The following is a 72,089-nucleotide window of genomic DNA, read 5'->3' as shown; positions in this document are numbered from 1 at the left end:
ACATATTATTAACTTTTAAATAATACTATGACAAAAATATTTAAAACAAACAATTGATTTTTATATGAAAATATGATGACTCATTATTGTACAATTATAAATTTTATCCAAAGTAGGAATTAATTACCATAAAATAATCATACAATAAACATAATCATGATTATGAAAAATATATATCCAAAATATTTAAGGTATTTATAAAGAATATGTATTTTGACAACTTTTATAAGTTAAATAGTTTTTGGATGTTAAGAGTTTTTTTACAAGGAGAATTGATTTCAACTGTCAAGTAAAGCTTATGATGATGATAATTGGTCAAAAAAATAGTTCAAGACTTATCAGTAAAAATAGTTCAACCAAATGATCTTGAAGTCTCAAAGAGAGAAAGTGTTAAAGCTCGTTTACTCGTATGCTTGTTGGAATAATTAGGGTTTTCAAAATATTGAAGAAGAAGAGAGAGAGAGAGAGAGAGAGAGAGAGAGAGAGAGAGAGAGAGAGAGAGAGAGAGAGAGAGAGAGAGAGAGAGAGAGAGAGAGAGAGAGAGAGAGAGAGAGACTATATTGTGAAAGGGAAATTAGTAATATGAAATTGTTATTATTTACAGCATAACATGTCTATTTATAGATAACAAAATACACTATACAAACTGTAGTATTCAACTCTGTCGAATACTGACTTACACACTTCGACAACAGAACTAACTACAACTAGGTCGAACATAGCCTGGTCGAACATAGTCAGTTGTCATTTTGTCTTGCAATGTTCATGTTCAAGCTTTCTTTTATTTACTCGATCCCTAAGAAAATGATACTTCCTGTATATGTGCTTACTTCGACTATGACACATAGGGTGATTTGTCATGTCGATAGCTGACTTGTTATCGATAAACAACTTCATTTTCTTAGGTTCTATGATCTTGAGCTTTTCAAGCAACATCTCTATCCATACTGCTTGACATGCAGCATGCAATGTAGCCACGTACTCAGCTTCCCAAGATGACAAAGCCACAATGTTTTTCTTTCTTGAGCTCCAATTAGAGCACCTCCAATAATGAATATTTAGTATGCAATACTCTTCTTCTCGTCTTGAAACCATTCACTTATGCATTATTCTTCATGTTCCTTACATTTGGCAGCAGCACACCATTTTCGATTGTCCCCTTTATGTATCTCAGCACCCTGTTGGTTGCTGTAAGATGACACACTTGTGGCTTCTATATAAACATGCTCAAAAGTCCAACACTTTGACAAATATCAAGTCTGGTATTGCATCAGTACCTTAGAGATATAATGGTTTCTTTGTATAATATCGCATTTACAAACTCATAATTTGTTTTTCTTTTTAACTTTGCTCCAGTTTCCAATGGTGTGATAGCTGCATTACAATTGCTCCTCTTGAACCTCTTCAAGATATCTTGAGCATACTTCTTATGGTGCAAGAACACTCCTTCACTTGTGTCTTTAAACTCCTTTCATAAGAAATATGACAAATTACCTAGGTCGGACATTTCAAATTCATGCATCAACTTCGACTTGACTCTATGTATCTCTGCCTCATTTGCACATGTGATCAACAAATCATCCACGTACAATCATAGAATGATTCGACTGTCCCTATCTACATTATTTATGTATACTCCGTATTTTGAAACACACTTTGTGAAACCTGCCTTAACTAGGAAGTTGTCTATTGTTCTATTTCAATCCCTTGGGCTTGCTTCAAACCATATAAAGCCTTCCTCAATCTGCACACCATTGACTCCTGCCCTTTAATTTCAAATCCTGGTGGTTGACTAACATTGACCTCTTATTTCAATGGTCTATTCAGAAATGTTGAATTTACATCTAATTAATGTATCTTCCATATTTTGTATGTTGCAGTTGACACAACAATCTGATTGTCTCCAGCCTTGCAACAGGTGCATAGACTTTATTGAAGTCGACACCAAGCTTTTGTAGAAAACCACTCGCAACTAGTCTTGCCTTATGTTAAGTGCCAAAATGTAGTTATTTTGTGTTTGTAAATAGTGGCACTTATCGATACTTTTTGTTAATACCGTTTGAATAATTCCCCGTTTTTGTGTATATTTGTATCGTTTGTGTTTTGTTACGTTTTCGTGTAAATATATATTATTTGATAGTTTTGTTGTCTTTTTGTAGGTATTTATGTGTGTTCGAAGCTTTGAGGAATAAAGTGTCGAAGACACGGCGGCGAACACGCGATTTTACCAATTCATCGATGGGCAAGGCTCAAAATAAGGATGATCAAATTCATCAATTTGGTTGCAATTTGTTCATTGTTAGATAGATCATGGAATAAGCTTTCCAACGCTTCGAACCGGGCGCAAATCGGAGTTACGGTTCTCAAGATATGACCAAAACAAGATTTGCTGTTCTGTTGAGCGCGCTAAGCGGGCTTGACCGCGCTAAGCGGGCTCTGGGAGCATTTTTGACCCATTTGGCAGAAAGTTGGGCGCTTAGCGCGGGTTTTTGGCGCTAAGCGCGGTCTGGCGGTCTAAGAAAAATAAAAAGCAGCCCGCTTAGCGCGCTGGGCGCGCTTAGCGCGGTCTGCAATTTTCAGTTTTGTATATATGTTGTAAAATCATATCTTTTAGGTATGTTTTGGGTATTTTTGAACCCCAACTCATCCTAGGTCATTTTTGGTAGATTGAGCTTAGAAAACAACATTTGTGGCTTGTAATCGGAAGATTCTTGGTCGGGAGCTCGATTGATCGTGATTGACACCGCGAAAGATTTGGTTTTCTCCTCCTCCTCTTCTCTTTGTAACCATTTTTGTTGGGTTTGTTTGTAAGTTTACTCTAAACACATGGATGTTTGTTACTCTTTGTACTAGTTGTATAATATATTTGCTTTACAAATCTTAATCGGTGTTTCCTTGATCTTTTTGCTTAAATGCTCTGGATTTGTGTTGTTGCAGACATGGACACCATAGATCTTGATTAGGGGGATATCTGTTAGCTTTTGATTCTAGACATAGGATTAGGGTTAACATCCACATAATATCTGAGTTTAATGTCTCTGTGTTGTTCGATCGGTGGAGACATCGTCGAAAGAGCAATATAGTTGAATTTCCGTCGGTGTTGCAGACATGGACATTGATGTGAGGGATATGTGGTGATTCTGACGAGTATTGTAGATTGAGTACGGCGGAGTGATAAATCTAAGTTTGTGAGGAGTAGTTTAGATTCAAACCAAATAAGCTATTCTCTATCAAGAATGAATTCTTTTTATGTTCATATGTTAATTTTTACTTGTTTGCTTTCAACCCATTTTAACCCAAACTCAATACCATAAGAAACCGTCGAACGGCAGTTCGGTATCACCAATCTCTGTGGACTACGATACGATATAACCTATATCACCCGGTAATAAATAATACCTATTACTTTTTGCTTGCCGCTTTACCGCTTCAGCAAAATGGCGCCGTTGCCGGGGATTGGTGTTTTATTGAATTTGCATTGCGATAGTTTCTTTAGTGTTGAGTTTTGTATATATCGCACATATTGTATATTCTCACTTGTTTATATTGATACTTGTATATGTTTACTATACTTGCACACGTTTTCTATATTTATAAATTTGTTATATCATTGTTTGGTTCCTTTCACGTTTGCTTGTGTGTGGTTAGGAATAACCGGGTGGAAGTGACTTGGAGGAACGTTCTTAAATAACAGGCGTCGAGCTTACGACGTAAAACAAGCATGTTTATTCTTTTTAGTTTATGTTTAGTTTAGACAATTTCATCTGGTTTTTTAGTTTGTGTATATTAATAGTTGTGTGTTTGTCTTTGAGCTTGTTTTGAGTAGCTTGAGGAATTTGAGGTGATTTTCCAAGTTTGATCGTTTCGACTTGCGAGTGTATGGTAATGATTTTGTTAAAGTTTTGTACACGTTCAAGGTATGTGTTTACCGCTTTCTAGACTTTAGCATATTCATGATACTTAGGCTTTTTACAACTTTTATGCCATTCATTCTTTTGTATACTTGTTCATTTGTGAATCACTTTAGTTCCCACCTTTTTTGTGAGGTAGCTTTCCATTATTTACATATGCTGGAGACCACAACTCTTGTTTTAACTGGATTTTATTATGTTAAATCTTTTGTTTGTATTGATTGTATAAATGTAAGAAAGTGATCAAGGCATTTTTGTTTCATTTTGAGCACAACTACCATAGCCAAATATCAATTCACCTTGTGAGTGTGTGAGCATTAGTAACCCCCTTTGAGCCTTTTTGTCAATATCCATATTGTTTTTGCTTAATGCTTGTCTATGAGCGTTTGGTTTTCAATTGTGTTTGGATGTTGATTCTTTGTTTCTTGAACCCTCAACTATGATTTATAGTTTGAATTTTTACCTTGCCTTAGAAAGTAGGGAGTATTCACTTTATGTTATGGTTGAATTCAAGTTGGGGAGAAGGTGTTTGCCTCTTTATGATGTGATTGATATGAGGTAGTGGAAAGAAAAGAAAAAGAAAAAGAAAAAAAAATGTGAGAAATAAAGAAAGGAAAAAGAAAGAAAAAAGAGAAAAGTTTGAAAAAGAAAAGAACAAAAAGAGTTTGGAATAAGAGTGTGCTAATAAGTATTATGTTTTGGTTTGACAATTTGTGATAAAGAAGAAGTTTGATTGAAATTATATTGTTTGAAACTTTGTGGAAGTAATTACTCCCTTAGGTTTAGGCAAGTTTTTTTGTTTCAATTAGCTTTAGGACTTATCACTTGTTTGTTAACCGAGCCACATTACAACCTTGAAAGCCCTTGTGATTCGTGCCGTTTCATTTTTGATACTATTTTTGGATGAATGCATAATTTTGTCTATTGTTTGCAAGATTGTCGGGTGTGTGTCAAAGTCCTCGCCTTTCGGTGTTTTCCATCTACCGATGAGTTTTTTTCTAGGCGTGATTCATTATTGAGCTTGTTTTTGTTTAGAATGTTTTGTATGATTATTGTACTTACGATTGGTTTCATTTTCATGCGTCGTTGTAGGATTGTGGTAAGTTTTTACTTTGTTTGTACGTTTTTGGTTTGAACTGTGCAATTGTTTCGTTTTCTAAACTGTGTTGATTCTTGATTCTTTGGATTTTTACTTTTGATTCTTTGAGTGTTTGGCCTTGTTTGAGGACAAACAAATTCAAGTTGGGGAGAGTTGTTAAGTGCCAAAATGTAGTTATTTTGTGTTTGTAAATAGTGGCACTTATCGATACTTTTTGTTAATACCGTTTGAATAATTCCCCGTTTTTGTGTATATTTGTATCGTTTGTGTTTTGTTACGTTTTCGTGTAAATATATATTATTTGATAGTTTTGTTGTCTTTTTGTAGGTATTTATGTGTGTTCGAAGCTTTGAGGAATAAAGTGTCGAAGACACGGCGGCGAACACGCGATTTTACCAATTCATCGATGGGCAAGGCTCAAAATAAGGATGATCAAATTCATCAATTTGGTTGCAATTTGTTCATTGTTAGATAGATCATGGAATAAGCTTTCCAACGCTTCGAACCGGGCGCAAATCGGAGTTACGGTTCTCAAGATATGACCAAAACAAGATTTGCTGTTCTGTTGAGCGCGCTAAGCGGGCTTGACCGCGCTAAGCGGGCTCTGGGAGCATTTTTGACCCATTTGGCAGAAAGTTGGGCGCTTAGCGCGGGTTTTTGGCGCTAAGCGCGGTCTGGCGGTCTAAGAAAAATAAAAAGCAGCCCGCTTAGCGCGCTGGGCGCGCTTAGCGCGGTCTGCAATTTTCAGTTTTGTATATATGTTGTAAAATCATATCTTTTAGGTATGTTTTGGGTATTTTTGAACCCCAACTCATCCTAGGTCATTTTTGGTAGATTGAGCTTAGAAAACAACATTTGTGGCTTGTAATCGGAAGATTCTTGGTCGGGAGCTCGATTGATCGTGATTGACACCGCGAAAGATTTGGTTTTCTCCTCCTCCTCTTCTCTTTGTAACCATTTTTGTTGGGTTTGTTTGTAAGTTTACTCTAAACACATGGATGTTTGTTACTCTTTGTACTAGTTGTATAATATATTTGCTTTACAAATCTTAATCGGTGTTTCCTTGATCTTTTTGCTTAAATGCTCTGGATTTGTGTTGTTGCAGACATGGACACCATAGATCTTGATTAGGGGGATATCTGTTAGCTTTTGATTCTAGACATAGGATTAGGGTTAACATCCACATAATATCTGAGTTTAATGTCTCTGTGTTGTTCGATCGGTGGAGACATCGTCGAAAGAGCAATATAGTTGAATTTCCGTCGGTGTTGCAGACATGGACATTGATGTGAGGGATATGTGGTGATTCTGACGAGTATTGTAGATTGAGTACGGCGGAGTGATAAATCTAAGTTTGTGAGGAGTAGTTTAGATTCAAACCAAATAAGCTATTCTCTATCAAGAATGAATTCTTTTTATGTTCATATGTTAATTTTTACTTGTTTGCTTTCAACCCATTTTAACCCAAACTCAATACCATAAGAAACCGTCGAACGGCAGTTCGGTATCACCAATCTCTGTGGACTACGATACGATATAACCTATATCACCCGGTAATAAATAATACCTATTACTTTTTGCTTGCCGCTTTACCGCTTCAGCACCTTATACTTGAAATTTTACCACTTGGCCTCAATTTCAGCTTGTTCTTTTCGATTGCCTTGACTTCTTCTTTCATGGCTGCCAACCAATTTGAATCAATCATGGCTTGATCCAACTCAATTGGTTCCGATTCAACCATCATCATTGTTTCTTCTATGAGATCACCATCTGTGTCAATTGCTTGATCTAGAAATCTCTTATATCCAGCTAGCCTTGTCGACCCAGTTCTCGTTCTAACATATCTTCTAACACTATGCTCAAGTGGTTCTTTATTTTTAGTGGTTGTGGTTTTATCCTGTTGGTCTTCTTCAAGAATAAGTGTGATTGTATCTTGCTCATATCAAAGTGGCCCCTGATTCTAATTCCACCCTTTACTTTTGTCCACCAAAACATATCTACTGATAACTAATTTATCATCAGTTGGTGAATATAACTTGTATGCATTAGTTGAATGATAATCTATTAGCACCATAGCCTGATTTCAATCGTTTAGCTTCTTCCTCAATTGCTCAAGTACATGTCTCAAACACATTGATCCAAATACTCTAAGATGACTAACATTTGGCTTCTATCATGTCCTGTCCAAGCCTCATAAGGTGTCTTGTCGACTATCTTCTTAGTTGGACATCTATTGAGTATGTACACTAGTGTCGAAACAGCTTATCCCCAAAATCTCTTTGGTATTTATTTATCTTTCTACAACTCATAGCCATGTTCAGTATACTTCTATTTTCCTTTCAGTTATACCATTATGACGAGGTGTATAGAGTGTAATGACCTCATTCTTTATACCTTCCTCATTTAGAATTTTGCAAATTCCATAGAAGTATATTCACTTCCACCATCAGGTCTTGGTTTCTTTAGTTTGCATTCGCTTTATTTTTCGACATGCAACTTAAACTTCTTGAAATGTGAATACCTAACTCTTCCTTTCAATTAGATAGATCCACATATGTTTTATGAATTCATCTATGAAAGTTAGGAAATACCAATTACCTTTATTCGATCTGACTTCAAAAGGTCCACACACATCGGACTGAATAAGCTCTAGATTTTCCTTCGACCTCATAGGCAAGTCATGTTTGAATATTTTCCTAGTTTTCTTTGCAGTAGTCCTCACACATGTGACTTGGTTCCTTCACCTGAGATAAGCTATACACCATCTTCTTCAAGTTGAGCATACCTAAACTTCTAAAGTTTAGATGTTCATACCTGTGATACCACAACCAGTCTTTGTCTCCATTAAGAGTCGAATTAAGACAATGATGATCAATTATGTTAATATCTACTTTGAAGGTTTTGTTGTCTTCTAATGGTGCTTTCAGAGTTATTCTTCCTTCACCAACATACACCTTCATTTAATTCTTTTCTAGCTTTCTGTTGTACCCTTTTGTAAGTAATTGACCTATGCTTATAAAATTACTTGTCATCAAAGGTACATACAACACATCAGGGATATTGGCTTTCCGACCATCCTTTCTAACCACATATATGTCTCCTTTTCCACCTGATGTAACATGCCTTCCATTTGCAAACTTTATCACTTTCTCAATTGATTAATGTAGCCTGGTGAACTAGTTTTTATTTCAAGTTATGTGGTTACTGCATCTTGAATCCAGGTACCACATGTTGGTTTGTTCATTTCTCGATTAGGTATTGGCCATGAATAACACATAATTTGAGTCACTTTCTCCAGCATGTGCATACTGCACTTCTTCATTATCTTTTGCTCCTGGTTCTTTCTTCTTTCGATAATCCTGAGCATAATGATCAAATCCTTGATAGTTGTAACACTGCATGATAACACGAAAATATATAGTATATTTGGCTTAATTTACATAAATAGTGTCAATGTTTTCCTTTTATTATCTTACTTTATTTTAGTATTATGCCGGTATTTCTAATGTTTCAGGTATTTAGTTTAAATAAGGATTGCTTGAGAAAAGAAGGAAAATTGAGAAGAAATCATTCAAAGAAATCATAAATTGAGATTTATGAAGAGAAGTACAATCAGCAAATAGGAGGAGAGGGACAAGAAAAAGTAAGTTAAAATAAAGGGCCAGCCCACGAAGCCCAATTCCTCTTTAGAAGAGGAAGCGCCTGCCTCCAAATTAAACAAAGGGCTTGAGGTGCCTGCCCCCAGTCTTATTGGGCCTTAAGGCGCCCGTCCCAGCAAAGTGGGCCAACCCACTAGCATATGAGATGGCCGTCTCAACTTCCCGCCAAGTCCAAGACCCACGTCTCAAGTCCTCTTAACAGAAATATTTTAAATTACAGACCCACGTCTCAAATGCCTAAATTCTTGGCAACTTTCACGCACGTAACTGGCGACATTTTTGGGAAATGGAGACGGAGGACCTGCGAGCTTTTAGGAGAGAAGTTATCAGCCATTCTCATGATATAAAGAACTGAATATTCATGTAAAAGGGGTTGGACCATTTTTAGTCCTAGCCATATTTTCTCTCGTCCAATTTTCCTATTTTCGATTCCAGCAATATTTTCCAGCATTCAAGTTCAAGTTATTATTTCCTTCTTCTTTTTATAGTTTTAGGCAGATATTTATTTTCTCACAATAGTTTCTACATCAGAAACTATTGTGTAATTTTTACCGGATCTAACCTTACGTTAGATCATAGTATTTTATTTCCTTGTTTTTATTATTATTTGACCGAAGCATATCAAGTTCTAGAATTAATTCAAGTATTATTTTCAGGTTTCTATTATTTATTTAATTTATAGTTTTATATTTCTTGCTTATTGTAACACGATGGGAGAACTGACTTTTAAAAAATGTTGCGGATAGCAAGAGTCGCCACAGACTTTTATTTTATCCAATTTTAGAAAGGCTAAAAGAACAGAAAAAGACCTTTAAAAGAGATTGAGTTCGGGGGGTAAGTTATACAAAGGGAAGGTGTAAGCACCCTTTGTATCCATGGTTATCCATGGGCTCTTAATTGCTTAGCTCACTTTTAGTTTTCAAAACGTTTGAAGTGTAGAGTGTGAATAGAAAAACTTGAATAAGAACTTTAACTTGTAAATAAGTGTAGTCTTTTTTAATTTGATTTGAAAAGAAGTGGGAAAAGCATTTGAAATTTTGATTTGAATGTGAGTAAGCAATTTAAAGCACCTACCCTAAGTTTAATGTCTTTCTGCTCTTTAAGCTTTTCAGTTTGAAAGGGCTATCCATACCATAAAGAGGGCAGGTAGTCCTTTCATTGGATTTGAAATGGGTCATCGAGGGTTATCGTTCGCCATGAGACTGTCCCTACCATAAAGAGGGTATGTACTCTTTAGGGAAAGATAGAATAGTCATTTTAGGCAACCGGCGAGGATACCTTAGCAATTGGGACAATCATCATATTACCGAGGCAACATCGAGGGACTAGATCATTTTAACTTCGAAGGGACTATGATCTTATGATGATTTATGAACTGAGAGCGACATTTGCTTTAGGTATCCTCGTATTTGAGGGACTTGACTATTTTCACAAATTAAGACAACAGGCAACAGGCAACAAGAAGGGTTACCCTAAAGGTGTGTGTGTGGCACAATCATGTGATTCAGTTCAGATATTTTATCTTGTAAACAAGTGATTCTTAATTCAATTCAAGGTTTATCACTCCCTAGGGTTACTAACCACGCAGTTAAAAATAAAGCCAGAATTAAAAGTTCCTACGCTATTACAAGGCTTCGGGGAGGGGGAATTACAAACCAAAAAACCGGGGGGAAAAGGCGGAAAATAAATGCAAAAATAAAGGCAGAAATGTAAACCTAAGGCTATTACAAGAAAACTTTTTGTGACCTATACACATTTTCTAGAATTTAAATGACAAAAAATAAATAAATTAACAAGTTTTACCCAAAGACCGAGAATTGAAACAAGCATGCGTCAAACATTGGAGTATGAGGTGAGAAAAGAAATCGCGAGAGAAAATGAAGGGTTGAAAGTATTTGTGGCGATAAACACTAAATCTCTAAAGGTTAACCTAAAATTAAATTAATTAGCCTAAAAATAATTATTAGCCTAAAAATAAATTAATTAGCCTAAAATAATTATTAGCCTAAAAATAAATTAATTAGCCTAAAAATAAATTAATTAGCCTAAAAATAATTATTAGCCTAAAAATAAAGAATGTGATAAAATCCTAACCCTAATTCATGAAAATGGACAAAATCTACCTAATATATATTTTAGGATTAATGGTTAAAAAAGAGATTTCACCAAGGTTTTCAAGAGCAATGAAGCAAACAAATAAGTGTAAGGAAGAATTGACACCTGCTCCCCTTTGGCCAAAGGAGGTACCTGAAAAAATAAAATAATAATAAGAATAAGAATATTAATAATAGTAATAATAATAACACAAGAAAAGAATTGGGGTTTAACAAATTAAATTATGGACAAAATTACGAATAACCTTGATTTGGCCAAATACCACAAAGTTTTTGGCCAAATATGAATAACCTTGATTTGGCCAAATACCAAAAGGTTTTTGGCCAAAAAAGCAATTAGGGTACCAACCACTTGGTCTATCCATAGAAAACCTGTTCATAAACCAACGCAATGTTACGGTTAAGAAAATAAATGGAAAAATAGAAAAAGTGATTAAAATAAAATCAAAAAAATATAAAAACCTGATTATAAATCAAATAAAATAAAAACACGAAACTACAATTTTTTTTAATTTTTTTTAAAATATGAAAATAGAAATTAAAACAAATAAAATAGAAAAAGAGGAATTTGCGATTTTGAGGGTCAAAATTCTTTAGAATTCTATTCTAAAGGAGTATTGTTCTACGAATTGTTAGTCCTATTTATCATCATGAATTAGGTTAGAAGAAAAATAATTATAGTAAAACTATGTACCAAATCAAAGCCCAAAAATCAATTTGTTTTAATTCTAATAAAAAATTAAATCAAACTAATTTAATAAGATTGACTTGTTCCCTACGTTATAAAAAGTTTTAAAAATAGGACAAATAAGATTAAAAACTTCTTTTTTTGGATTTTTTAATATTTTTTGATTTTTGGTGATTTTCTTGACTAAAAATGCATAAAAAGTTAAAATTGCTTATTTAAAAAAATGCCTATTTAATTAATACGAAAATTAAAAATAAAATGATAAAAAAATGGTTTTTTTGTGATTTTTTAATATAAATGAAAATAAAATTAAAACTATAGTTAGAAACAAATAAAAGAAAAAAGTGTTAGAAGTGGAATTCGAACTCGAGACTTTGTACTCGCAAGCCTTACCTCCTTACTAATTGCGCTATATTATTTGTTTGAAATGAAAGCCAATTGAAAGTATATGAAGCATGTAAAAACATTTTGCTATTTATTAAAATATAAATAATTTAAGAGTAAATTATTACATATTTTAAAATAGACTTTAAATCGAATATTTATAAAATTCAAGACGTCAATGTGAATGACCTCAAAATTTTATAAAATATCCAATTTTGAAATAATTTAAATATTTGAATATGGGGGACAAATTTTGGGGTATGACACTTATAAATTATTGAATACGTCTAAATATATGAACTATGATTGTTTATGCATGTTTAATTTAATAAGTATGTTTAGCTAAATTGATTAGATATCGGTATGTAAACTAATCTAACCAAAGGGATCCGAAATAAACTGGCCTAAATATTATTTGATCGAAAATCACTTTTTTTGGTTTAGTCTCCAATTAATAATATTAATAGTTTGTTACGAGAGTAAAAACGGACTAAGGTTTAAAATCAACAGAGAGATAGTTTGAGATTTAAAATCGGATAGTGGATACTGGACATTAGTTTTAAGGACAGCGAGAGCGTATTATAACTAATTAGATATTTATTTATCCTCAAAAAGTGCTTTTAAACTCGGCGGGACAGCGAGAGCGTACATTAGGGATTACTAGCATAATCTAAGTCAATAGAGCGAGAGTTTGAGACAAGGGTTTAAATGAATATTATTTACACGAAAAATGAATTCTATTGATTCTGTTGTTTTCAAAAAGTGCTTCTAAATCTAATGGGACAGCGAGAGCGTACATTATGAGTTAGGATCATAGTCTGATTCAACAGAGCGAGAGTTTTAGAAAAGGACTTTTAATTTAACAGTATTTAATGAAGGATTTTTGTTTGATTAATGATAGTCCAATGAAACTTCAGATTCTCTAAGTTTGACGAATTACATACCAATATTTGCCTATTAATATTTTATCTAGATCTAAGTCTTATTTTCCCCTAAAACCTAATTAAAATATCGCTAGCCTTAGCTTTACAAAGCAACGATATAGTACAATAGGTTGACATTGGTCCCTGTGGATTCAATATCTTTTAAAACTATGCGACACGACTGTGCACTTACAGTTTCCCGATTAATAGACATATAAAGTCGCGATCACCGCACCTCCTTCATGTCAACTTTCTTCCCCGTGTACTTGTTGATCATGTATTTCTTGGTGGATTCACTTTGATTCTTTGAATTCTTGCTTGACTTATCATCATTAACAAGATTCTTTCTTTCATTCGCCTTTTCTTTTCCAGACTTCTTGATGAATCTTGCTTGCAGTGCCTGTTCAGCCACGTTCCCCTTTTCTAAGTAATCTACTTCAGCCTCATCTCATGAGCTTCTAAAGAAGCTTGAAGTTCTCTAACTTCATCCTAGTTAGGTTTTTAGACTCTTCAATAGACACTACAACCTAATCAAATTTTATAGTCAGAGATCTCAACACTTTTCTCAATCGTCTGCAAATCGTTAATTGATTCACCACATGCCTACATCCTATTGGTGAGTAACACTAATCTTGAGAAAAAATTAACAATTGATTCATCAGTGTTATCTCAAACTGATTTCTCAACGGCTGCAACTTCACGCTCTTCAATTTTCATTTCCACCGTACAAGTTCTTCAACTTGTTCCACACTATTTTGGACATTTTTTCTTCAATGATATTCTCAAACACATTTGAATCCACACATTTGTGAATCAATAAAATATCTTTTCCATCTTTCTTCCTTTGTTCCTTTTGCGCAGCCTTCTGAACATCATTTGTATTTGCCTCCAATGCAAGTACTCTACCATTCACGATTTCAGTCACATCTTGAAATCTGAAGATGACCTTCATCTGCACAACCCACCTTTCATAGTTCTCAGCTTTAAAAAATTGGTAGATTCGCTGGAAGTTGCGTTGATGTTGTGGTTTCATTTTCCATTACAGATTCACTCTGAATCGTAACCAGATTCATTGATACCAATTTATTGGAACAATTAGGGTTTCCAAGATATTGAAAAAGAATGAGAAAAATAAAAGAGAGAGAAAATATATTGTGAAAAGGGGTATTCTTAATGTGAAGTTGTTATTATTTACATCATAACTTGCCTATTTATATGCAACAAACATACACTATACAAACAACAGTATTCAACTCCATCAAATACTTCTTCGACTAGGTCGAACATAACCTTGTTGAACATAGACTTACCTACTAAAATAATGGCTTTCATATTCTAATAGTGCTTAGCATCTTAGAGTGACCAGTTAAATTGTAAAAATTCAAGAGTAAGTCTTGAAGTACTAAGCCAATCACACGTACAGAAGAGCGTTTTAAACCTTCTCTTATTTCATAAAACTTCTTAAAAACTAGCTGGGTTTGTATGGAACTAATCAAAAAGTATTTTTAAGCAATTAAGGAAGTTCATACATTTTCTAATTGATTGAGAACTTGGTCCAATCGATTAAAGCAAGGTAAATGACCTCTTGATTGATTGAGAACTTGGTCCAATCGATTAGATCAAGGTAAATAACCTCTTAATTGATTGGAAAAGTTTATAGCCATTATAGGATTTTCTTTTTTTAGATTAGGTTTATTGTATTTTGAAAGCTTTTAATCAACTACCAATTAGGGTTGATCAATTTAATTAATTAATTTACTCATGGATCATTTTACTTTTTAAGACAAAATTTTCCCTATATAAAAGAGGCTTTTCCTCATTCATTTTACACTTAATTATATCAATCACTCTATCCTTCTTCTACTATAGTTGTTCAAAAAAATAATGTTTCACGAGATTTTCCCTAGTGTTAAAATACTAGAAATCTTTGTAAAAGTTTTGTTGTAATTGGTGATGTGTCTTGAAGTTACATGTTTATAATTCATCTAGGGGAGAACCCCGATATGGTGTTGTTTCTTGTCTCCCAAGCTTTCGTTTTATTTATTATTGTTTATTGAGTCTCCTCTTTAATTGTATATCTTTGGATTAAGTTTTGAATCCGTTTATTTTAGCATGCATAATTCAAGTGTTTGTATTGAAGTATGATCATTATGCTTTAACTCAATTGGTTGAGTTAATGGAACAAGAGCCATATTTGATATTGGTTCAAGTTATGTGAGAAGTGAAATCTCAAACTATTTTGAAAAATTGGGATTTCATGTGTGTGACTCAGATCACTTATAAGTTATGACTCGAATCAAATCAAATAAGGGAAAACATAAAGACTTTTGCATTTGTGACTCGAATCACAAATTTTACTTGATTCGAATCATACAACATTGTGATTCGAATCACAAGTTACACATGATTAAAATCATACAAGTCTTGTTAGGCTCTGCCCAATTTGATTCAAATCACACTTTACACATGACTGGAATCATAAAGTTTTTCATGTTTTCCTGTTTAGCTCTGTCCAAATTGATCAAGATCGAGATTTGTACATGACTCGAATCACGACCTTCATGAATCGAATCTGTGAATAGGAATTAGTTTAAATGTATTTATTTAGTGTAATTACCGATATAGCCCTGTAACCTTTATATATACGAGAAATAATAATGAGAAAAGCATGAAGCCAAGAATTATTGACATGGTATCAGTAGGTTTTCGATCAAACCTGTGAGTTTTAGGTTAATCTTGGCTTTATTCAGCGACACCCCACTGGGTCGCTCTTGAAATCGTCTCGGTAGATCTCGTTTCTCGGTACTTGAAATCATCTCGGTTCTCGGTAATCTCTTCCAAGATTGCGATTCTAATCTCGGGTGCTTACAAATCGTGTTTGCTTTGATCGTGTTATCGTATCGGTGTCGACAAATATTCTGAATTAGGGTTTTGACTCTGTGTCGGCAATTATTCTGAATTAGGGTTTTGACTCTGTGTAGGCAATTATTCTGAATTAGAGTTTTGACTCTGTGTCGGCAATTATTCTGAATTAGGGTTTTGACTTGGTGTCGGCGAGTATCCTGAATTGGGGTGTTGATTTGGTGTCGGCAAGTATTTTCTTCAGTGTTCCGTTGGTGTTTCTTGTTTCACGTTAACAAAATTGTTACGTTAACAAAATTGTTCTTAAGTCATCTCTGATATTATGGCTTCCGAAGAAGAGATAGATCATATTTGTGTTCGTTTTACCGGAAAGAATTATCTTGTTTGGGAATTTCAGTTTCGGATGTATGTCAAAGGGAAAGGATTATGGAGTCACTTGGACGATGTCTCTTTGGCACCGTTAGAGACAACTGACTTAGATGCATGGGAAATAGAAGATGCTCAGATTATCACTTGGATTCTCGGTACTATTGATCCTCACATGATTAATAATTTGCGATCTTTTTCCACTGCCCAAGAAATGTGGAACTACTTGAAGCGTATCTATAACCTAGACAATGCGGCCAAACGTTTTCAGTTGGAGCTAGACATTGCCAATTACAAACAAGGCAATCTGTCTGTTCAAGAATATTATTCTGGTTTTTTGAATTTGTGGACAGAACACTCTGCAATTATACATGTTGATGTTCCCAAAAGTTCTCTCGCGGATGTCCAAGAGGTCTACAATACTAGTAGGCGAGATCAATTTCTCATGAAGCTTCGTGCAGAATTTGAGGTTGTTAGAGGTGCCTTGTTGAATAGGAATCCCGTTCCTTCTTTAGATACATGTGTCGGTGAACTTCTCAGAGAGGAACAGCGTCTTGCTACTCAAGGATCCATGTCTCGTGATGTTGTCATTTCTGAGTCTGCTATGTTTGCATATGCTCCTCATAGTAGAGGTAAAGGTCGTGATATTCGACATGTCCAATGTTTCTCTTGCAAACAATTTGGACATTTTGCTCAGAGTTGCAGTAAGAAGTTTTGTAATTATTGCAAGAAGCGGGGCCATATTATCTCTGATTGTCCCACCCGTCCTCCACGATCAGCACAACGTTCGGTGCAAGCATTTTCTGCTAGTACAAGCTCTGCAGTTGGTCCTTCCATCACCAATCCATCTAATGGTGGTGCTCTCCAACCTGAAATAATCCAACAGATGGTACTTTCCGCTCTATCAACCTTGGGAATTCAGGGTATGTCTTCGAATGTTTCCCGCCCGTGGTTTCTTGATTCTGGTGCATCCAATCACATGACCGCCTCTTCTGAATACTTGCACAATTTACATTCTTACCATGGTAATCAGAAAATTCAAATTGCGGATGGTAATGCTCTCTCTATCACGAATGTTGGTGACCTCAACTCTGATTTTCGGGATGTGTTTGTAGCACCTGGACTTGCTTCCAATTTATTATCTATTGGTCAATTGGTTGATAATAATTGTAATGTAAATTTTTCTCGTGATGGTTGCCTTGTGCAGGAACAGGTGTCGGGGAAGGTGGTTGCGAAGGGGCCTAAAGTGGGAAGACTGTTTCCACTTCAGTTTATTTCTAGTCATTTATCTCTTGTTTGTAAAAATGTCTTGAATTCTTATGAGGATTGGCATAGAAAATTGGGTCATCCTAACTCTGCTGTTTTATCTCATTTATTTAAAAATGGTTTATTGGGAAATAAAAGTGTTGTTTCTAATGCCTCTCTTTCATGTTCTGTTTGCAAATTAGCTAAAAGTAAAACACTTCCTTTTCCGTCTGGTGCTTATCGGGCTTCCTCTTGTTTTGAACTGATTCATAGTGATGTATGGGGTATGTCTCCTGTAGTTTCTCATGCTCGCTATAAATATTTTGTCACATTTATTGATGATTATAGTCGTTTTACTTGGATATATTTTCTTCGGTCTAAATCTGAAGTGTTTTCTATGTTTAAGAAATTTCTGACATATGTTGAAACTCAATTTCATGAAAGTGTTAAAATTTTTCGCTCTGATTCTGGTGGTGAGTACATGTCTCGTGAGTTTCAAGAATTTCTTCAACAAAAAGGCATTTTGTCTCAACGATCTTGTCCCAATATCCCCCAACAAAATGGGATGGCAGAACGCAAGAATCGTCATTTGCTTGATGTGACCCGCACTTTACTTCTTCAAGCTTCTGTACCACCCCGATTTTGGGTGGAGGCTCTTTCCACAGCTGTCTTCTTGATCAATCGTCTTCCTTCTACGGTTATTGATCTCGATTCTCCCTTTTTTCGTCTTTTTAAAATTCAGCCTAATTATAATGATTTACATACCTTTGGATGTGTTTGTTTTGTTCACTTACCTCCATTTGAAAGGCATAAGCTTGGAGCGCAGTCTGTTCAATGTGCGTTTATGGGGTATAGTCACTCTCATAAGGGATTTGTGTGTTATGATGTCACTAACCATCGTTTTCGTATTTCTAGGAATGTGACATTTTTTGATAATCAGTTTATGTTTCCATGTGTTTCTCCTGTCATGAATGATATTGTTACTCTTCCTAAGTTTTCTATTATGCATCAATCTATAGAACGCTATAAACCAGGTCATGTATATGTCAGAAAACACAAACAGCAGGTTCCCACACCCCTTCCCGACGCTGAACCGCCACCTGATCCTGTAATGGTTGAACCACGACGTTCTGGTCGAATATCTCGAGCACCAGATAGATATTCACCAGACAGGTATGATTCCTCACATACTTCTCTGACTGCCACACTCTCTAGCATATCTATTCCTACTTGCTATTCACAGGCTGTTAAAGATGTACGTTGGGTAAAAGCAATGAATGAGGAACTTCAAGCTCTTCAAGAGAATTTCACATGGGATATTGTCTCCTGTCCTCCTGATGTTAAACCCATTGGCTGCAAATGGGTGTATTCTGTGAAATTGAATTCTGATGGGTCCCTTAACCGTTTCAAGGCTCGCTTGGTTGCCTTAGGAAACAAACAGGAATATGGAATTGATTATGATGAGACATTTGCACCGGTTGCCAAAATGACATCTGTTCGTACGGTACTCTCTATAGCTGCTTCTAACGGGTGGGCTCTTCATCAATTAGATGTGAAAAATGCTTTTCTTCATGGTGACCTGGCGGAAGATATTTATATGATTCCTCCTCAAGGTTTATTTCCGTCATCTAAGGGTGTGTGCAAGCTCAAACGCTCCTTATACGGTTTGAAACAAGCGCCTAGAGCATGGTATGAAAAATTTCGCTCCACTCTACTTGGGTTTTCCTTTACTCAGAGTCAGTACGATTCTTCTCTATTTATTCATAGAACATCTACTGGAATTGTCCTACTTCTTCTGTATGTTGATGATATGATTATTACTGGTTCTGATCATGCTTCCATTCAAAGCCTTAAACAGCAGTTACAAGCAGCGTTTCATATGAAAGATCTTGGTAATTTGCATTATTTTCTTGGTCTTGAGGTTCATTCTACATCCAAGGGCATATTCCTCCATCAACACAAGTATGCCACAGATTTAATTTCTATGGCTGGTCTGCAATCGGCTAATCCAGTAGATACTCCTCTTGAGGTTAATGTTAAATATCATCGTGATGATGGTGATCTGTTGCATGATCCCTTATTGTATCGTCAACTCGTGGGTAGCCTTAATTACTTGACTATTACTCGCCCTGACATATCATTTGCTGTTCAACAAGTAAGTCAATTCATGCACTCTCCTCGCCACCTACACCTGGCAGCAGTTCGACGTATAATTCGTTACTTGAAGGGAAGCTCTCATCGTGGTTTGTTCTTTCCTATTGGCGTTCCTCTTAAATTGAGTGCTTATAGTGATGCCGATTGGGCAGGGTGCCCTGATACTCGACGATCTGTCACTGGTTGGTGCATGTTTCTTGGCTCTTCATTGATCTCATGGAAAAGTAAGAAACAAGCGAGAGTCTCTAAATCTTCTACTGAATCTGAGTATCGTGCCATGTCTGCTGCTTGTTCTGAAATAATTTGGCTTCGTGGTCTTTTGGCTGAACTTGGATTTCCTCAAATAGAGCCAACTTCACTTTATGCTGACAATACAAGTGCCATCCAAATTGTTGCGAATCCTGTTTTTCATGAACGGACCAAACATATTGAAGTTGCTTGTCACTCAATCCGTGACGCTTATGATGACAGAATAATATCACTTCCTCATGTCAGTACTCAGTTGCAGATTGCAGATATTCTTACCAAGGCTGTTCCGCGTCCACGTCATCAGTTTCTTGTTAGCAAATTGATGCTCATTGACAAGCAGCATCAATTTGAGGGGGGATGTGAATAGGAATTAGTTTAAATGTATTTATTTAGTGTAATTACCGATATAGCCCTGTAACCTTTATATATACGAGAAATAATAATGAGAAAAGCATGAAGCCAAGAATTATTGACAGAATCAGATATACAACTTGACTTGAACCACAAGAAATACTTCTTTTATGTTGATCTTGTTCCACTCTACTTTCTCATTTGACTCAAATCATAAATTATTTTTTTACTTGAATATAACAACCATTTTTCACCTACTAATTTTGTGCTTAATCTCAAGCACATATAAATACTTTTTGTCATATCATTCTAAACAAGAAATCTCATAACCAAAAGCATGATTATGTGGTTTTTGCACTGTGATTCCTCTTTCTAAACAAGAAATCTCATTTTTTGTCATCTCATTCTAAACAAGAAGTCTCAGGCAATCCAATGAAGATGGTATGGAAGGTCATCTTAGAATTAAGCGAATGAATAGTAATTTTCTTGGACTTCTTTCTACCCATTGCACCAACCTTAACCTTAAAATTTGACCTAACAAACAAAACCAACACAAGAAATCAAGCGTGTAGTATAAGAATTTGATTTAATCAATGAATAAATGAAAAGTAGCACATTGAATTGAATCTAATAATGCGAATGATCAAAAGAATATACTGACCGATTATTAGCGAATTTGGGGTCGGTACTGGATTTAGGCATGACGATAAACTGTGTGTGTGTGTGAGAGAGAGAGAGAGAGAGAGAGAGAGAGATAAGGGTGACTATTTTGGGAGAATGAGTGCGGGTGCATTTTAACACGTCATGAGTCAGTGGTTATTGCCACAATTTGTTGTCGTCTCTGCCTCAGTTATTGATTGTCGTTTGCATGCATTGAATATGCGCTGTGTTGCAAGGAAGAAATTAATGAGTTTAGTAGTTTGTGAAGTATGTAATCAAAATAAAACTGGTGGAAAATCACAATAAATATTTCTTTTAAGTTTTCCTCTATATTTTGCAGTGAACGTTTTTCCCTTTTGGATATTAACTGAAGAGTTTAATGGTTATGCACTAACAGTGTAAAATCCAATAGGAATAAATTATTCAGCCATGTCATACCAGTAAATTAAAATTTACAGTCTGATGTGGAATGATACATAGTAGTGATTGATTCTCAGTATAAAATAATTTTATACTGTTAGTGCATATCCTATTTTCTCTTAAATGAAAATATTCAAGAATATTTCATTTATTTGTATATTTATTAGTAGCATTTATGCAAGTCAGGTTGCATGACAAATTTGCATAACGTTATTTAATAAGATATGTCAACTTTTAAAGGCCACAATGATAAAAATATTTTTTATTTGAAAATATAATCACTAATTATTGTAATAATAATCTTAAAAAATATATCATATAATTCTAAAAAATTATTATGGAAAATCATCTTTTTTGGTCCCTTAATTATACTCTGGGATTCAGTTTGGTCCTTTAATTTTAAAAGTTGTCACATTGGTCCTTTAACTTTAAAAATAGAGGCATATGAGTCCTTTCCATTTGTTTGCCTCAATCGTCCGTTTATGTTAGTATATGTGGCAACTGAGTACGCAAAGGTATTTCATCTTCCTTATTACCACTGAGTATCATGTTCTGCACCTTAAAGTCAAATTAGGGCAATTTCGAATTAGGACATCATGTTTTGCATCTTCCTTATTCCTTAGGTCATCGTGTTCATTATTTTCCAGAAACTGAAGCATGAAATTTGGTCAATGTTCATCCTTATTGAAATAGAAGAACTCTGAAAGTTGTGATTCCAATGTATACACAAGCTCGCGATGGAAACCTATTTGTCATTGTGGAGCCAGAGTTGTGCTTCGCAGGGCAACAACGATTTAGAATTTCGAAAAACATTTATGGGGTTGTTCAAATCTTAAGGTATGGAAGTAATTTTTTTCCAAGGTCTATTAACTTCAATAAGGATGAACGAAGCATAACGGTCTGTGTATTTCATAAGAAAAGTGTTTAAAGGCGGCGCGTCCCATTATTAGAAGATTGAGAAATTAGCTTTGGTCGTCGTAACTACATTGAGAAAGCTCCGACCCTAATTCCAAGGCCACAAATTATCTGTAAAAATCAACTACCCTGTTTGGCATGTACTTAAGAAGCCAGACCTAGTTAGAAGAATGGTGTCTTGGGCGGTAGAACTTTTGGAGTATGAAATCTAATATATTCCAAAAGGAAGCATCAAATCCTAAGTTCTATAACCCAATAGAGATTTTAAGGCTGGTTAATATCAATAACCAAACTCAATTATTCAAGAGTATCACACTCTTGAAAATAACAACAATGGCACAACATTAGTAAAACTCTTTCGTCACCGGTAGTTTTCTCTCACAAGGAACTAAAGCAACTTTGGTAAAAAGAAAGTATTAATTGAGAGAGATAGGGGGAGGGAGGGAGGGGAGAGAGAGAGAGAGAGAGAGAAAAGAGAGATAATTGAAAATAATTAAATAAATCCCAAATTCTAGTGTGAAGTGAAGAGAGTAGGCACCTCCTTTATATAAGAAAAGAATTGGCTCAAAAAGGAAACAATCCATGAGCCAGTTAACTTATTTAATCAATCAAGTTATAAGTCTAGTTGATTAGGTACCATAAATAATCAATTATTTGTGCCCAATTTGGAACATTTGGATAAAGAGTCGTTACCAATCATTAAGACACTGTCATAATCGATTATATAATCGTTTTTTATTCATCTTGTCGATTAGCCCTAGGATCTAAATGATTAGGTAGTTCAAAAATTTCTTCTAATAAAGCTGGCAGTCTCCTAATCAACTTGCTAGGATTTAAAACCAATTTTAGGTCTTTTGTTTAGGTAAAAGAAGGTCTTAAACAAGTTTTAATTTTGTGTGTTTGTGAGTTGCCTTAATATCTTAGGAGTTACTCTTCCACTTTCAAAAAACTTTGGTCACTCAAATAGACACGACCGAACGAACTTTCACACTTCCTCTCTTACACAACTCGGAGGTTCAAGTTCCTTTGCTTGATACACTAATCATATAAGCAATTTAATGGAAATTTGTGTCTCCTGTTCGATGAGGCTATATATGTCTTCAAATTAATCACCATCATCGGAGAGTTAGAAAGATATTACTGCCGACTTTAGCATCGAATCAACAATCATTAGTATTATCGTCATCAAAACACTTAGGAAGGTTGTCAGTATAATCATCAACTTCATACCTGCAAACACATAGATCCACACCTTTCTCTTAGGGACACCATCACTCTGTGCCTTTGAATAAACTCCCTTAGCGGGTCTAGGAACCTCATTGACCTTTGAGGCCTTTGCAGAAGGGATAACCCGTTCCTAATGGTCGCAAAATTATCCTCCCCAACATTTGTTTTCTTAGAAGCATTCTCTTCCTCCACAATAAAGTTGTAATCGATGACAAATTTTCCTTCCATGTTATTATTAATCTCCATGGCGTCTTTGACAAAGGTATCAGAGGATGACACCGGAACAATGGTCGGTGAAGGGATGACCTATCACCCTTCCCCCTTTTCATGGTCGTTATCCTCATCAGACTACTCATAGCACCTAAAAAAGAAACAACACATATGAAAATACATAAATAATTAAAACTTGACATGGAAATAAAATAACAATAGTATAATAAAATCACTCCTTATTGAACATCTTATTCCTCTCCTTCTTACAACTCGCTTTGAGTAGGAAACAAGTTTCAATGTATCAAAGTCTATTTTTGGTGGGGTGAAGCCCTCAAGATCAACATTCACCTCACACTCAAAATCACACAAAAAGTTTACGTTATTTCTTCAACCTCAGATCCTCATCACAAAGACCAGTTTCCTTGTAAATATATGTTCCTAAAAGTTGAGTAAAGTGGCTATGCGACAATCTATTGGGAAACTTGTCCTTATACTATGGTGGATTAGAAGAACACTTAAGCTCAATAGAATACCAAAATCATTCTCGAAGCTCATATAGGTCTTGAAGGAATCATTAGAAGAACACTTCCCTCTCCTTCATCCACAAGAGCCCTAGTTGGGATCTCACAAAGAGTCTCTTAATTGGTGAGATTGAGGGGAACAACAAATAAGAACTTATCCTTGAAATTCTTCAAAGAGTTTGTGTACGCTTCAAAGAGTTTACGACCTTGCTTCAGAGAGACCAACTCTTGAGAATGGATGGGGTAAAAAAACTTTCTCACACATGGAATAGATGAAAAAAATAACCAACATGGGCAAATATCTTCTTATACTCACACCGATGCTGGAAAGATTTTACATATTTCAAACTTATCGGATTTAATTGGGAGGATTTCTAGATGATTGAGAATATCAACCTCAAATTCACCAAATCGAATAGTAACTCACATTTGGGAGAACATACATTCATACATAGGGAGTCCACTTACACCAAATCATCTGTAAAAGAGCCAAAGAAACGAAAAACGCAATAAGGGGGGTTGGATTGGGTTTTTAAAAAATAAAACAAATAAATACATGTTCAGTTATCATGGTTCATTTGAACTCAAACTACTCCAGTCCACCCTGTTAAGGTAATTTTGCCTCTCTCATACGAGGTCTTAATCCAATAATCAAAACTTGATTACAATTACACTTAACCAACCGTCTAAGTCTTCTCAAGAACAACCACAATCCAGTTTTCTCAAGGTATTACAATTACAAACTTATATCTTGAGTATGTTACCTAATTGCTTCTTAAAAAGCTATACCACAACTATGATGTGTACACGATATTTAGCATAATATAAATATAAGAGAAAGAGAATGATTATGAAAATTATGAGCGATCTTTGAATTCGTGCGTGCGTGAGAGTTCTGCCTCAATTCTTCAATGATGTCCTCTTTATATAGGGTGGAGCTTTTGATCCGTTGAGAGACACGTTCTCTTGTTTTGGAAGGTTGAAGAAATGTTGATTAAAGCTATTTCCAAAAATAAAGATTCTGTCTACCATAATTATGTTCCAACCGGCAACCGTTACTAATTGATCTTGTATTAAATAGAGTAACGTAATTAAATCTTCTGATCATCAGAGTATCTATTGCAACTTTGTTGGTGCTTGAAGCGTTTTAGTATCAAAACTTCTTATTCTTGTAAACTTCCATTTCAAAGTATTAGAACTTCTTGGTCTTGTACACTTCTCATTTACGCTTTAGAATCTTCTTATTCTTGTAAGCTTCTCTCAATCATTAGAACTTCTTATTCTTTTAAACTTCTCGTTTACGCTTTAGAATCTTCTTGTTCTTGTAAGCTTCTCTCAATGCAGCTTTCTGCTTATGAGAGCTCCCTTTTATAACTCAGTTTTCTTCTTAGAGTGCTTCACAACTTCTGCATATTGAATCAAATGATTAGAGTGCATATTTGTTCTTATTGAAAATTATGTATTTGTTATCATCAAAACTATTACAAGGATGTGGAACCAAACTATCTTCTAACATGGGCATGTCACTTCTCAGGAGAGTCGCCTTCCAAATTGAGGACGATCTTTCATTCTAGTACACAAGGTCTAACTTGTCCTCGTTGGTATAGGAGGATTGGGTTCCCAAGATCTTATGTCTACCTAGGAGTAATTTTTAGTAATGGAGGGAAATCTTAGAGCTGGTGATAATGCCTTCTTCCATGTCTTCATTACTTTCCAAAGATAAAAAATGGTGACCATAAGTCATACATTTGGATCATTTCTTCAACCAACATCACGTTGACCAAGTGACTACAAACACTAGAGGGGATGACTTGTGATATTCCAAACTTGAGGTTAATTTACAAGTACTTTAATTTTTGAAAATGTTAATATTAGAATATATATAAATAAATAGAGAGATGGCATCAAAAAAGGTAGAAAAAAGATGAAGAAGAAGAAAGATACGCAACAGGAAGAAAATAAACAATGAAAAATAAAGAGAGAAAGGATACAGAGAGATTGCACCAGAGATTTATACAGGTTCAACCTAACCACTTGACCTACTATTGTCCTAAAAATGTTCCTCTTCAGAGTTTCACTAAAATCAAACTTAGCTTTTATAGGATCAGCCAAAATAACCTTCAATAACACTTAGAGCATTTACAGAGGATCATCCCACGAACCTTCAACAACAGATAGAGCTTTTACACATGTTTAACTCAAGAACCTTTGACCAAACTTTTTTCCAATTTAGCTTGAAATCTTCACATTCTTTACAAAAATATTTTACATAAGAGAATCACACTTACGAATAAGATTAAGCATAACACCAGTATAACACTACTCTCAAAAGAGCTTTATAGTCTTCCAGTACTACTATAATTCTAGTAAAAAGGGAATTTTATAAGCAAAGAGAGTAGAAATAAATATAGAGGTTTGTTCTCAGAAATATGGTGTCCAATGAAATGCGAAGAAACCTCCTTTATATAGAAAAAACTGGCTAAAAAAAAGAAATAATCTATGGACCAAATAAATGAGTTAATCGATTAAGACATTTTTTAATCGATTAAAACATCCTTAAAAATGACAACCCTAATCCAGAAAAGGAAGCTCTCAAATGGCTATATGCTTTAGTCGATTAATAGTTTTTCTAACCGATTAAAAGACATTTCTATTTGTTTTAATCACTTTGACCAATGTCTTAATCGATTTGGCAGTGAGTTAGCTTTCCTAATTAATTAGAAACACTTCTTAATCAATATCATTCTTGCTTTGATAGATTTTAAGAAGTTTGATAAAAATAGAAGAGGTGGAAAAGATTTTGTGTGTGATTGTCTTAACAAGGGTTACTTTTATCTTTTTCAAATAAATTGATTACTCTTCTTCAACCTGACTATCACCATGCTCAACTCTACAAATAATAATTCATACTAAAAGGAAAAAAAGTGTTCTAAACAATTCTAGATTAATAGCTCTATCATTTTTACTTTTCAAAATTTAAAAAATTGGAAATTAGGATTTTGAATTTTTCTTGCATTTATTTTTCAATTTTAAAATGAGATTTGTGAATAATTAACATAGCAAAAAAATAGAAATAGTTTGTTGTGTGGTTTTGAAATTTGATAGGTCACCGTAGAAGGTCCCAAAGGCGGGGGGGGGGGGGGGGGGGGGGGGGGGGGGGTGGGCAAGAATATAAGACTCATGTCTGAATAAGAAGAACTACCACAAAAGAAAATAACAACCAGATGAATTTTTTTTTAAATCATTAAAAAATATTGAGGAATAAACTCATTTCTAAATAAACTCATTCCTTTGTTCTCTCTCTATTCTTTTTATCACCATTACCCTTTTTATACATTACTCATTTTGATCACATGAAAAATAAACTAGTCTTGTGGACCAAATAAATAAATTAAACTAGTCGTGCATAGTTACATCTATGTTGCTCTTTTTTGTGTCTCAAGTATACATCTATAATGTCAGGACACTTTTCTTCACTTTGATTGATAAAAATAAAATGTTCTTATTTATAGTTTGGAACTTTACATGAGTGATTATAGAGTTTATTTTTTCTTCAACTAATAACCAACATAACAAGAATTTGAAACTGCTATATAACTAACAATTTGTTTAACTAGTCAACTCATAATAATCAATATTCCAGTTGATTTCTTACGAATTTTCCAATATATGCATAATATAAAAATTGCTCCCATTAACTTTAAGCATCAATCATGAGATCTATTACACATCCATCCTAAGTAGCATCATGAAATACTCTCTCTCTTGCCATTATTGCCTGCAAAAAATGTAAATATATTGTACTTTTAACACATAAACAAATATATTCATATAATTGTAACAAAGAAACATATTTATTGAACACCGGTAGTATCAAGTTTCTAAATTATGGACCTGTTTTTTCCAATCTGTACGAGCATTAATAATGGAAAGGAAAATTGTCTGCACGATGGAACCACATACTATTCCCATCCAAAGGCCCTTTGCTTTGAAATGTACAACGAAGCCCAACACTACACCTACAGGAATTCCTAATAAATAAAATGCTACAAGATTCACATAGGCTCCAACACGTTGCCAGCCACTTCCTTTAGCAGCCCCTAATTATTAAAGAAAATGATTAATCACATGTTCTAAATTTTGCACCAGGATAGAAACGAGAGTTTAAGTCTTGCAGTTGACATAAAACGAAATGTATATTACTTTAACAACATTCAAATGTATAAATGTATATTAAATATGTTACTTGTGTTAGTTACTCAATGATAAACTTGTACACATGCTTGAATAATAGTATAGATAGAACTTTACAACGTGTAATAAAATATAGCAAAAGAAGTGTAAAGAAGAGTTGTTAACCTGAAAGAACACCTTGCAGGCTATCTGTAAATATTGATGCACACAGAAAAGGGGTCATAATAGCCACATAATGAACAAGCGCATTATCATGGGTAAAAGCATAACCCAAGACATATCTGCATCCAAACAGGATTATGATGACAATAACAACTTCTATCACTGCAAGGATCATAGCCGTACAAACAGAAAAATGGCCTGCTTTTGGATTTCCTGCCCCTAATTCATTTGAAACTCGTGTACTATCACATAAAAAAATGAGTTACTTTTAATATTACTATGTTCACATGCTAGTATTAGTGTATGGATAAAATTACCATATAGTTTGGTGAAGAGAGAAACAAACCTAGTAGCAGCGCCAAGTCCAAAAGATATAGTGAAGTGCAGTGTAGAGATGGACATGCTGATCAGACACACATGGGAAAGTTAGAGATCAGTGGTTTTATTTTCTTCTAAGACATAATATTGTTTAATGTAACTATACATAATTTTTTGAGTAAGCATATCCTAAAATCAAAATATGTTACCATATAGAGAGAACTGATGTCTCCAACTCCGGATTAGAAAGAAGTCCAGCTAGCAAGAAAATCACCTCACATGCCCACCATTTAAGACTGAAAGAAGACTGACAATTATTGATGACAGATGTATATATACGTTGTGAAACAAGTAACCATGTTGGCTAAATCATGAATGGTTGTGCTGAAAAAATTTAAACTTTGAGAGTAATATTCATGACTTGATTTAATTAATAAGAAAAAAAGAGCAATAAGAAGTAGTTACCAAACCATAGCAGCAGAAGGAACAGCAAGGGCAAAGAATTCTCTAAATCCAAGGAAAGCCTTCTTTGAAAATGGCACACATGTTCTCTCACAAGCAGAAGAATACTTGACGAAGTATAAAAGTATTACAACATTCAACCAAATTCCTAAGCTGAAGGCAATTGCCGTGCCAACAGATCCCAACTCCAATTTAAATACTAAGACCCAACAAGCTACTCCATGGAAGCACAAACCTATTAAGGAGCTTATAATCATAGGAGAAAGAATGCTTTGGGTCTGGAAAAAACGTGTTAGGGGTTTGAGAATTGCTGAGCCAAATAGTCCTGGTATTAGCCAAAGAGCATATGTACGTGCTTTAATGGAAATCTCAGGGTCTTGGCCAATGAAAATTAAGATCTTATCAATGAAAATCCATAAAATAGTGATTGGTGCACAAACCATGGCAAGGGATATTACTGCAGTGTAGGTGTAAATTCCCAGTTTTTCAAATTGTCCTGCTCCATAAGCCTGTCCACATAAAGTTTCTATTCCACCAGCCATCCCTGACTACAATAGTATTGACATAGTTGAAAAAGTCACTCACATTGCAAAAGATTTATTTAGATATGTTGCACATTCATATGAATACAAGTGTGATGAAATCAAAAAAATACAATATTGTTAAAATTCACAATATATAAGAACAAAGCAAAGTATATAATCAACCAAAGGGCCGTTTCCTTTGAATTTAAAGCTTAACCTTTGTCAAACAGTTTAACTACAATGGCTATTTTTAATTTTTTAAAAAGTTAAAAATTTAAACCAATTTACTCTAAAAATACCAATATCCAATTAAAATTAATGAATAAAAAAAAATTTATTTTCATTAAATAAAGACGCCTATTTGACATTCTACCAATGGTGTTAGTGGTTGGTGGCGGATGATCGTTATAGGTAGTGACGACCAACAACCTCACAGCCACCACTATTATCAATAATAAATAAAAATAAAAAATTGTTTGTCTATAAATAAACTTATTATTTAATATATATATATATATATATATATATATATATATATATATATATATATATATATATATATATATATATATATATATATATATAATTTTAAAATATATTCAATGTTCCATCTCTTTCCCTTTAAATTTAGAAGCATGTTTAGAACTTCAATAGAGTAACTTTTTGTAAATAAAAATAATTTAATTCAAAAATGAAGATGGGTAAGGATACAACCCTTAGAGTGTGTTTGGATGAGGTAATTGGAAAATTTAAAGGAATTTAAAATTTAAAGCAATTCAAATGATTCAATTGAAATCCATTCATTTTAAATTATTTTGTTTGGATGGAGTATTAAGGTAATTCATTGTTAGAGTTTTGGAGTCATTTTTTATAAAATAAATTTTTTTTTGACCAAATTAAAAAAATTGAAAAGTAGGGACCAAATTGTAATTTTTAAAATTTTGAAGGACCAAATTGTAAATTTTAAAAATTATTAAGGACTAATTTGTAATTTTTAAAAAAAAAATTAGGGTCAATTTTATAATTTTGGAAAATATGAGGACCAATTTGCAAAATTTGAAGAAATAATAGTAACAAATACATTTTATGGAGTATGAAGGAATTTCAAATTCTTTAGTTTTTGGTGTCATTTCAAAATGATTAAGTTTAACTTAGATAAAATACTCCATAAATTTCTATCATTTTAACAATTCTTCATTTATGTATCCAAACAATAAATTTTGTGCAAATCATTTTAAATTCCCTCAAAACATTACATTACTTCATTAAAATGTTTCATCCAAACACATTCTTAAGTTCCTATCTATACGGTAAATAATATTTTTTTAAAATAAAAAATATTTTATGAACAGTGATATAAATAATGAATAATGATATGTACATGAACAGTAAACAACAATAAAATTGATTAATGATATATATAAAATTGGTTAATAAAGTTATCAAGTTGGTTAATAAACGCGAAAATATTAAAATAATTTAGTAGTAAAACAAAGTTGATTAATGAAAAGTAAAAAATTAATTAATAAAGTAATGAAATTGGTTAATAAACGTCCAGATATTTATTAGACTGGCCAATCAAATGTGTAAGTGAAGCAATGCAAAGCATATATAATCAAAATGAAAAAGAACAATAATCAATAAAAGCCATATTGGAAAGCAAATGATGATAAAGAGCTTACCAAAATAAAGCAAATGATGATAAAGAGCTTACCAAAATACTAAAGCCAGAGACATTAGTGATAGATGTAGCAATGGAAACACTTGAAAGAGACAACTTATTAAGATGTCCAACCATAATCACCGATACTACTTGTAGAAGGTTTTGCAACATAGATGAGGCCACCATTGGTGCAGCTATAACAACTACTTTCTTCAGTTCCACTATAAATCTTGTTCTTATTTTCTTCCATTCCAACTCTCTTGTCTCTGAACCTTCTTCCATTTCCATAGCTTATTTTGGTAAGCTATTATATACCTTTTGTCTTCGATTCTACTCTTGTGCTTTTCAAATTTTATTTTGTTTTGGTTTTATTTTTATATGTCGGGTTACTACTCTACTTAAATACTAATTGCTACATAACTTTAAACTTATAACACCAAGAACTGGGTAGATGCATTGGTCCGCCCCACTTAAAGTGATTGCATAAATATATAAATTAGACGTGTTTCACAATGCTAATTCGAATATGATCCACGTTACTCCATTTAAAAGTTTTTAAAAAGTGTAATTAATTTTAAAAATAATTTTTATATGGGTTACAACCAAACTATGTGTATCCACGAAAATCGAAGTGGTCCAACCTACACGGGACAAAATTGTAGTATAATTAGTTAAAACTAAGCTTTATCATGAGAATTAAATTTGTATATCTTATCGTCAAACAAAAACACAATTAAAATATCATTTAAAAAAAATAATAATACTATATTATAATTGAGATAGAAGAAAATAAAAGTCTAAAAGTTAAGACAATATACACAAATAATCACCATTCATGTGTAATGTGACTCACACAGTTATTTGGATTTTCTTTCTTTCACCAATTCTTCTTTGTCACAAAAAAGCTATACCTACAAATAATATAATCAAAATAAAAAAATGATTTAAAAACTAATGAAGTATATACTTACAAAAAATAGTATCTTAATCAACAAATATATTCTATGATGTCAAACTATATTCCTACATGATAAAATATTTATTTATATATAAAGGAAAACAAATCTAAATCAATGAAAAATGATTTTACCAAGTAAAAGTTTTGATGGTGTATTGTTAGAATGAGATGAAGTAGCATGAAATAATGAGTGAGAATCAGGTGGAGTTAACTTAAATATTGAATTATGCTTGAGAATAAGTGGTGAAACCAATACTTAATTGTTTAAGTCATAATTGACGTTGGATTCGATAAGGAAGATTATAGTTCGACCTCTCATACCTATGATTGAGAGAAGGTTGAAATTGTTTGATGCTATAATAACTGATATCAAAGTCAAATTAGATGTTAGAACTCATAACAAAATCAGATTAGGCAGTCCAACGAGTTAAAATTGGTTATGGAATGAAGATAATGGAGAGTAATGGGATGAGTGGTGGGTTGATTATGACATGGAGTTATTATTAGTGGTTTTTTTAATTAATTAAATAATAATTATAAATTATTATTTAATTACTTAATAAATTAACTAGAATTAAAAGTTTTTGAGGAAGATCTTGTAGGATTATAAGTATTAATTATTAATTAAGTATTAAAAATTATTTAATTTATAATTTGTAATTATTATTTAACTAATTCATAAACTAACTAAAGTAAGTGTTTTGGAATTTTTCTAGGAAGATCTTGTAAAATTATAATTAAGTATGATGATAATGATAAGTGAGAATTAGATGAAGTTAACCTAAATATTGAATTATGCTTGAGAATAAACTAAGTGGTTGAATTGGTTATGGAATGGAGAGTCACGAGGTGAGTGGTTTTTTAATTTATTAATTAATGAATAAGATTAAATGAGTAGAATATTTTATACGGTAATTGCATCATAGTTATCCATAAATAATATTTTATATATGATTAAAGAAAAAGTCAAACATCTAAAATAATTTAATAGTTATGATTTATTGACGGTGTAAAAATTCTTTACATTGTCAATGTATTTCAATTACATGGATGGCCTGCTATGGCAGATTGAGTACAAAGGACAGATTAAGACGTTTTGGTTTGATAACTGAACACGAGTGTAGCCTGTGCAAAGAGGTTGATGAAACTCTAGACCATCTTTTATTTGATTGCAGGTTTGCGAAAGCTGTGTGGAAACATGTACTGCAGTGGTTAGGCATTACACACGAGCCTCAACCTTGGTCTATTGAGATTGGGTGGATTATGCATATGATTGCTAAAAAAGGATAAAGATACAAGATTCTAAAGATAGCAATGGCTGAAACTATATATGGTGTATGGCAATATAGAAATGAAGTAATTTTTGAAAAGAATACTCATAGAAATACTAGCATAGATATTGGAGAAAGAATTATAGAGAAAGTGATGTATAGAGGGTGGTATTCGCCTAAATTAAGGAAGCACATAGCTACCTACCTTGATACTTTAGTTCAGTTTGGTTTTTTTTTTGGTAGGTTGGATCTTTGATCACCTTTGTATTTTGACTGTTTTTTGAATTAATAATATATCCCTTTGATTAAAAAAATAAAAAATTAAATCTTTAATAAATTAATTGATATAAAACTCATTAATAGAAAATTATTTTAATTTAATAATTAATTAATTAATAATTTAATATTTTATAATACGTGTAAAGATGAGATGAGTGGTTGGTTGGTTATAAAATGGAGAGTTGGTTATAAAATTGAATTATTATTAGTGATTTTTTAAATCGATTAAATGATGAGTTTAAAAGAGATGCATTGACAGTGTAAAAGTGTTTTACACTGTCATCTAATAGGAATATATTATTTTGTCATGTCATATAAATTATTTAAGAATAACAGTATGATTTAGCGGAATTCATGGTCGTGATTGATTGACAATGTAAAACTCTTTTCCAGTGGATGCGCATAACCCATTTTCTCTTAAATGATAGATTAATAATTAATTACTATGTTAAATATACGTTACTGCAATGTTACCAAGATTCGATTAAATGAAGATTCTCTGTCTTGTAGTCAAATGAGGGGGCAAGACACAAAATCTTAACATTAAATGGGGAATCAAAGTTTTCTACAGGAAGTAAATCAAATCTCACGAACATTGCAGTCGATAATTGCAGTCGATAACGTATATTTTATCCTTAATTATTTAATAATTTATAGATATTATTTTATTAATTAAAAAATTATATTTGTCTGGAAGTTTTTTTTTAGAGAATCTTGTAGGATTATAATTAAGTATGATATTATATTTAATTTAAATTATTTATAAATTTTATATCTATTTTTTATTAATAATTACTACCTCTGTTTAAGACCCTCTTAAATTTTTATTTATCCATTTTTAAAAGACCTTCTTCATATTTTAAAATACAATAATTATTTCTTTACCCATATACCTCTAATTATATTATATATTTTTCTGCAATATACATTAAATACTCTTATACAATTATTAAATAATTATCTCGTAAGGATAAACTTGTAAAGTTATATCAATAGTCAAAACAATTAATATTTCAATCAACTTCCTTAATTCACGTGATTTACTCTAGATTGTCTTATATTTAGGGACTAAGATAATTCACATACACACTCAAAATATTTTTGAAGCCTCTATTTACTTAACAAAACACCTAAAAATATTTTTAAATGCCTTCCCAATAAATTAGGGGGCTATAAGCTTTATTAGGATAAAGTTTTGAACTGCCTAATCGATCAGATAAAGCTTAATCGATTATATAATTATTTATGGCAGTCTCTTAATGATTGATAATTACTATATTAAAAATTTCATTTTTTGAGCCAAAATTTTTCCTATATAAAGGAGAGTTCTCCTCACTTCATTTCACACATAAATTCGGGATTTTCCTAATTCTTAACAATTTATATCTCTATCTTCTCTCTTCAAATTTTTTTCACCAAAAGTTGCCTTAGCGCCTTGTGAGTGAAAACTACTTGTGAGGAAAAGTTGTACTTGTGTCGTGTCATTGTTGTTATTTTCAAGAGTGAGATACTCTTGAAGAACTGGGTTTGGTTCTTGAGATTTACCATTTGCAAAAATCTTTGTTTGGTTATAGAACTCTGCCCGGAAAAGTCCTATTTGCTTATTGAGAACAACTTGTAAAGTCTCTACTTGGTTCGTGAGTTCATCCCATGGAAAAGCTGTCTTTTGGTTGAAGGATAGACATGTGTAAATTCTCTCAATTAGCTTGTATCAAGGGTTTAAGGGCATAACCTATAAAAACTCAATATTATAGTGAAATCTCAAAAATATCTCTTAGGGACATGATTAGACCAACGTTTGGCAGAATCTGGATAATTCTCTGGTGCCATCTCTCAAACTCTTATTCATTAAAATTCTAGTTATTTATTTTACTGCTTTACTTTCAGTTACTTTTCTCTATAGGCTTGAAAGTACAAACACAATTTACTGTTAAGTAATAAACTTTTAAATTGATTGTGAATTTTGAATACCATAATTCACCCCCTCTTGTGCTTGGAGTCAGTTGTTCAATGTAATATACCAGATCATTTAGGCCTATATTTTTAGAGTGACTTAATAGTACGATAAGGAACATACCTTGAAGAAAAAGGCCAGGCTCTGGGGAGCTTTTGGTGAAGACAGAATAATCCTTCTTAGTAAGAGCTCACCCTTATATATATATATATATATATATATATATATATATATATATATATATATATATATATATATATATATATATATATATATATATATAATGCAACTCGCCCAAGTTCAACCCTCTAAACATGAGTCATGGTAAAACCCTAGAGAATACCACATAAATAATGGCAGACTTATAGCAATCTCAAACAAAGTCAGAGAAGTACAATACCAAGTTACTACTCAAAGCACTTCGACCCTACACATGTAGGTTTTAGGTAGGGATGACAAGTAAACCCAAATCCGCAGGGGCCCACCCGCACCCGAACCCAAGTCAATGGGTGAAAACCCGAGTTGACTGGGTTTGGATTCGGGTTCAGGTGCCACCCGGTATTTTGGGTTCGAGTTTGGGTAGTCTGAAACCCGCACCCAAAACCCGAAATCACACCCGCTTATATATAAATATATATATATATAATATTGTGGAAAGTTGTAGGAAAAATGTATTTTGTGTATTTTGTTACGGGTTCGGGTTTGGGTGAAAAAAACCCGAAACCCATCGGGTGTGGGCGTGGGGTTGTTTTGCCACCCGAACAGTATTTGGGTTTGGGTTCGGGTGTCGATTTCGGGTGCGAGTTTGGGTAGTTTGAAACCTGCACCCGACCCGACCCGTTGCCATCCCTAGTTTTAGGCTTATGTTAGAGAAAGAGACTTATTTAAAAGGTTAGCTCACCCCAAGAAGAATTCTCGACCCAAACGGTCTTTTGGTCATAGAACTTAAGCCTTACATGCCCCACGATTGGGGGACTATGTAAATTTTAGTAAACTAGGTCGGGTTCTGACTCAAAGTCGATAAAGCTCGCCTTTATTAATCGAGCAAATACAATTGATGAGTCAAAATGACCAGGTCAGCCTAAAACCAATGCAAAGAGAATATTCTAATTAGGATTTTAATCTTAATCTTATTTCCACAGCGATACCCACAAATAAGATACCTCGATAACACTTTAGAAAGGACAAACAATGGAAGGGTAGGGCTATAAGAAACTTACGCCATTATAGAAAGAGCTCGCCATAAGTTAGCAGTGGAAACCATAAGTGAATTGACTCGGCTCTTAATTTTAAAGTCGACTCGACTAAGTTAGGCTTGATCCCTATATATAGGAAACATATCTTAAAAGACAGTGTCAGAGCCAGGACCCTGAGGCAGGAGGTGCAGACTATTAAATTATATATGTATATATATATATATATATAATGCAATTAGAGAATACATATCTTAATTTTAAAATTGTTTAAATAATTTTAATTTTAAAATATCTTAAGTCAAATGTATAAATAGTCAAATAAATTAAAATATTATATATATGATTATAAAGAGTTATTAATACCTACGTGTCATAAATTTTGTGAACTCTACTCGATCACAGTGGTGGGGGAGCTTTTTTTGACCATGGATTAATAGTATAATAATAATATAATAATAATATAAGTTAGTAAAATAGAAATAGGTTCACAAATAATTGTAATAATAAGAATATACTAATAACAGTAATATAGCCTAGTAAAATAGAAATAGGTAGCTACCATAGGAAACAAAGATAGGTTCACGGTCGGTCACACACACATACCAGTATTGGCCAGTAAAAACAATAAACTTTTTGAGGTGGGCGCAAATTGATAAACTAAGGGGGTGCAAAAGAGAATAATACATACTCCCTCCGTCTCATAATAAGTGTCCCATTTGAAGTTTTTCCTTGTCTCAAATTAATTGTCCATTTACAATTCCAATGCATCAATCATTATTATTTTTCCACTATTATACCCTTATTTATTAACTTTCACGTTATTCAACTACTATTAATAGGGGTATTCTAGTAAATGACATTAACTATTTTACTAAAATCAACACATTCAATCATTTTCTTAAAAACCGCGCATTACTCAAATGGGACACTTATTATGAGACGGAGGGAGTATTTATTATGGGGGTGCAGTTGCATCCCTTGGGCTAGGCGTAGGCCCGCCCCTGTTAAAAGGTTGTGTATAATTTAGTCTCTCACACAAAGGCATCCCGCCCCTACATGTTTAATGCTTGAGGGACTATGTACATTCAGATCTCTCATCTAAAGCATCTAACCCTTACAGACTTCATGTTTTAGGGATTGTGTATATTTTCTTATTTCACCTAAATGAATATGGACCAGACTCAAACTAGGAAGTGATAAGACCTACCCCGCCCTAGTCCATTCACAATAAATGACTAGTTTGAGTCACTCTTAATGGGCCATGTCGAGAAGGTAGACTCAGAACCAAATATAACTCACTCTTGATGGATATCCATTATGCGTATAAACCAAATTCTTTAAGCCATTAAATAATCTTAAAAGCCTGACCTCATACAGGGGAACAACGGACATTAACTCCTTTTATGGCTTTCACTCTAGAAAGGGGACATATACTACAATAGCAATTAAGCCATCATTGATGAACTAGGGAAGAAGAGGCTCTATAAGAACTGGCAATCAACTAAGCATAAAAGGGATAAAATTTGCATACCATTCCCACTTAGATAAAATATTGTGACTCTTACTGCCCTAGCACCGATACATTTATCAAATTAGTTTACTCTAAGTGTACAATAACTACTTTTTATCTTAAGAACTAAATCATAAACTAATCTATGTTAGAATATACTTCAACTGTCTAATTAAAAGTGTTTTATAATATTTTTATGCGTCAAATTATTTGTCTATTTAGAATATGAATCTCATAACTAACTAAGTTTTGACTTAGTCATTTTCAGAAATTCATAGAATAATTAGTAGAGCATTTTTGAAAATTTAATGGCATGTGTTTAATTGATTTGATATAGCTATATAGCAAGTTATCTTAAGAATAAAATATGGCCCATAATATATAAAATAAAGAAAACAAGTTTCAAAATTATGAATTGATGTGAAGTGAAAGTATGGGAAGGCACATATCCTTTGGGCTAACAAAAAATACAAATCATATTTTCATAGAAAACAATGAATGGGCGCCTACTTTCTGGACATGAAAAAAACCATTAAAAAAACATAATTTGGTGGAAAGGACAAGAAATAGGTTACCACATTACTTATAAGGAATATAAAGGATATAAGGATGGGGAAAATTGGGCAGGCCTGCCTTTTTTTGGCAGGTTGTGGTAATATTTTCAACCTACCCCTTTACTTTGTGCGCTCAACCATGCTTTTTGGAAAACTTTGATTGAGCGGATCTAAACGTGGGAAATCATGATATTTTGTTGCTTTTATGTTTTAGGAGTGGAAAAATGGTGAAGCCCACCATATATTCCTATTTATCCCACCATTTTTGGCGGATAGGACCAAGATTTCCACCCCTTCTATTTTGCCCACCTACCCAATTTATTACCCTTAATGATAAGCATAATTGACGAGCATAATAAGAAACATATTTTTATAAGATCAATATATGATCCAATCCATAACAAAAAAAGTATTTAACTTATAAACACATACATGTTATTTTTTTATCAAAACAAAACTAACTTCTTTCATTATAAATTAAGAGTTCGATACAAGGAGGAACATTATGAATAACATTACGCCTAGCCCAAGAATTGGCCGCCTTCGCTAAGGAACGAGCAACCATATTCACTTGATGTTTTACAAACTTGACCTAAAATTTGTAAAAATTATAAAGCATAGATTGAATGACTTTTAAACTAAAGTAGAATTCCGACCTACCAACAACTTTTTCGCGTAAAGCTTGGACCACCCAAAGGGAATCACTTTCTAAGATAATCCGGTCTAGTTGCATGTTGATAGCTATTTGAATGGCATCCTTGAGAGCTAATGCTGCCCATTCTAGAACAGTATACTCACCAACATCCCAAGTCGTACCTGCCGTATGGAAATTACCTGAACTGTCGCGGATACACCAACCTCTATTGGAAGTTCTACCAATTTTATTAAAACCCGCATCCACAGTACATTTGAGCCAACCGGGCGGTGGTGATTCCCATGTTTGGACATGTTGGGAAACCGTGTGGTCATCTGAATTATTTTGAACCGTGAACCACTCTTGCCATCTATGATACGCCAGCCACCCCACTTTTGTCGCTTCCTCTTTCTCGTTATTCCAAATGAAATCATTTCTATTCTTCCACATTCCTTCTAGCATGACCACAACTCTACCAGCGGTGTTTCTATCTTCCTTTGTACAAATATAAGAAATAAGCAGTTTTATCTCATCAAAAGAAAGAAGACGATGATCAATAATATTACTCAAGCCCGCGGCTTGCCAACCACAACCAAATAAAATATGACACTCGTCCTCCAAACTATTATTACAAAACGGACATTCAGCCGGGCACGGAACATGATGTTGACGCAATCTAACTCGGGAGGGTAGGATCATACATGTTTTTTTAATACCAAATAAATCTTTCTTTTATTATATTTTCACCAATATTTATAAAAGTCTATCTTTTATTAAGTTTCCAACCTCTTCTACTTTACCCATCTTCCCCATTTACTACCCTTAATGGTAAGCATAATTGACGAACACCAAAAGAAACATGATTTTTTTATTAGATCAATATATGATCATATTCATAACCAAAAGAAGTATAAAACTTCTAAACACATAAGTTTTATTTTTAATCCAAAGAAAACTATCTTTTATTAGGTATTTATTAGATGCTCATAAAAAATGTTATATATTCAATGCATAATAGAAATAATGATCTAGGGGCTTATTTTAAAAATATATGTTATAAAATAATGGAGGAGGACCATCATCATGAATGAGCAGTTACTTATAATGCTAATGAAACTAAATGAACCCGTCTTTGAATTCCCCATTGAATGACAAACTCGTAATGATCTTGAATGTCACATAAATTCTTGAAATGTAAAACGTGAATAATCCAAGTAACTCCTTCTTTAATGGGTGTGGGGGCGATCATATTTTCTTTTTCTCTTCTCTGTTAATTATTATTCATTATGGTTTTTTTAAGTGTCATTTTTTAATTTTACATATACCAAAGAATTTAATCAATTTTGTTACTTTTCCACAACAATTATACTTTTTGTCTATAATACCTTTAACAATTTATTAATTTATATGACTTTTCTCTCTATGTGATAAATAATTAAGGGTAATTTTGAGAAAATTGTAATTAATAATACTTTAAACTTTAAAAACAACAATTAAAAAGAAATGTTCATTTTAAAAAAAAACGATACTTAAAAAGAAATATAGGAAGTGCATCTTAATCTCAATGAATGTTCATTCATTCCTTATTGATGAGTGGTACATCTATTTCTCTCTTGAATGTTTCCCTTAATGATGGGACATCTCTTCTTTCTCATAGGATGTTCATTTGAATTTCTTCATCAATTCTTAAAGAAAAAAGTCATTTCTCCCTCTTTTCTTATTCTGCTTCAACTATGTCTGGACTTTATTTTCATACAAAAATAGACACTTCATACACAATGTATAATCATATAATAACTTAAAAGATTTTAAAAATAAATATCTGATGAACTAAAGAGAAATGGTTAAAGGTTAGAGGGAGAAATTATAATCTTTCTAGTATCGTATTCATAAAGATTCTGATTTGTATCTCTAACATTTGATCATTTCTCTTTAATTCTTAGCATGTTATCACATAAGAACTTTTGAATACGCTGAAACTCTGTTTATTTGAAAAGCTGTAAAAGCAAGGAACTTTTGTTCAAATACTTGCTCAAGAATGAAAAAGAATTGGTCGGGAAGACATGGAAGAATGAAAAAGAAGACTTTTCCCATAAGTACTTTTGAATACGCTGAAACTCTGTTTATTTAAAAAGCTGTAAAAGCAAGGAACTTTTGTTCAAATACTTGCTCAAGAACACTTTTGTGTTATTATTTGTATCTTATTTGTGTAATCTGCTTACTTAGAAGTATCTTCTAAAAACACCTTTGTATTTCAACTTGTAAGTTGATATTGTTCCTTGAGAGATTGGGGTATAGTCAAAAGTATCAATAAGACATTGGCAATAGGTCTTTATGGTTGTAACCCGTTTGACTATAGGGGATTAAGTCCTTGTTGATAAGGTAAAATTATCTTGGCGGGTGGACTGGAGGTAGCTTGGTTAACAGCGAACTAGGATAAAAATATCGTGTCATTATTTTTATTCCTTGCTCCTTGTTTGTTTGTCTTGGTTGAACTAAAAGTTTAAATCTTAAAACCCAATTCAAACCTCCTTTCTTGTGTTTCCTTTACCTTCATTAATGTGTTATGATGTCTAATAGATACATTTTGAAGTTTGCCTAAAAATTATGCATTTATTACATGTTTCTATCCTGTTCTATTTCTGTTTTCTTAAGCCAGGGAAGGTTCCGCCAAAATAAAGGACGGCTCCGAAGATACATTTTAGAATGTGTCCTAGTATAAGATAGGGTTTGTGAGGTTTGTATTTGTCTCCCACTACTATAAATATAGACCACTTGTCATTTTGTTTCATACCAAAACACAATATACCAGAATGAACATCATTTCACATGTTGAAAATGTTCACTTTATCGGTAATACACCATCTAGAGAATTTAAGATCACTGAGTACATCCCTCTTGAAGATCTGCAATACACACATCACGAGCTTCTAACATATGGCAACAATCGCAAAATTGTGAAGATCGAGTACCGCTCGCCATCCGTTGACAAAGAAGGGAAATTTGAGTTCAACAACTATGAGCTGAAGTTGACCGTTGGTTTAAGGGCTATGTGGAGAACCTTTTTTTCTATTTAGAATTAAAAGTTTCGATCGAGCTGGATGCGACTGTTTCGAGATCGGTCGATGATATTTTTAAGATATTACAATGTCCACTTGGAGATTAAAGTGTAATGTTTGATCTATGTTAAAATCCCTTATGTATTGCTGATATTATGATATTAATGTTAATTTTATTTTGTCAACATGCTATTTTTCGATTCTGTTTTTTTACTACTGCTTCGTAACATTATCCGAAACTTTTACGAATATACATCTCCGGAATAATTGTCTCATTAGTAACCTTTTGGTGCCTCCGGAGATACATCTCCAGAACTTGGGGACATTATAGTATTTTCACGCGGTGCGCTAGAGAAGTATGGGGTGCATCAAAAAATTCCCTATTATAATTAAGAAGTTAAAAGTAATGCACTGACAGTGTAAAATAGTTTTACATTGTCATCCAATAAAAATTCATTGATCCATCAACATAAGTTTAAAATAAAACTGTGATTTGACAGAGTACAGATCATTGATTATTGATTGGTTGACAATGTAAAATTACTATCAATGTATTTGTTTTTACAATTAAATATTATTTTGAAAAGTATATTGAAAAGACAAATAATTTAAGTAATTATTTCCGTGTGTAAATTTTTATAATAAGTTATAATAATATATTATTTTATATTTTTATTATTATTTAGAAGATAAAACAACTGAAAATATTAAAATTTAAGAAATTATAATTAATATATTATAACTATTTTATTAGCTATAAGTAAGTGTGAAAGGAGAAATAATAAATATAAAAACATTTGTCCAAAAAAGATATGATCTTAAAATTTTAGTTGCCCTCTAAAATAAACACTGCCATAAATTTACTACAAATTTAAAAGAATGAAAAATTAATTTATGTGGTAATCTTTTTTTTTTTTCAAGTTTACATGAGATAAAGATTAATGGGTGTGGGTGAATTAGCACAAAGATTTTTCTAGTATATATGCTATTGGCATTAATAGGGTGCTTGTCTTTATCAATTTTAATGGGTAATGATAGGTAGAAGTGGTGATATTATCATGATCATGCTTGTCTGCAATTTGCAAATATGCAATATGGATTTGTCTTGCTGTCCAATATCATGATCATGTTTTTAATTCATGAGAGTCATAGATTATTAGTTTAGAAAAATATGGAATTTTGTATTTGAATTCATGTCTAATTTATTAAATATTTATACAGTTGAGCATTATTTATAGGACTCTGTAATTTATTTACTCAATATTTGCAAGTTTGTCTATTAATTGCACTTCATGTATGTAGTTCTGATTTATTTCAATTTTTAAAAATAATAAATACTTTTTAAAATATTGTAGTGTGGTGATTTATATAATAGAAATATTATTTAAAAACTGATACTATAATAAGTTTTACATAATGAAAACCAATTTGTAATATGTATTTTTTTATACTTTTGACAAGGACTTGCATATACTATAATTTATCTGTACTATAATTCTTTCATCCTTAAAAATGTTATTCATGAATTCGAAACTATATTTTAAAACCTATCTTAAAAACATAGTTCTGAAATATATTTCAAGAGTAAATTCAAAAATGTACTTTCATAAAATTTGTTCATGATTTATTTTTCTAACACTGAATGTTTCATTCTCAATCAAAAGATCAATCAAAGGAGGTTACTATATGACCCATATTATAAGTGACCTCAACAGTACTCAAACGTGGTTATTTTAGTCTCTCAAATGAAGAAATTTGTCAAAAGAGTAACATTTAATTCAACACAAAATCATTAATTTTTCTCAATGCGTGAGTAAGAAAAATTCTTCTTGAATATTGTTTTTCTAAATATGTTATCTTTTTGAATTTTTCTAATACTCTAAGTAACTAATAAAAACAAATTAATCATGAACATGAAAACAAAAAATAAACCAAGAATAAATTTTACGAAAGTATAATTTTAAATTTATTTCAAAAATATATTTATGAATATTTTTTATTTCGATAAAATAAAGGTACGATTCACTTATAAATAAATTTGGTGTATTTTGTGTGCATTTAAAAATACATTTCTGAATTATCAATATTTTTTATTTATCACAAGGGTGAAAAAGCACCAATAAAAATGAAAAAAATAATACTCTTAAGATATATATATATATATATTCTTTATTAAAAAAATTCATTTGTTAATTTATGTTTCCACTCAACATTGTTGGTAATATTTATAATTTGAAGAGTAAGATGTCTAAGATTTACTAGTATAACATTAAAGTTAAGTTACTCTAACAATTTATAACAATTGCTCTATAATCCAGCCCACTATATAATTGTGCCCAAGAGATAAAAAATTTACACAATCCTCAATATGAGCAGTATAAGGGCAATATGCTCTACCAAAAATCCAGACATAAATTCAATCCTTCAAGCATGAGCTATGTAAGGATAAAGTGTTTTTCTAAGGTCAATAAAAAATCTGAACATGTATACAATCTCTCAAGCATGAGTCGTGTAATGGAGAATTACTTTCTTGAGGAATATTAACGATTGTCTTATGCATTTTAACAAACAATCATTCTTGGGCGAGCCTGCGTATGTTGGTTGCCTAACCTCCTTTCTAAATATTCCTCTTGCATTGGTTTTGGGCCTAACCTCCTTTGCCAGATTTTTTCTTTATGAACATATTAAAAACTGAAGCAAACTTTATAGACTCTAGGTCAGGACCTCACTCAATTTATCAAAATATACATACTCCCACAAACACGAAGCGTGTAAGAGAGAAATGATGTGAGTAGTAAATCCGAAAAATACACTGCTCCAAATTTGTTTGAGGATGCTCGGAGTCCACCATTCTTTATGTGGTATTCTTCAGGGTCTTGCCATGACTCCTATTTAGAGGGCTAAAGTTGTTCGAGTTGTTCGAGTTGTATGTTACTGTAGATATCAATAGACAAGGGTGGACTTCTATTACTTTAGGAAAGACTCTTCCGTCTTGATCAAAAGCTTCCTAGAGTCCATCATATTACTAAGGTGTGTTCTCCATCGTACTATTAATTCGCTATGTAAAAAATAGGCCTAGAGGTTCCAACATATTTCTCTAGTAGGAGTTTTCAATAGGTGAAAAGAGATCCTGAAGGGTTCTTGCAAATCGCTCTCATAAGAGTCTTGGGTAGGCGCTAAGGAGAGCCCGTTGAGTTCCCGTATTATGCTCCCGTAGGAGTCTTTAGTAAGCGCAAGGTGTAACAGCCCAAGCCCCTCGCAAGGCATTCAATTGGCAGTCCCGGCACTGCTACCTGACGATCTTCTCTACCCCCTAACTAATAGAGTTTTTGCCTTTCGTGGGAATCGAACCCTGTACCCTGGGGTTCAAGTACATGTTCAATCCATTCCTACTACCAATTGATCTACTAGTTGTAACATCCTATTTAAATATTTAGTTATTTCATTTTTATTATAATTATCGATTTGGTTGTTTTAAGGCTAAGGGCATTGGTACAAGGGTATACTGTGAGTCAAGGAGTTAGCTAATTATTAAGGTAGTGTCAGAATAATAAAATTATAATAATTGGATACTAAAAATAGATAATATAAATTATAATAATAATTATTATTATTAGGGGATAAATAATTAGTAATTAGAATAATAGGGAATTTAGAGAAAAAAAGGGAGAAGATAAAAGTGAGAAGTCATTCTACGTGAAAAAGAGAAAGTTGAGTGCTAGGGCAAGGAAGAGTGAAGCAACTACTTTCACCATTGTCAAGGGATTAAAGCTTGGAATTGAGGCAAGGGGGAGAACGGGTTCTTTTAATGGTGATTGAACATGAGAGGATAATGAGTGTTCCTTCCCCTCTAAGGATTTTTGGTAATATGCTTGAATTCAGAAATTTGTGTGTATGTTTGTGTGATTATTGGATGATTTCCATTGTTGTGTTGTGTGGGTGTGATGAATTGTAGTTGAATTGCAAATATATGTGGTGTTGTTAATATGATAGAATTGATGTTATGTAGGTGCAAAACATGATGAATTTGATGTATGAATGGTTACATAGTTGTTGTGTGCTGATAGGAAAACAAACCCGTAATTGAAGTTGCGTTTTAATTTGATGAAATATGGATTTTGGGACTAGTCGGAGCTGAATTCGTGTTTGGAAAATATGCAGAAAAGTGCTTCTGTCAGTGATGTAACCGGTTACATGGTTGAGGTAACCGGTTACATTGAAAACGTGTTTTAGGCTATTTTGGGTGATGTAACTAGTTACATGGTTGAGGCAACCGGTTACATCGAAGAAAATGGGGTATTTTTACTTCTGGAACTGATGTAACCGGTTACATGAATGATGTAACCCGTTACATCACCGTGTTGGTAGATTTTTCTAAACTTTGAAAATTCATAACTTTTGATCCGTGAGTCTGATTGACGCGTCGTTTGAACCTGTGGAAAGCTAATACAATGTAATTTTTTGTAAAAATGATTTCAAGTTTCTGGAATTAAATTTAATTGGTGTGTAATGAGGTTTTGTGTTGTCAGTATATGTTGTCGTATGATGTCGGTGTTCGTATTTTTGTATAACTTTGAAAATTCATAACCTGAGTTGTGAATGTCCGGATGACACGCCATTCAAATCGTTGGAAAGCTGATTTAACATATTTTTATTTAAAATTATTTTCATATCAGAATTCCAACGCTTCGACACGTTCATGGGTGTTACCGTAATTGTGAACTACGGTGAGTATGTGGATTGAGTACGGAATTGACTCGTATAAACGTGTGATGAACTTGTGATATTTAATTGATGATTCTACAATTATTTTGTGGTGAATTGTGATATTTTGAATCGGGTAATATTCTTGTGTGTTTGAGTAATTCTAAGGAAGAATTACAGTGATCAATGAGGATCGTGGTGAGCATGATAATTATTATGCTGGTGTTTGGTGATGTGTCATGCATTCATATCATTATGAGGAGATGAGTCTAGGTGGGAATCCATGATGGGTGCCTAGCCTCGTCCGGACTCTTGGGATAGAGTCGTGTTGAGATAAGTCGTAGTTCGGGGGAACGCCTAAGACTTATCTGGATTCCAACGGGAATCAGGTTCAATATATTTGAATTGTATTGTTTTTGTTGGTACCGCATGCATAATGTCATGATGGGTGAATCACTTTGCATACACGATTGAATTGTAAATTGTGCATAGTGAATGCATGGAATATTATTGTGCGAGATAACTGTGTACTTGATTGTTGTGTTGTTTTGTGAATACTACTTCTTAGCAAGTGATATTCACCAATAATTATTTGAATGAGATTCTCACCCCTTTTTTGTTGTTGTGTCTGTGTTTCTTCGGAAGTACAGATAATCCAGGTAGATGAGTAAGCATGGAGCTTGTGTTGCCCGGTCAAGTCTTAGGAGTCGCTCTGATACGTAACACGGGAAAACATGGAATTGTTTTATTTGCGTTGTTTTGTTTGTTTCATTGTTACGTATCTTGTTTTGTTTGATTTATGTTAAACCACGAGTTGGTGGCGTTTATCTTGTTTAGGCCATGAGCCATTGAAATAATTTAATTTTAAGCTCCCGCTATTTGATTAAAATTATGGATAATAAAGGATGAAGTGACTTGATACTTCATGAGGTTTTACGGGATGTGACATTCCTACTTGTGTAACTCTGATTATTTTGCAAAAATATTATTTTTATTAATTATAATTATCTAACGGGGAAGTAGGGTGTTACACAAGGAGAGTACAATGAGTTCTTGCATTGTGCTCCAGTTGGAGTCTCAGGTGTCAGGTTGTTAATAGTGGATTGGGGAACATATTTGATTGCGGAAAAACTGATATGTGGAATATCGAATAACGTAACGAGAAAATAGAGGAAGCTGCAAAGTGGTTAAAATAAATAATTATATATAGGGTTAACTATGCTTTTGGTCCCTATAAATTACTAAAATTTGCTTTTGCTCCCAATAAAAAAACGGGTATGTTTTGGTCCCTACAAAATTATTATGCACGTAGTTTTAATCCTTACTGTTATACTAATGTGTATTTTTGAATGATTATTTTTCATTACTTTTATCGTTATCTTTTGAAATTTTAAAAATTCATATTTAATTCTTTTTATATTATAAAATTCTAAAATTTGATAAATAAACATTTTACTGTATTCTAAATATGTATGAAAAAATTATACAAAAATTTAAAATTTAAATAATAATTAAATAATTTTAAAAATTTTAAAAAATAACAGGGACTAAAATTACATGCATAAAATTTTGTAAGAACAAAAAAAATCATTTTTTAATAGGGAGTAAAAATAAAATTTGAGATATTTATAAAAAGTAAAAATATATTTAACCCTTATATATAAAATAAAATATGCTACACACAAATAAAAGCTACATAAAAAATATTCAAAAATTTGATTGACATTAAACTGAAAATCTCAAGTTCAAATAACTAAATAATGTTGCAGAATGATAAAAACATAAATAAAAATTGACTTAAAACTCAAAAGTTAAGTAGTTCAAACTTCAAAATAAATAAAAATTAGTAGTTCTTATGAGTCTAATTAGGAGTAAGTTATCAACACTTACTCCAAATCTGGACCATTGATTCTTCTCAATCTAATGGTTAAAAATATTAAGTAATTAAATGTGGAGAGAGAAAACTATTAGTTATTACTTTTAACCATTAGATTGAGAAGAATCAATGGTCCAGATTTAAAGTAAGTGTTAATAACTTACGTTTGGAGTAAGAATATCCCTTCTTTTTTTCTCTCTCTCTCTCTCTCTCTCTATATATATATATATATATATATATATATATATATATATATATATATATATATATATATATATATATATATATATATATATATATATATATATATATATATATATAGGAATTGATTACACAATCCCTAACCAAAGCTTTTATCAATTTTAGTTTCTAACCTCATATTTTATTCATAAATGGACAGTATTCAACCAAGGTGTATAAATAATATTTCCTTGATGAATTTTACAACCATACCCTTCTAGAATTACGTTGATATCCTCACTCACAAATGAATTTTCTCAGAAAAGGATTTGGCTATAACATCTAGTAAGAGAAAGTTTAAATAAAACTTTAGAGAGAGTGTGAGAAATGGAAGTGTCAAAACATGTTTCTGAATGATTTGAAATGAAAAATGAGGCCTCTATTTATAGGCAAGAGGAATACCCAAAATGACATTCTCCTTTAATTAGTTTGATTGTTGTCTAATCGATTGATACTTTGGTCTAATCGATTATGTCATAAAAATAGTCGTTGCTGGTGATTTTAAAGGAAAGAAGAGATTTATAGTTGTTACACATCTTTGAGGCGCTGTCTAAATAGATTAGGGCTTACATTTGAGGTGATTAAATTGATTAGCATAATGGCCTAATCGATTAGATTAGTCAAATATTTCTCTCTAGTTACTTCCATTGCTCCTAAGTCATCTGGCACAACTTAAGGCACTTTTGAAAATATTTTCTCTTAGTTAAGGTATTTAAAAAAGGTTTTAGTGTGCGTGCTTATAGTCATATACTTTTACGAAAAAGCCCTTTTCTTTTACAAAAGGTTATTCACTTACTATTTTAGGAGTTTTAGGAGATTGACTCCTTCTTCAAGCCCTTTGCCAGATATTATCTTCTATTTTTTGACACTGCTAGAGATCTCTTTAGGCTTTAGATATATGCTTTTTGTTTTCCTTCTTCTTCTTTTTCTTCTTCTTCTTCTTCTTCTTCTTCTTCTTATTCTTTAAATAGTCAAGTTCATCAAACCACTTTTCTTGGGTTTACATCTTTATTTACTAAGGAACTATGCTTGAATTATCAATAGTTCTTTTATGGCTGACCTTATAGATGTCTTTATAAATTTTTATACGATTGTCATCATAGGTGTCACCATAGTTGTTACCATAATTGTCATCATAGTTGTCATCACCAAAAGACGATTCCTTGGTTAAAGATATATTACCTACAAAACAAGGTTCCACAATAATATCTTGAAGTGGATCTCCTATTCAACAGTGATTTGGCCCAGTCGACATCTGAATAACAAGTGATTTTATAAACACCCTTATTTTCATATAGTTGTCTTTTTCTTGGTTCACTCTTTATATATTTAAGAATACGAATACCTATGTTCCAAGGACTATCAAAAGAAAAATTGGCTCACAACGCTCACTGCAAATGTAATATCAGGTTTGGTAACTGTATGATGATTGAGTTTACCCACAAGACGTTAATATCTTGCCGGATCTTTTAAAGGACCCACTTGATCAGGAAGGAGCTTGGCGTTGGCCGTTGGGATCCATAGAAGTATCAATAAGACAACAATAAAGCATACCCGTTTCACTTAGGATATCTTATGCGTACTTCCATTGGTTAATTGTAATTCCCTATGAGGATTGGGCAACTTCAATTCCTAAGAAGTACTTGAGTGGACTCAATTCTTTTGTTACATTTTTTGAAAATATGAGTTTTAAGTCGCTAGATACCATCTGGGTCGTGTCCAATGATAACAATATCATCAACATAGAGACCAAGAAAGATACACCAACAAATGGAGGAAGAAAACAAAGTGATTTATTTTACATCTAGTCATACTAAAATGTACCAAGGAAGAGTTGAAAGGACCAAAATAAGCATGTGGGGATTGTTTCAGCCCATCAAGAGAGACAAACAAGTCTAGAATTTCTAGGAACAGTAAAATATGAAGGTTGGGCCATATAAACTTCCTCATCTAACTCTCTGTCTAAAAAATAATTTTTAATGTTCAACTAATGAAGCAACCAATGATGAAATGCAACCATCGCCAAAAAAGAGACGAAATGGACTAATCTTATCCATCGGAGAAAAAGTGTCACCAAAATCGAGACCAAATATTTGTGTGTAGCCTTTAACTGCAAAAACATGCTTTGAAACGATTGACCTGACCATATGGTCAAACTTTCACTGTATAAATCCATCGAAATTCCACTATCGTTTTGTTTGGAGTTAAAGAGTCAGTTTTCCAAGTATTATTTGAATGTAATGCATCCATTTCTTCCACCATCGTCTGGCGCTAATTGAGATCAAATGTTGCTTCACTTATAGACTTAGGGATAGACACAGAAACCAAAGAAGAAACAAAAGAAACATAGGAAGTAGAGATATGGTCATATTTTAAAACACAAGCATAATTAGAATTAAGATGACGAGACACAGAAACCAAAGTCTAGAATTTCTAGGAATAGTAAAATATGGAGGTTGGGACATATAAACTTCCTCATCTAACTCTTTGTCTAAAAAATAATTTTTAATGTTAACCTAATGAAGCAACCAATGATGAAATGCAACCATCGCCAAAAAGAGACGAAATGGACTAATCTTGGCCATCGGAGAAAAAATGTCACCATAATCGAGACCAAATATTTGTGTGTAGCCTTTAACTACAAAAACATGCTTTGAAACGATTGACCTGACCATATGGTCAAACTTTCACTGTATAAATACATCGAAATTCCACTATCGTTTTGTTTGGAGTTAAAGAGTCAGTTTTCCAAGTGTTATTTGAATGTAATGCATCCATTTTTTCCACCATCGTCTGACGCTAATTGGGATCAAATGTTGCTTCACTTATAGACTTAGGGATAGACACAGAAACGAAAGAAGAAACAAAAGAAACATAGGAAGTAGAGAGATGGTCATATTTTAAAACACAAGCATAATTAGAATTAAGATGACGAGACTAAATACCTTTTTGTAATGCTAATGGAAGTTCAGCTGCAAGCGAAGTAACTAGAGGAGCAGTTGGAGAAGAAGATGGTGCTGGTAGATCAATATCATCTCTTACTTCTGATGTACGGTGTGTCTATCGCTGGTAGACACACAAGGGATTTGTGGTAAGGGATACAATAGGTGCGAGGATGATAGAAGGATTATCTCAATTATTTGAAGTAAAATTCTCATCTAGTGACACAAAAGAAGAGAAAAATGGAGAAGTTTCAAAGAATGTGACATCACTGTAAACAATGTATAATTAAAGTTGGGGACAAAATCACAAATATATATTTTTTGTATAAGTAAGTAGCCTAGAAAATAACATTTGAGAAATTTGGCAGAAAAGTTGTCTTTATCTAGACTAAGGTCATAAACAAAGCATTTGCAACCAAAAACACGAAGATGTTTAGGGTAGACATTATATTTTAGGTTCATGATAGAGAATGGAATATTATCTTGAAGAATAGAAGAAGACATTCAATTAATAAGGCAATAAGGTATGAGAAGGAAATCACCCTAAAAACAATAAGAGGCATTTTGGTGAAGTAAAATGGTCCGTGCGATTTCAACTAAATGACGGTTCTTTTATTCAGTGACACCATTTTGTCGTAGTTGATATCAATTGATTAGGTGCTTCTAATATTGAACCAAAAGCTCTAATACCAATTATTAGGAAAAACAAATGCATAGAGAAAAAGAGGAACACGATAATTTAACGTGGAGACTCCCAAACAGGAGAAAAAACCACAGTCGTTGGTAAATGATAACCAGAGATTGACTATGTGAAAATTAATACAACACATAATCCACCATCAACCACCCCATGACCCCTAGTACATCCAGACTGCACAAAAAAATATTTAAGTACACCTCATAACACTAACGCAAGAGTATTCGAGAACAAAAAAAATCCAAATACAATTTTATTTTATTTTTACTAGTACATTCTGTAATTAAAAATGTGAATCCATTATATAGTTTTGGACTCCCTCTTCCTTTACAGAACTAAGTCATGTAATACTTCTTTGACATGTATATTTCAACCAACACCAACAATCTCAGGATGTGACGACGTTGCCCATGTGTTGAGCAAGTGATCTAACCCGCTTAGCTTTTTTTAAGTTCTTTCATTCATATCACATAAGCGTAGGCGAGTGGGTTGAAATCAATGATACTATGTAGGCTCAGACTACAATATCCGGGGCAGTTCATAGCCCCAAGCATGAGGCTTGTAAGGACAAAGTGGTTGAACCAAAGCATGATTGTTCACGGTAAATACCTCCTTCACCATTTTTGACTTAGAGGTTTTAAAGATGATCAACATTGTTTCCTCCTAATTTCACCCCAATAGTTTGGCCTTTATGAAGGTGTTCAAAATCTTATGTGGAGGTTTGGGGATCACGCATACCATAAACATCTTCTATTTCTATGGTATGGAAGGGGTTAACAAGGGGAACAAGATGTTTATAAACGTCTTCCTAAACAGGGAACTATTCTCCTTGTATTTCTCAAACTACAAAAATTGAAAGAAGTAGTTCTTTCGAGTACGTGACAATGATAAGTGCTCAAAGGTCACTCTTGACAATGAGGGAGGTCATAGGTTTCTTTTTTATTGGGTGTGACCCGATGTCAATTACTGGTTTCCTTTTTAAGTGTTTGAGATTAAATGGAAGTGGAGGGCGATAATATGGGCCTTGATGATTTCATTTGTAATTTTTTTTCACCATTTCATTCTCAACTTTTTTATTATTATTATTTTAGATTAACTGTTTAATTTTGATCATGCAGAAAGAATGAATCTATTACCACTAGCAAAGAAGAAGGAATTCTCTTTGCAAAGGACGATATTCGGGGAATACCGAGTTCGATTCCTAGCAGAAACAACGCTTGGCCAGTGCACGTGCCTCCGTAGCATGAGCCGAATTAGTCGATCTACTATTTAGGTCGGAACCGGTGCGAAAGCAAAAAAAAGGAAGGAATTCCTTGAGAAGGTCAATGATAATAGAGCCCATGCGATGTCACCAAGAAAAGTAACCTTGCTAGGGTGCTGATGCAGGAGCTATGAATTCATTGAATGATATACACATGATCAACACATAATATTTCAGAGGATGCTTTCTTAATAGAGAAACAATACAGCTAATAATTAACTTTATACACTGGTTTTGTTATTTGTTATACTTTCATCAGAAGAAGTGTCATCAAATATTCTCTCTCTAGCCAACATTGCCTACAAAAATTAAACATACTTTGTATTATTATCACATAAACACATACTACTATAGTTGTATCAATTATATATTAGATAATATTATAATCAAGTTTATAAAATGTGAACCTGTTTTTTCCAATTTGTAAGAGCAGTAATAATGAAAAGGAAAACTGTTTGCACAATTGAGCCAGCTACTATTCCAATCCAAAGGCCTTTTGCTCTGAAATGTGCAACAAACCCTAACACTACACCAACAGGAATTCCTACTAGATAAAATGCTCCAAGATTCACATAGGCTCCAACATGTTGCCACCCACTTCCTCTAGCAACCCCTGAATATTCAAAAAATAATAATTTCATATTGATATATAACTCAACAACATGTGAATAATAGTAAAAGAGTGTAATTAATAGTTTCTAACCTGAAAGAACTGCTTGCAAGCTATCCGTAAAAATTGATGCACATAACAAAGGAGTCATAGCGGCCACATAATGAACAACCATACTATCATTGGTGTAAGCATAACCTAAGATATGTTTGCAACCTAATAGGATTGCAGTTATAATAAGAGCCTCTGTAATTGCAAGGACCATTGCTGTACAAACCGAAAAACGAACTGCTTTTGGATTTCCAGCTCCTAGTTCATTTGAAACTCTTGTGCTGTCACAAAAAACAAACGACACTTTTTGTTTTACTATGTTTACATGTTAATTTTATGATGAAAATATTGTCACAAACAAACCTAGTAGCAGCCCCAAGCCCATAGGATATGGTGAAATGCAATGTAGATATTGTCAAGCTGGTCATAAAAGTTATAGATTAGTACTTTCATTTTCTTAAGTATAGTAACCATACCATATAGAAATTAAAATAAATGTTACCATATTGAAAGAACCGATGTCTCCAACTTTGGATCTTGAAAAAGTCCAGCTAGCAAAACAAGCAACTCACACGCCCACCATTTGAGACTATAATACAAGCATATCAAATTATAATACAATATCTCGTAGCCACAGTGGCGCAGACTTAAAGTCGATAAGAACATGTCATATTACAAATTAAATGAAAAATAAAAGAGAGAGTGTATGAATGAATAATTACCAGACCATAGCTGCGGATGGAACAGCGAGACCAAAAAACTCTCTAATACCAAGGAAAGCCTTTGTAGAAAATGACACACGTGTTTTCTCACAAGCATGTGAATATTTTGCAAAACACAAAAGTATCAGCACATTCAACCAAGTTCCTAAACTAAAGGAAATTGCAGCACCAATATGTCCTAATCCCAATTTAAATACTAATGTCCAACAAGTAACTACATGGAAGCACAAAACTAGAAAGGAGCTAATAATCATTGGAAAAATCAAACTTTGTGTTTGAAAAAAACGTGTTAGAGGTTTGAGAATTGCAGAGGCAAATAGGGCAGGTATTAACCAAAGTGCATATGTTCGAGCTTCATGGGAAATTGTGGTGTCTTGGCCAATGAGAATTAGTACTTTGTCCATGAAAATCCATATAATAGTTATTGGTGCACAAACCATAGTAAGGGATATTATTGCAGTGTGTGTGTATATTCCGAACTTTTCAAATTGTTCTGCTCCATAAGCTTGTCCACATAAAGTTTCTAATCCACCCGCCATCCCTGACTACCAAAATTTGCAAGAAAGAAACGAGTTAAAATTTTGCAAACAAATTAAGATCTCATTGAAAATACTTTATATTTTTCATTTTCTTAAATTTATGTGTTTTTTTCCCTCTGAAGAAGAATGGGTGATAACCATTGAAAACTCACACATATGACAGCTAGGGTTGTTTGTTCGTGGTATAATATAGTAAGAAAACCAAATTGAATTAAACTATAATTAAATGTTACTTTAATCTAATCGATGCATTTTAATTTATTCAGAACCAAACCAAATCGAATCAAAGTTATTAGTTTAGTATATCGGTTCAAAATTCTAGACCGAATAGTACCAAACTATGAAGACAATTTTTTTTCAAATCAAACTATTTGCTGAAGAATTGTACAATTATACTTTTTTTTTGATTTTTTTTAATAACTTTTTTTTTAAAATTTGTTTTAACTTTTTTTTTTAATTTTTAGTTTAAGTTAATTTTATTTATCATTTAATTTGATTATAGAACTATTTATATAACATGGTTCAATCTATTAACCAAACATAAGTTATTTAAAAAAATTTGTATGGGAAAAGTTATTTTAACTTTAGTTTGGTGTAATTTGAATTTTTTTTTGAACAGTCCATCCTACACATAACAGGACTATCAAAGTTGAAATCAGGTGACGATTCCTTCTCAAAGATGATGTAAAATTTGTGGTCAATTACTTTTATTTTAACATTTGTATGTATATTTCTAAAAACTATTGCCATTAAAAAATTATCCCTAAATATATTTTTGCCATTAAAATACTATTTAACAAAAAAAATTGCACATCAAATTTTATTTTGGTATACAAAAAAGCTTAAGTTTAATTAAATTTAATATGAGATAGAGAAACTAGTAATGAATCTTGTTTTGTGTAAAAATAAAATAATGAATCTTGTATTTGTTCTGCTCCCGTCTCTTTTTCCCTATAAAAATATCTAATTTAAATAAGTTCATAATGACTTTTTCTCAAGTACTGAAAAAGGTTTATTGTATAAAATATAAAATAATTTGAGATTCTACCCGTCCTTTTTAATTAAATAAAATATAAAAAGAAAAAACTATGACTTAGTACCATCACGAAAAGGTAATTAGGCCCAATACAAGGAAATGAGGCTATATAATATTAATTTTATATTGTAAGTTTATTTTCTTATTCTTTAATGTTTTTAAAATTTTCTTTTGATTTTAAAATTCAAAATTTTAAAACATGAATTCTGGAATTTAAACCTTCTTCATAATTTACAAAACCTCTCTTACTATTTAAGTTTTTTTCATAAGCTTTAATACTTATGTATGGGTTTTCCATAGATAAAAATCTTTGTTTTTTAAATTAAAGGATAAAAAATATATATTATGATGATTGTAATTTCAAGAATTCAACAACTATCCTAAAGAGATGACATTTTATTTTTCGTTCTGTATTTGAAAAATATAAAGAAAAAAATAGTCATTCTAAGATATGGATCAAACATGTGTTCTCATAAACTAATTGAGTAATAATAAAAATAAAAATAAAAAGGGGCTGAAAATCTTGATATAGAAAACAATAGAAGATTAAATCATGGATGTCAGAAGGATGAGATCAAAGATTTTTCTACTATTTGTGAATGGCATTATTATGGAGATGCTTATGTATCATATATTTTGTTAATATCTATTTTAATATTGGAAAATGGTGGTTAGGTGTGATCTTATCATGATCATGCTTATGTATGTATTGTCTTGATGCATTATATATCTGTCTAAAATCAAAATAATATATATATATATATATATATATATATATATATATATATATATATATATATATATATATATATATATATATATATATATATATATATATATATATATATATATATATATATATATATATAGATGTATATTTTTTTTAAATAATAATAATAACAATAAATGAATTAAATACTTACCAAATAATTATAAAATTATTGATCAAAACTAATGATAAATGAATGCATTAAGAACTTACCAGAATACTAAAACCAGAAACATTAGTGAGAGATGTAGCAATGGCAACACTTGAAAGAGAGAGCTGATCAAGATGTCCAACCATCATCACTGATACTACTTGCAGAAGATATTGCAACACAGTCGTTGCCACCATTGGTCCTGCTATACTACTCATCTTCTTCAGTTCCGCCATTAATGTTGTTCTTGTTTTTCTCCATTCCCACTTATTATTTGAACCTTCTTCCATAGAATCCTTCATGATCATTTCTCTAATGATATATTTTTGTATATATATGTATGTCACTCACTTTTAACGACAATTTCTTATTCTTCTATTGTTTTTCCTTCTTTGGCTCTACGTTTGTCCTCTTTGTGTTATCACTACATAGGACAACATTGGCATCAATTTTATATATATAAAACTTGCATCTGTTTTTAACCGTTTAATATAATATTATATATTGCTTCTTTTCTTTGTCTGTGATATTATTTCTTTAAGTTTCGTATTATGATTTGTTTATATAATAGAGGAATGCTATGTATACATCATATTTCTACACCTGAGAGTTTACACCGTATATATATACATTTATTTTGTGCTGCACACATACCAAAGTGTGAAAAAAATTAATTAAAAAAGTGAAAAGTATATACTTTGTGTATAAATTATGGTGTAGGTGTACAAATAAGTGTACACATAACATTTCTCTATATAATACACTATTCTTTTTCAAATTCGTACGTATATACATGCGTGCTTCCACGATACTACTTTTTATTCTTTTTAAATTCTACCATTTAACATTCAGTTATGCTATTCTTACACTGCTTTTATATACACCGTATGGCACACCGTATAAGCAAAACCCTTTTCCAGCTTTGCACAAAAAACGAAGTTGAATAAATTATTTAAAAAAACTTAAACTAGTAGATTGTATGCATACACATACGATGTAAGTGTAAAAAACAGTGTACAAATATCATTTCTCTTTAACATTTTATGAAAACGAAGTGACCGGTGTTTTGCTTTCAATAAACACAAATAATCAAGATTACATATATAGGGATAACATATAAATAGATAACAAATTGCTGCTATCTGTTTTTAATGTTTTTATATTGTAAAATTAATTCTCTTAAAAATTATATTTATTATCATAAGACACACGATATTGTTGTTATGAGTCTTTGTACTCTCTCTAAAACATCTATGACTTTTGAAATTAAAATATTAAAAGTATCAAAGACAAACGGTATGAAAATATGTTGATTGTTGGAACACACTTTCTCATGTTTGTCCAGTTTACCTGCAGCGGCCGTGAGAGTTGTCTGTCTCATAGTAAAACCTCTAGTCCTCAGTCCCACACCAATGGAGAATTTTCAGTCATGTCTACACATGCATGTTTCTCTCCTACGCACCCGTACATTAGAACATCTCCTAGCCCAAGTCAAAAATTCACAGACGGTTCTTTCTTCACAGATACCCCGACACGCCGAAATGTATCAAATAAGACATCCTAACAAAATCTTGTTGGTATACTTTTAAGAGTGGCATTGTGAATCTAGGCATGTAAGGTGGTTTGAAATTTCTATTCCCCACTGGTCTTAGGGTCAATGGGTGACCTTATGTTCGAACTGGGGATAGAATTGGTCCACTTTGCGCATTCGACGGAATTGTCATCGTACTTGCCATGAAGGGTAGTGCTTCTGACACATTCATTGTGACTGTGCTTTACCCTATCAAAAAGGGAGGTTGTTCTACATTATTAGTTGGTGGAATGACCATCCTTCTAACGTATTTCCTTCTGGGTATGGGTTCGTTATTTCTGGCTACCCTACCACTCCTCAATCCCATACAACGAAGTTTGAGAGGAAGTTAACTTGTAGAACTTACAAAACTAGACAAAATTTATAAAAATTTGCACCAGACACAAAAGGTCCCACTGGGCATGCCAATTTGTTTACCCTTGATTTTGGTAAACAAACAATAGTCCTCCGAATTTAGGTACTTCGGTTACTCGCAGGATCGACTAGATTGATCCTAAAGCATGTGTGTTTAGTGTTTATGTATTTAGGTTTTCTAGGCCAAAAAGTAAAGCTCATCTTAAAAGAAAATGAAGATAAAGTTGGACAAGAAAAGTAAAGAGTTTTCGACAAAAAAGGTAAAGAAATTTTAAATGACTTTGAATGTAAATAACTGCTTTATAACTGAAAAATAATGGTGTTTCAAACGTACATTCTCGTAGAGACTCTTTTCTTAATCCGCTAGATAGTTGAGTATAATTGAGTATCTGTACGAAGTTGAACACACGAAAAATCTATTTACTAAGACTCCTATATATACTAATCCAACTACAACGGTCTTCTATTTCGAAGATGACACGTTTATGTCTTGCGCTTCACCTCGTGCAAGCCTCCACGCGTCCTTCTCAAGGGACATCTAAGGCAAAAAATCCAGCCATTGGATTATTTTAAAAATCGCTTCGTCGATTTCCAAAGCTGAATGACTTAAAATATTTCTAAGTCCTTGACAAAACAATCAGCCTATCAGTGGACTAACTTCTCGCCAAATAACTCTGTAGAGAAGACCTTCATATTCGTCGAAGTCATCTTTCTTCATAGAAATCAATCCTTTTTCTCTTGAAATATCTTCTTTTTAGAGCGTCGAATTTGCAGCTAACAGTTAGGCACCTTTAGTAATCGATTGATGAGGGAAAAAATAAAAGATTTTAATATAGAATCGTTACCGATCATTAAGAGTCTGACATAATCGATTAGGTATATAATCTAATAAATTAGACAATTTAAAAAAAGTTTTCCTAATCAAGTAGACAGACCCCTAATCAATTGGTTAGGTCCCAAAACTTTTTTTTTGGTGATTTTAGTTAAAAAATGAGAGGCTTATCAATTTTTTAATGTGTGTTATTTAGTCATAATACTTCCAGAAATATCCTTGTGTCTTTACAAGACACTGATCATTCAGACAGACACGATTAGACGAACTTTCACACTTCCTTTTACACTCTAAAGCTTCAAGTCTTTGCATCATTAACTTTGACTTTAGCACTACACAAGAATCTTAAGTCTTCTTATTGAGGCTTAAGATAAATCCATGTTGATTACCATCATCTTGAATCTTATTATGATACGCCTTGAGATAAGTCTTCATAATAAACTCCATCATCAGGCAAGCTACTTGATCAAAGATCTTTGCTGACTTCACCAAACGCCGGCTGTTTGACATAACGTGTTGTCTTCATAGATAAGCACATATAACTTGATCTCCAAGCACAACAAGATACTCATGTTTCATCTTGATTAAGCACCATTATGTTAGTAACATACCAAACACCATCACTTTGTCAAGTATCATCACATGAGTAAACACATTAAGCACCATCACTTCAGTAACATACCAAACACCATCACTTGAGCAATAACTTGTCAAGGACCATTACTTGAGCAAACGCATCAAGCACCATCACATGAGCAACATACCTAGCACCATCACTTGATAAATAACTTGTCAATCATCACCACTTGTGCAAACACATCAAGCACCATCACTTGATAAAGAATGATATCCTTGAGCATTAAGACTGATGAAGACTCCTCTTAAGAGTGTTGTCAACATCAAAATCAAGTCAACATGTTGTAGTCTTCATATTTGCAAGCACATAGATTCACAACTTCAAGTGCGATGATGATATTTCTCTAGTGACTAGAAAAGGTACCAAAAAAATATTTAGTACTTCAACACGTAAGTAAGTATGAAATTGATGTAAAAATTTGTATGTATGGATTAGATCATACTTGAGTGTGACTCAAAGTCACATTTATATCGGAGGGGTGGTTACAATTATCTCTCATTTATTAAGTGTTCAATGAAGATAGTCGTTTGATGCATATCAACCGTTCCAATGAAAAGAAAAATATGCTCATTTGCGATGTCGTGGTCTATGGAAAGAAAAATGACTCATGTATAGTGAGCAACACATCTTGATTGAATTAGACCTAATGACTTGGATTGGTCGTTATGAGCAATTGTCCAGTCTTAAACAACACCAATTAATTATTTTTATTTTTATAAAGCAAAACAACTTGTTGGAAAATACATCCTATAAACCAATCGTTAGTTGGTCCAGTGGTGATTGGCGCTGGACTTGGTAGGGAGAACCACGGTTCGATCCCCCGCAACTGCGATCGGGAGGGGGCTTGACCCACTTGATGCCAGAGCTGTTCCCCCGAACCGGACTAAACCGGTGGTTATAAACAAAAAAAAAAAAATACATCCTATAATACAAAGTTGGAAAATACAAATTTTTCTTCTTGGAAAAGAGAAACAACTCAATATATTTGGAAATTTCTTCACCCACCTCCTAACCTTCTTGGCCACCTCCGGTGAATTTACCAAAATACCCCTAGTTTCGGAAGTTCATTTCCGAAAACGTACTTTTATTGAAAAAAAAGGTGTTTTCAGAAATGTATCTCCGAAAAGGTGTTTTTCTTAATGAAAAATATTGATTTCGGAGATGCATCTCCGAAATAAAGTTGTTTTTCAGAAAATTGGTGTATTCGGAAGTTACATATTTAATCGGATGAAGATTACATCGATCACATTACATAAGATTAAAGTTACATATTGTTAAACACGGGTAGGTGGGGATGAGTCAACATTTTGATAACGTCGTCCGCCGATCTTTGAAGTTTCGCGTCTAACTCGATCGGGCCCTTCGAAGAAAATCGGTCGAACGTTGTCCACAAAACCGCTAAATCTTCGTCGTTGTTGATCTCAAAAGGTGTGAACTTAATGTCGCCCTCGTCGTTAAGCGATGGCGAGCGGTACTCGAGCTTGACAACCTTTCGATTTTCGGGATAGTGCAAAAGCGTGTTGAGCGAACTTATCAACTCCACAAACGGCGTGTCGCGCGAGAAGCGGAATTGGAACGGCATCGGGTAGCCGGTGGTGAAGTAGACGAATGCTAGATGGGGGTAGGTTTGTGTCATTTGTGTTTTCTGGTGTGAAGGTGATGAAGAAGAGTGTGTAGTATTTATAGACTTATTGGAGCAATGATGGCCCAACAAACCTTATCCTTCATTCAGGGGATGTTTTGGAAATGAACTTCTGAAAATGGGAAGCAGAGATGTATATTTCGGAAGTTCATTTCCAAATTATGCAGAAACAGATGTAAATTTTGCATTTTGTTGATTGCTTAGTGTTTTGTGTAAAAAAGACAAAAGGAATTCAAAATAGACATAAATTAGACAATGATGACATAAAACATACTTATATTATATATGTATTGAATCGGTCTGATTTTACATGATAAACAACAATCCATACAAAAATGGTCATTACAAACAAAAAACAATCCGGAACAAACTAAAATTCACTGAACCAATCGGTGGATCCTAAGTCCAAAATAGGTACGTTCTTCGACCGCTCTCTATTTTGCTCGCGCTCTTGGCTCATCATTTCTTCAAACTCCGCCATTCTTGAAACGAAAGGATCCGGCCAAGTCTCTGCCTCATTTGAACGATGTGCCGTCCATTGACAAGAAGTATCCGGTATAGGACACCCCGGTTTCAAAAACACTTGGACGAAGTGCCGCGATCGTAGATACCCGATGCATATGATGCGGCTCGACGCGTCCAATGGCGGTCGACTATGGAGTGGGAAGAAAGTCTCACTTAGTCCAAACCTCGTCAAATCGACACACACCATAACATATGCACTTGCTATTAGATGACCCATATCGGGGAATGACATCCACTTCGAAACCGGAGCAATACCGGTAAGTGATGGAACAAGTGAATCATGAATTTTCGCAAACTTTTCTTGATTTTCATATAGTCGACCGTAGATGTCCCGATACGAAGTCAACTCCGCAATAAGTTCCCGTCGGACTAAAGTGTGATTATTTTCCCCTTTACCGAGCAAACCCGCAACGGCCCGATATCCACAATTGTCGTCGCTTCCAACATCAACGATGTTATCGATATATTTGTGCATAAAAAGTGGCATTTCATCAATGTAGACAATGGGTGATTTTTTGATCGGTGGTGTGCGAGGTGGCTTCGAAATACGGGCTCCTTTGTTACCACTACACTTGGACTTCGGTGTCGGTGAATCCGGGAACGATGCATCAACATGTTCAAAGTAGGAAGGAGATTGTTTTGTTGACGTGTCATCTTGTGTAATTTTGGACTTTTTCGGTGCACCTTTCGTTTTAACCGGTTGAGATGGAGGTTTCAAGTCGGTGGTCTCCGGAAATGCAATTTTTCGTAATTCTTCTTTAATGTGCATTTTCGTTGTGTCATCCGCATTAGCAAACTTCTCCATTATCACTTCCAACTCGTCGGAGATGGTGATTTTGGAGTCATTTTCTTTCGGCGGGTCAAAATCATCAAAACGAAGCTTCTTCCAATGGTCGGCTACCTCATCCATGCGTATTGGTGAATTCAACTTCTTCTTTTTTGCAAGTATACAAGCACATGGAAGGCCGTATGTCTTTCTAATGGTACACCCACATAAAGAACTATCCGGCCCCGTGGTCTCCGACCGCTTCGCTTCATGAAACAAAAAATTCAAACCCGATCGGGATATGTTGTAAATCAATTGGGAGAATAAAAGTTGGCCCTTATACCGGTGATCCATAACCGTCTTGCTCCGACCGAACGGTGTTTGAATTTTATTGTGTTGATTTTCAAGCATTTGGTTCACGGTGTCTCATCCCCGACACAAATCTCCCTTGCTATCACCCAACCACCTCTTGAAGACCGCATGTGCGGATTCAACTCGGTTAGTCGTGGTGCAACCAAGATGTCTAACTCGATTTGTCCAAGCGCACACGACTTTTTCTCTAACTTTGTCAAAAATGGTGGATTCGACGTAATGACAAAAAGTCTTAATGGAACCACACAAAGACCTAAAGTGTACCAATTTCTCGGTATACACCTCTTCGGAGTATGCATCCAATGCCGCCATTATCCTATCAACCACAACATCGGCTTTGATAACTTTACCATTTTCATCCGGCCTATCTTTTGTCCCAACCGCGGGTTTCAACTTACTTCTCACGTTGCAAGTTATGTGATACCGGCAAAGTAACACAGTCGATGTCGGGAAGACGGTATCGACCGCATTCATCAAAGCATTGTCCCGGTCGGTGACAATGACGTTTGGCATACACTTTTGATCAAGTAACAAAGACTTGCATATGCCAAAAGCCCATGTAAAGTTTTCTTCTTTTTCACACTCCAAAAAAGCAAACCCGACCGAATAAGTCTTGTCCGTCGAGGTCACACCCACTATCTCTAGAAGAGGAAGCCTATATTTGTTTGTCTTGTACGTCGAATCCATGATAAGAACGGTTGGAAATGTGTTGAATAATTTGATACTTTCGGGATGAGTCCAAAAAATATCACGCACCGTAACTTTGTCCTCGGACGTTCGGAAGCTTGACACATATTTGTTATCGCCCAATAGTTTCAAAAGTTGTTGCATTTCCGACCGAGGGCCCATTTTCAAAACTTTGAGATTGTGTCGTTCATTGTACACTTGCTTGATATTTGAAACGCTAAGTATGTTGCGAGACGCCACTTTGACTATCGTTAAATCCGAAATCACATTCTTCTCTTCGCGGGACAAACGACACGCCATTGGATGTCCGTGTAACTTGGCATCCAAGGCATGATTATGAATTCCACAAATTACGGTTAAACGCCACAAATCATCGACCCTCCGAGTCGCGCGCAACTTAAACGGACACCCGCACTTTCTCGATCCCGTGTCTTCGTGTTTTAGAACCCGGTTTGATTGTGCATAACTCCCACCCCGTTCGCAATTCAAAACAACGAAAGCTTTCCGCCTACTATTTCCATTGTCGGACCTTACAATAACTATACCAAATCCAAGTTTACTAGCTTCGTTCCAAACTCAATCAATCAATTGTTCGCGACTACCGAAGCTCCGATCATTTGTAAATTGTTGCCGAACATCGACCGCATTGATCATAGGATTAACGTCGATAACCGGATCGTTATTAACGTTGACAACTGCCGGAACTACTGCGTCATTGTCTTGCACATTGTTGTCCGGATGCACCATACCTAAAATATGCAAAAATTAGCAAAATTGGCCAAAACTGTTTTTTTTACTGCCAGGGCATATTTCGGAAGTTCATTTCCGAAATTTGTTAGGTAATATATTTCGGAAATGAACTTCCGAACCATCGCAGGTTTCAGCATAAAATTCATCAATCAATGTAGTGAAATAGGGGATGAAATGAGAGATGTTTACCTGAAATTGTAGCTTTCTATGCTCCCTTTAACGTGATCAACGGTTTGAAACTTGATTTTAGGACTAAAAATGGATGGAGATTGATTGGGTTTTGGAGAGGGTTTGGAGAAGTTTTGGAGAAAAATGATGAAATAGTGAAGGAGGGAAAATTGTATATGCAGCAATATTTTCGGAAATGAACTTCCGAAATATTCACGGTTTTGAATTTTTTTTACTTTGGAAATGCATCTCCGAAAACACCACTTTTTTGGTGTTTTCGGAGATGCATTTCTGAAGTCAAAAAAAATTCAAAAAAAAAAAAAACTTCGAAAATGCATCTCCGAAGTAGGGTAGTTTTGGGATTTCGCTGGGGTGACCCCATAGGGAGGTGGGTAAAGAAATTTTCATATGTTTTATCGTTATCGTAAAAATCATTTGTCGTTATTTCTTCTTAGCAAAGTATAACAATCGTGTTTGCTACTTTGTTAAATAAATACAAATAAAGCACCTCACATTATCTTAATTATTATGAATTGTGATCAACATGTTATAATATAATATGTTCCATCTCTATTCAAATGTTTCATATCCATTAAACAGTTTGAAATTTCAACCATTTAAGTGATAAATCTAATTTAAAAATATTAAATGAACTACAATGTCTAATAGTGGCCGGTGGTGTTATAGCGTTTAGAGTTTAATTTTCTTAGGTCCTCTCACCCTATTATATTAGAAATTTAGAAGTGCAATCCATCGTCACCTTCGTTTATCTTCTCATTTTTTATTCTAAAATAAATTATAATTCAAAAATAATTTATATAAATAAAAATTTATAATTAATTTTAAAAACAGTATCAATTTTTTGATAATAGAAGTTAGTAATAAAAAAAATTAAAATAATAAAATACACATAAAAGATTTTTTTTTTAAATTATCCTTATCCGATAATAAAAAATGTAATAGAACGTTTTTCAAAAAGTTTCCTTTTTAATAAAAAAATGTAATATTTTAAAAAAAATTATTTTAAAAAACAATTTTTTTTTTCAAAAAAAAACTAAAATTATCGTGTTTTCTGAAAACAAAAAAGAAATCTCTAAAAGTATTAAATTTAAAAATAAATAACAAAATTCTTAAAAAAGTATTGGTTGCAAGAGAGTTGAACGTATAAAAATGATTTATATATTCAAATTAATAAATTAATTGATTTATGAATACAAATTGACTCTTAATAATTTTTTAGCCGGATTAAAATTATTTTAAAAATAAATATTTTTATATTGAAGTAGTTATTTAAAACTTAATCAAAATATTATTGTGATTTGATTCCCCTATGAATCCAGTTACTTGAATTTCATGATTACACACACGTTCCGTGAAGCTAATTTTTGCGCCGATTTCTTGGCTAACCTTGGGTTCCAAACTAAGACCTTCACTTGGTTTGATAATTTACATTTTGGATTGTACAAGGATTTTTTGCTTGATAAGCAAGGCACTCCTAGATTTAGGCTTTGTAATTAATGGACCTTGCTTCTTTTGTTTCCTTGTAATCCTTTTCTTTTTTAATGAAAGCTTCTTCTGATTAAAAAAAAAAAAAGTTACTTGAAATAGATTAAGAATTTATGTTTAAAAGAAAAAATTGTGAAATTGGACAACCGTCAACTTTGATCAATATTCTTGTTTTTTCTGTCTAATTGTTAAAGTTTAATAAATATTTCATAGGATAAGAAAAGGTTATACAAGACAAATAGATAGAATTAGATTCCATAGTATGTATGTCAAATGTGATATCTCTATTTTTTTTAGAGGAAAAATATAAAATTATTTGAGTGAATGATATCATATGCATTTATTAAATAAAAGATTGTGAAATAATTGTGTTTTTCAGAAATAACAATTGAAATAATTGTGAAGGCCAATTGACATAGAATTAACGTGATACATTATTTAAAGCTGCCACGAGCTTATTGGCAATAAAGAAATATTCAAATTGATCATATAGAAGATTTTGAAAGATATCAGAATAGTTGTGAAGGCATATATGGAAATAGAAGAAGGTTCAGAGACCGGAAAGTGGGAATGGAAAAAAACAAAAAGAACATTAATGGTGGAGCTGAAGAAGATGAGTAGTATAGCAGCACCAATGGTGGCCACTACTGTGCTGCAATATCTTCTGCAAGTAGTATCAGTGATGATGGTTGGACATGTTAATCAGCTCTCTCTTTCAAGTGTTGCCATTGCTACATCTCTCACTAATGTTTCTGGATTTAGTATTCTGGTAAGTTCTTGGCTTTATTCATTTTTTATTATGTATACAAAAATGTATTTATTTTCTGAAAAAACAATCTCTTAGTCAATGTGGAAGATTTTCACTGTTTTTTTTATTTATTATCTCAATCTCTCCTATAAATTCATTTTTTTAACTCTCAAATAAAGTTTAACTTGGATTGAAATGGAGTGGAGAAAATAATTTTTTTAAAACATATAAGGAATGAGAGAAATATATCATTTTATTTTAAAGATTATTTTTTATCATTAAAATATTTTTAAAAATTTTATAAGTATGATATTGATGTGTGTTTTAAATTGGATTTTTGGTTAACCTAAGTTAGATATCACACTTTTAAGACTATATAATTAGGAGACAACTTAGATATACTTTTTTAGTTGTGATTTTTACTATTGTCGAATAATAATATGACACATGTACTTAAATATCATTTTAAAAAGTAAAAATATGAGAAAATTATACACTTATCATATTTTCATTGAAAAATAATAAAAATCACACCTAAAAAATTGTATATAAGTTTTCTCCATATAAGTATTACATCCCAACATGATACACACACAATTCTAATTCTAAAAATCTTACATTTAAAGTCATTAATTACTTGATCATCGAAGTGTTTAAAGTTACACCTCATCTATCAACAGACAATGGGGATTCTAACTAGGCACCACCATCATCTAATAGCACGACCATGTCATTTCGAGCCTTAGTTCTATATTGGCTCTATCTATGGGAACAAATCATCATTCTCGTTTTTCTGTTCACAATCACAACGAGTCAGGGTGATACTATCTCAATTCAAACTACTTTCCTTAGATTTTTATAAAATGGGAGACTTCAATGACTCACCCTCGTCAAAGGAACCACTTTATTCGCCAACATCTCTAACCAATGATCTTTTCTCCAAGGCTTAAGCTCAATGAAACATCAATCCATCAAATTGTGCTCCAAAGAAATCCCAGAATCTATAAACAACCAAAAGATGTTTATCTCATAATGTGAATCTCCCATTGTCGCACGTATTGAGGAGAAGAAGAAAGGTGCACTCTTTGACCTGTTATAACTTTCTTCATACGTTAACTCTCACTATCTTCGACACACTTTGAGTTAAAAAAAAAATACAATCTAAAGATATCAAAGTTCATTCCGACTCAAGATTTTGATAAGTGCTTCATCATTCCAAAGAGCGTCATCGAATTTATCATTGTTCCATGTTCTTAATATTGTGAAATATTTATGTTATTTTTATATAAGAGTTTGTATTAATCAATTTACAAATCAAATAATTGAGTTTGATTTCATTCATCATGCATTTGATTCTTATCATGCTTGTAGTATGAGTTCGTCCCACATTAGTACTCCACAAAGGGTTTACTTGTGGCAATGGACTTCTACATTCATTAAGTTAACAATCCGTGAGCCACCAAATTTGTCATTTTAGTTAACTCTAGATAATTGGAGGTGAAATACCTCAAAGCTTTTCTTTGATAGTAGCATGTCAACCCTTAGAGGACCAACCATATAAATTTTTATTAACTTTTAGCTATTAATACATTTATTACATATTTTAAACTAAGATAATTTCACACATTACTTTTCATTTCTTAACATGGTATGCCTACATATGAGAATGTCATGAAGTATACTTTTAGGGTAACTTTGTTTCATATGTTTGATAATGATTTATGACAACAAAGTTGTTCTAAGTTCTAAGATAAAGAATATAAACTCTACTGAGATAAACATTGCATTTTGTAGATCTCATGATTTAACCTCAAAACTTTTGCACGATAGTCTCAAAGACACTACTTGGGATCAAAAGACAACGATAATTAAGCTGCAATATGATGGCAATGGGAGATACTTTATTTCTACTTCATCTTCCACAACATATCACCATAACGTTACATTTCTAAATAAGTTCATTTTGATTTTTCGGTTTCTTTATTGAGATATGTTGCTACATGCTGAAATAAATCCATGATTCTTCAAGAGGGTTATCTTAAATGAATGAGCACAATGAGCTCAACACATAACACATTAACTTAACTTATACTTTGAGTTTGTGTTCTTTGTTTTATGTGCATAAGATGATAGGTGTGATAAACCGTTCATATTCACTGTCGTTAAAGTTACTTCAACTTATATTTCAGACAGTAGAGGATGATACATACATTCACCATGCAATAATTATAAACTTCCTATAGATTGTACCAAGTTCATTAGGTTATATCTACTATGAGCTTCATATGACACAAGCTAAGACCACCCACCTTACTTTTCAGCTATGATGACACGAACTTTAACTCTAGATATTTTAGAAAAAAAAGGCGTCAAACATTCTATATGGGTTGAATCAACATATTTCTTTATAGTGATATTAATTGCTTAGAGTTTGTGTCTTTTCTTTTTCTTTTGTATGAAATAGTAGAAGTCCCATTTTCTCAAATCCCATATGCAAAGATAAATGAGTCATATACTCCACTGAGATGGATTTACTAATGAGTTTTTTACTTGGAAGCAATACATGTTTATATTATGCATGATTGCAAGTAAGATTCTCATCCTCAACCCCCATCCTCCGCGAGTCAGACTCCTCCTCCATGTTCTCTCGCTTGGTTGAGTGAGAATCTCAACCTTCTTCCTCTGCGAGTCAGACTATTCTTCCATGTTCTCACGCTTGGATGGGTGAGTATCTCAGCCCTTAGTTTTCGAAAGTTGAATTTCCCCGTCCAGGCTCACATGTTTGGTTAAGTGAAAAATCTCGACCTTTATCTTCATATAGTCATAGTTTCCTCTAAGCTCCTAGGATATAAAAATAATTTAAATATTTTGATAAAAAAAAAAAAAAAGTCTTATTTTTGATAAAATGAAGATGGATAATTAGGAGACTATGGTGAAAGAAACACTCGACTAACGGCTATGGAAAAAGAATCGTATGGTATGGAACCCCCATTGTGTACCCACAGATAACTCTATCCCAGACTGAGCCCCAATGCCACAAACCGCTCAGAAACTACGAGGTAATGGAGAGGACGTTGAACATTTCTATGGACACTGATGTCGAGAGCCAATTGGCTATGCTAGTATCCTAAAACCAGGTTCCCGATCATTTCCAATGTTGGCATGTGATTTATGTGCTAGACTTGATATTGATGCATTGGTTATTTTGGAACCT

The 72,089-nt window shown here is 33.0% G+C and overlaps 2 protein-coding genes across 3 annotated transcripts; both read right to left on the bottom strand.

The window, feature by feature from the left end:
- Positions 1-27,465: 27,465 nt before the first annotated feature.
- Positions 27,466-32,440, bottom strand: LOC131626939 (protein DETOXIFICATION 12-like). The gene is made up of 8 exons (XM_058897774.1): positions 32,375-32,440; positions 31,336-32,195; positions 29,101-29,645; positions 28,845-28,931; positions 28,664-28,720; positions 28,321-28,559; positions 27,856-28,061; positions 27,466-27,739 (listed from the first exon to the last, which is right to left on the bottom strand). The coding sequence occupies exons 2-8, from the start codon at positions 31,570-31,572 to the stop codon at positions 27,698-27,700; spliced, it is 1,413 nt and encodes a 470-aa protein (XP_058753757.1). The 5' UTR covers positions 31,573-32,195; positions 32,375-32,440; the 3' UTR covers positions 27,466-27,697.
- Positions 32,441-53,945: 21,505 nt separating this feature from the next.
- Positions 53,946-58,842, bottom strand: LOC131626938 (protein DETOXIFICATION 14-like). Of its 2 annotated transcripts, none has more exons than XM_058897773.1 (7): positions 58,360-58,499; positions 55,803-56,343; positions 55,583-55,669; positions 55,444-55,500; positions 55,123-55,361; positions 54,827-55,032; positions 53,946-54,718 (listed from the first exon to the last, which is right to left on the bottom strand). In XM_058897773.1, the coding sequence occupies exons 2-7, from the start codon at positions 56,339-56,341 to the stop codon at positions 54,641-54,643; spliced, it is 1,206 nt and encodes a 401-aa protein (XP_058753756.1). In that variant the 5' UTR covers positions 56,342-56,343; positions 58,360-58,499; the 3' UTR covers positions 53,946-54,640. The 2 variants fall into 2 exon arrangements, with proteins under 2 accessions (XP_058753756.1, XP_058753755.1); XM_058897772.1 differs by having other exon boundaries at positions 53,970-54,718; positions 55,803-56,347; positions 58,360-58,842.
- Between the last annotated feature and the right edge of the window lie 13,247 nt (positions 58,843-72,089).

Source organism: Vicia villosa, unplaced genomic scaffold (assembly GCF_029867415.1).
Source record: "Vicia villosa cultivar HV-30 ecotype Madison, WI unplaced genomic scaffold, Vvil1.0 ctg.000339F_1_1, whole genome shotgun sequence".
In the NCBI taxonomy this organism is placed as follows: Eukaryota; Viridiplantae; Streptophyta; class Magnoliopsida; order Fabales; family Fabaceae; genus Vicia; species Vicia villosa.
This window is presented reverse-complemented; position numbering and strand designations above follow the sequence as displayed.

Excerpts from the sequence above, each read along its gene's own strand:
- LOC131626939 (XM_058897774.1), bottom strand. The coding sequence starts at position 31,572 with ATGGAAATGGAAGAAGGTTCAGAGACAAGAGAGTTGGAATGGAAGAAA. Across the intron at positions 28,721-28,844 it reads ACATCAGTTCTCTCTATATG|CATGTCCATCTCTACACTGC; the intron begins GTAACATATTTT and ends GTGTCTGATCAG. Across the intron at positions 28,062-28,320 it reads CCTGCAAGGTGTTCTTTCAG|GGGCTGCTAAAGGAAGTGGC; the intron begins GTTAACAACTCT and ends TTTAATAATTAG.
- LOC131626938 (XM_058897772.1), bottom strand. The coding sequence starts at position 58,605 with ATGATCATGAAGGATTCTATGGAAGAAGGTTCAAATAATAAGTGGGAA. Across the intron at positions 56,348-58,359 it reads TTTCTGGTTTTAGTATTCTG|TCAGGGATGGCGGGTGGATT; the intron begins GTAAGTTCTTAA and ends AAATTTTGGTAG. Across the intron at positions 55,670-55,802 it reads CCATCCGCAGCTATGGTCTG|TCTCAAATGGTGGGCGTGTG; the intron begins GTAATTATTCAT and ends CTTGTATTATAG.